Source organism: Momordica charantia (genome assembly GCF_013281855.1).
Source record: "Momordica charantia cultivar OHB3-1 chromosome 5 unlocalized genomic scaffold, Mcharantia_2.0 BLBB01000005.1, whole genome shotgun sequence".
Classification (NCBI taxonomy): Eukaryota; Viridiplantae; Streptophyta; class Magnoliopsida; order Cucurbitales; family Cucurbitaceae; genus Momordica; species Momordica charantia.
In genome coordinates, this window is record NW_028275163.1 from 9,080,778 (window position 1) to 9,143,455 (window position 62,678).

The 62,678-nt window shown below is 32.7% G+C and overlaps 2 protein-coding genes and 1 pseudogene across 2 annotated transcripts; 1 reads left to right on the forward strand and 2 right to left on the reverse strand.

Moving 5' to 3' along the window:
- The first annotated feature begins 29,490 nt into the window (after positions 1–29,490).
- LOC111025140 (Sec14p-like phosphatidylinositol transfer family protein) lies at positions 29,491–32,414 on the forward strand. The gene is made up of 6 exons (XM_022302985.2): positions 29,491–29,799; positions 30,383–30,635; positions 30,746–30,782; positions 31,133–31,238; positions 31,456–31,566; positions 32,041–32,414. Exons 1-6 carry the CDS (start codon positions 29,578–29,580, stop codon positions 32,155–32,157), a joined length of 846 nt encoding a protein of 281 aa, XP_022158677.1. The 5' UTR covers positions 29,491–29,577; the 3' UTR covers positions 32,158–32,414.
- A 5,018-nt stretch (positions 32,415–37,432) lies between these two features.
- LOC148211252 (uncharacterized) lies at positions 37,433–38,290 on the reverse strand (annotated as a pseudogene).
- A 4,785-nt stretch (positions 38,291–43,075) lies between these two features.
- LOC111025137 (uncharacterized) lies at positions 43,076–56,609 on the reverse strand. The gene is made up of 5 exons (XM_022302982.2): positions 56,450–56,609; positions 51,499–51,986; positions 47,140–47,256; positions 46,634–47,013; positions 43,076–43,670 (listed from the first exon to the last, which is right to left on the reverse strand). The coding sequence occupies exons 2-5, from the start codon at positions 51,979–51,981 to the stop codon at positions 43,220–43,222; spliced, it is 1,431 nt and encodes a 476-aa protein (XP_022158674.1). The 5' UTR covers positions 51,982–51,986; positions 56,450–56,609; the 3' UTR covers positions 43,076–43,219.
- Between the last annotated feature and the right edge of the window lie 6,069 nt (positions 56,610–62,678).

Consider the following 62,678-nt stretch of genomic DNA (forward strand, 5'->3'; position numbering starts at 1 on the left):
TATTTCGACCGAAAAATTGACGTGATAATTAATTTAAAAGTTTGCATGGATTAAGTCTACAAGGAGAGAAAATGTGGAAGAAGCTATTTTTTTCTAAAAATGGATAATGAGGGTAAGATTGGATACATATAAGAGAAACAAACTCTGATGTCAATAGATGATTGACAATTTTTAGGACACAATTGGAACTTATATGGCACGTCAATTGCCATGTCATTCCAAATTTTTGACATCAACTTTATGTTCAGAGTATTAATAAATGTTTGCTCAAAAGGTACTTTTGAAATGGTTATGAAATGTCAATGATAGGAATTGAAAGATATAGTTTCATTTTTTGATAAAAAATATTTTTGCCTGTAATAGACTAGAATTTTTATTGATATGCTATTAGACTGGTCCCTTTATTTCACAAAACTTAGATATTACTTTTTAATAGAAAAGATGAAAAGAAAGATAATTTGTTGGGTAGGTGAAAAACATGACCCTTACCTAAATTATATACACCCAATTAAAATTTAGAAAAATTATTGGAATCAATTTGAAACCAAAATTTTCAGATCATAGGAATAAAGATAATACTAATATATTTTTTTAAGTACAATTTAATACTAATCTTAAATCATATAAACAAAGGGATGATTTAACTTAAAAATAAATTAACTAGCAAATTGTAAACAAATCTCCGAGGATAGTGGCAATGTAGTTATCAGATATTTAATTTAACTAGTATTTTAATCCAAGCAAATACATTCTTTTTATATATATAAAAATATATTTTTATTATGGAACTATGATTTTTTTTTGTTTATGATTAATAGGGTATATATATATTTATATTGATATTTTTTTTTGTGGGTGTGTGGGGTTGGTTATTTCGTGTTTGGATGTGTGTATATATGCATGTTGCGTATATATATATATATATATATATAAAAGTTTAAAAATATGTAATAATCCATTAATTTTTCTTTCCATAAAAGCGATTAGTGTTTGTTTTATTTTATATTATCATTTAATTATAATAAATACCACATCAAAAAAAAGTGATACATCAAATAAATTTATATGGGTTGTCTAAAATAATAATAATAACAATAAATTTATATATGTATAAATTATACGGGTGTGAGTAGAATTTGGAAGGGGGTGGAGGGAAGAAAAAAAAATAAAGAATTAGTTTGTCGTAATTCAAAACAGATATATATATAAATCACATAAGATTTTGTAGTTTAGAACACAAAATTTTGCTCTTCCCTGAGAAAGTTATGGCTCGGAAAGGAAAGAGAAGTACCGTTGATATTTTTTCATTTAATAATTTAATTATATTATAATAAATATTACTTCTCAAATATTTTTGAGGTTTTCATTTTTATTTTATTTTTTAATTAAGGTATTCAGTATTGTTTATGTGTGTTAGTTTACATAGAAAAAGTGATAACATGGAATTATCTAAAATTTTTGAGATAATATTATCCAAAAATAAAAGTTTTCTTTTCACGTCCACACTTTTATATGTACTATTTTATTACTGCATGCGATGCACATTATTAATTTTTAAAAGTTAAACCTATATTTTTAGTTATATGATCGTTGGGAAAAAATGAGAATATGAATGGTTGGAGAAGGAGAACACATAGTTGACGAAAGAGTGTATTAATGAGCGAGAGAAATGAAATTATAAATTTAACAACATTTCGTGGATAAATGACTTGGTTGAATTGGACTTAGATAATTCAATATCTTGATTGAATCGAGAAATGTATTATCAATTCGTTTTACAATTTACTTGATAATGAGATTGTTCAAACGAAATTTCTGGAGAAATTATAATTCGTGGATTAAATACAATTTGTATTGATATTTGGGATTCATACAATCTCTAATATTTATCATCGGATTGTTTCCCTTTAATTCTTGGTTTTTTGATCTTGATCGGCTTCTAGCGGCTTGATGATGATCTTGATCGGCCTCTGACTTAATGTTTATCTTGATCGACATTTGATTTGATGATGATCTTGGCCTTCTGTGGGGAGGATTTTATCCTATGCAGGATTTTGATAATTTCGATGATGAATTAGATGGTGAACGAACCTCTCTATTTATAGGATATTTCATGGGCTTGATTTGGACTTGAGCTCACCGAATTGGCTCTTGCTAACTTGAGCATATTGAATTTTTGATATCTTTTGATTTAATTTAAAAATATTTGTCAAATTCTAATTAGTCTCAATTTAATGACATAAAATTTTGTATTATTATGTGACAACTTGTGATTCGCCAAAATTTATAAGTCAACAAATGTCCCATTTTCGAAATTTATATCAAACATAGTTGTGGATAAATTTCGAAAAATATTTTAGTATTTAATTTGTACCCAAACCTCAATTTGAAATATGTCCAAATTGAAAATATGAAATCAAAATTTGACAAATTTGGAATATGTCCAAATTTAGCTTGGAGTGGAGTAAAATTTGAATTTGAATTTTTACCTCAATCTCGATTTGGAAATAGTCAAATTGAGATTGAAATTCGGTAAAATTGTAAAATTTAGAATATGCCCAAATCGAAAATTTTAAGATTTAGAATTTTGATTGGAATAACAGTAAAGTTTGAATTTGAATTTTTACCAAAATCTCGATTTCGAATATGGCAAATTGAGGTTCGAATTTGTAAAATTTAGGATATGTCCAAATTTAATTCTATCAAGATTTTGACTTTGAATGGAATTTTGGATCTATGTTTGAAATTGGTATAAAATTTGAATTTGAATTTTTATTCCAATTTTGAATTGAGTAAAATTTGGAATATCCCAAATTTAAATACCAGATAAATTCAAATTTATGAAATCTTGATTTAATCATAAATTTGAATTTGGAGTTCTAGGCAACAAACATGCTCCCAACTTACCGACAATAATTGGATTTTTCATCTATGAGATTGAGATGTGAATCATGGTCCAAATTTGACGGTTCCATTGTCTATCCTTGACAAAGATTGCTCGCCTATTTCAATAGTGGTGATCACCATGCATATAGCGCCCAACAATAACCATGTTCAATTTATAATTGACATAGCGATTTTTTTTTGCTAGACTGAACTTTTTCTTTTCTGTAAGCTGCCTACGTACCCTTTAAAAAGAGGAATCAATTCATAACGTAGTTCAATAATTTTTCTTTTTGTCGGAGCATCATGCAGTTTAAGCTCTCGCGATGAGGTGCAATCTTCTTCCTATTTTTTTCTCATTATCACGGAGAAAATTTATTGGGAAGATTTTCTATAATGTCAGTACATTATCTGGCAAAATTTTGATTCTTGAGAGAGAGATGAGAGGTAGAGATTGTCCGACTGGGCGTGCCAATTTGTTCACACGAAATTTCCAGAGAAATTATAATTCGTGGACTAGATATAATTTGTATTGATATTTGGGGTTCGTACAATTTCTAATATTTATCCTCTGATTCTTTCCTTTGAATTCTTGGGTTGTTGATCTTGATCGGCCTCTTGGCAGCTTGTTGATCTTGATCGGCCTCTTGGCAGCTTGTTGATCTTGATCGGCGTCCTGGCAGCTTGTTGATTTTGATCGGCCTCTTGGCGGTTTGTTGATCTTGATCAACCTCTTTGCGGCTTGTTGATCTTGATCGGTCTCTCGGCAGCTTGTTGATCTTGATCGGCCTCTTGCGACTTATTGATCTTCATCGGTCTCTTGGCAGCTTGTTGATCTTGATCAGTCTCTTTAATGGTTTAAGTTTACAAATTCGTTGATATAAGAAATATTTGATTAAAGAGGAGAAAGAAATAAAAGAAAGGAGGAAGAAAAAGGAAAAAAAAAAAAACCCCCCGAAGGTTGCGGCACCTGCCGCATAAAGGATTGTTGGGTCCCACAGCACTTTAAAGTAAGTTTTTTTTTCTTTTCTTTGTCATTTATTAATTTTTTAACAATTGTTTATATATATATAATAAATATTTATGGGTATAATAAAATGTTGATGACGTTTAATTTTTCTTTTTAAATTGTGCTAATTAAAAGTTGATTTTTATGGTGATAAATTTACAATACTTGGCACAATTTTTAGTTCTTATGAATATGTTGATACATGAAAATATTATTGTTTAATGGTTGAAAATAACTTAAGACATTTTATTTTCATATGGAAACAATTAAGAATAATTAAATATTAATTTTGTGAGATTTCAGTATTGTTGTTTATGCGAATTGTGATCGGGCTAAAGGAAGGTCACAATTTGGCCAAATAACAAATACACTCACAATTATGGAATTGATTATTGATATTAGATTATTTCGTGCTACAATTAGTGCTTCATAGTGTATGTCGAATTGTTGATGAATTAAAATATCAATAATATTTCTTTTAGGAAAATCCAGTTTTTATTTTTCTTTCTGGGTTTAATAAATTGTTTAGAGGACTTTTCCCATTATTAAATTATGCACATAAAGATATTATTATTAATTTTGAAAATAATTTTGGTAGTGTTATTTTCATAAAGATAAAATTTATAATAATTAAAGTTGCATATGTTGCATAATTATCTGATCCTTTTGGTTGGTGTTAATTTAATGAATCATGCTGCCAAAGTAGCTTCTGATTTTTAATATTGATATCTTTCAAAATTATCAGATGGTTGTGGATCTGTGTATTTATGCGCTCTATAGTCGGCCCAAAGGAAGATTTCAGTTTGGCCAAATAATAGGTCTAGTACATATATTTATAGTGATAAACATGAATAATATAAAGTTATGTCATGTGAGTGATTGTCGGCCCAAAGGAAAGCTTTCACTTGACAGGATTGGTTATCAATGTTTGATCACCACATTGAGAGTACCACTTTCAAGTTGATATCGTCGGCTCAAAGGAAGGCTATCAATGTTGTGCCAGGGATCTTGTTGTCCTCATTGAGTTTATAAAACGTTAATTTTGAGTATGTTTTATTATTGAATTAGTTATTGTTAAATACTATTTAATTGCCTTATTGTGTATTTAAGAATACTTTTTATTCAAGTTTGCATGGATTTTTGATAAAGAAAGGAAACACTTCAACTTTTGCAAATTAATATCCCTTTAAGGTTTAATTGGGATCTAGAAAAGTAGGAGGTATCTAAATTTCATAAGTATTATTAGAGTGTTTTGCAACATTCTAGGGAATTATGTTTAATGAGGAAATAATTAGGAAATTCCTTCAAGATTTGTTTTGAAAATTACAAAATGAATAGACTTTAAATTTTTTGTTGACTATTTCTTAATAAAGAATAAAGGAACACTAGTGAGTACATTAAAGGATCCAATGCACAAAATTTAAAATATTCAAGGATTTGCTTGTACATCTGATACCATTTGAGACATTATACAGTATGTATGTAGTGGGTTATAATATTTATAAGGGTAGATATTGAACTCTTAATAACCTAATTTTTGACTGATGTTTCAAGGAAAATGGGTTAAGTAAGAAAAGATAAAATTGTACTCATTAATTCTTTATTTCCTTAAAGAAAGAAATTAAAGTTGATACTAAGGTTTATTTGGAACATATGTTCGCCTAAACCACAAAAGAATCAAGTTTAGGAATTCTCTTGATATTTTTTAGAAATTTGAACATATAAAAAAAATATGTTCCAAATACAATACCACATGAGGTATAAAGAAAATATGGCTTCTCACTTTTGTATTTAACAAGCTAGACTTACATGTGAAAAGTTATTTTATGTCTTGAATAGACTTTGATATTTCTATTCATTGTTTGTTGGTTCTCAAGATTAAACATACATTCAAGTCTATATTAGGAATGATCAACGAGACATAACTGGGATTGGCTCATAAGGGGCACCGATATTTCATATAGGAGAGGTCTTTATTCCTAAATATCTTAAAAGTCATCATATATCAATTCGTAGTGAATGAAATCATTATGAAATATGATGGATTGAGAAGATAAGGTCTAGGACATTTGCTAACTCCTTTAAAGATTTATAGAGCTAATAAGTAATATATATTTTCAGGTAAACCTGAGAATGTATGTTGCTTATAAAATTATTCAAAGCTCAAAAAAGTGTGGTAAGAAATATGACAAATTATTTAATAATTAATTCATATGTGGGTAACAAATTAAAGAGTAATTATATTCGGGCTATTTAATGGGCATATGAGTGATCTTGATTATGGGTCCATGACTTCCTATTTAGTGGTGTAGCTTGTTGAGTAGAGACCAACCCATTAATCTTAGGGGACTATGGGAAACCCTAGGATTAACCTATAAATATATGGTTATGGTCCTCAATACACTATGCTTCTTGAGCCTCATGTTCCCCATCAAAAAGAGAGTATTGCTCATATTTGGTCTGGGTTGCATAGTTGAGGAAGACCACAGACCACAACTTCTTGCAGATCGTGGTCAATCCATCTAATGGTTTCAGGTAATTCTAATCTCTTTATAGATTTTGGTTTTCTTCCATGCTTAGATCATTGGTCTTGATTGTCCTGGAATTTTATGACTTTTATTTTAGAATAATCATAAATTAGGATTTGTTTTAAATTTTCTAACATCATTTTCTTAATGTGGGATCCTTGACAAAAGGGTGGGGGTAATTTATGTGTGTTTAGTGAGTGATATTTATGGAGGTGTTAATGGAGGAGGTAGAAATTTATCTTTTTCATTATGTGTTACCTGAGTGGTTTGGGCATGAGTTAGTAGGTGAATTTTTATTAGTTGTTTTTAATTAATAAAATGGTAGTTTAAGTATTATACAAAAAATATATTGTCCAAAAATTTCTCTCTCGCGTATGTACTTTTAAATATACGAGTAGGAAACACATTTCATAGTTTTATTTTAAAATTTAAAAATATAAAAATTAATCAAATAGTTAAAATTTTTAGTATAATTTGGCTCCTTTTATCTTTCAATGTTCCAAATTTTTTTCATGTTTATGTCATAAAATTGACGTCTCAATAATTCTCGTCACCCACTGATCCGAGTGGTGTGACTAAAAAAAATTGAGAAGTGTCGATTACTTGAAAATTTTCCTAAGTAAAATACAACAAGCAAAATAAACAATCTAACACATATCCTTCGATACTTAATTTTTTTTTTCTAAAAAAACACGTATTCGGATTTTTCATCCATTTTTTGTTCCTAATATAACAAACAATGCATATAATGAAAAAAAACTTTGTTTTGATTTATTATTTGAGTTAACAAAAAAGAAAAAAAAAGAAAAGAAAGAAAGGAAAAAAAACAGCAAATATGTCATCTCTTAAGCTTTTTAATAGATTACTTATATATTGTAAGGAATCAAGTATTATTTGAAATAACAATTACTAACATTGCATTGAAAAAAAAAACTAAAAGTTGAATGTTAGATCAAACAATCTACCTAAAACATAAGAAAACATGAGACATTGACTAAAGAAGAAACATACCGAATGAGAAAAAAAGGCTCAAGTTTTGATGAAGAAGCTAAAGTGAGCGTAGTTCAAGGGTAATTGACGTATATTTTCAATCAAGAGGTTGTAGATTCGATACCTCATTCCTACATGTACTGAAAAAAATTGATGAAGAAAAAATTGAGAGAAAGAGTAAGAAAAAACTCTTTATATAGTATAGAAAATAAAAAGTTACCAAACTTTTGAAATTTTTTTATCAATTATAATTAAAAATAAATTATAAATTTTTAATTAATTTACAGAAAATAAAACTTGACACATATTCTAACTATTTGTATTCTAATCATTGGGAGAGAAAAAATTAATTTGAGAGGAGTAGAATTTGTAAGGGTGGAGATAAAATATCTTGAAAAAAATGTTAAAAAAATAAAATAAAATAAAATTGAGGGGTGGTTTGAGAGAGGGGGAAGGAGAGGATGAGAGAGAAAAATTTTATATTTGAAGGATAAAATTGCCCACAAAACAAATATGAAAATATTTAAACTAAAAAGGTAAAATAGGGAGAAAAAGTTTTTCCCAGTAGCCCATTTAATATATAGAATATATATATGTTGGGGGCATAAAATAACATGGCCACGTGGAGGACACAAAATGGAAGATAACTCAATGGTTCGAGACGGTCAAACGAGCAAGCGATCGACCACTTGGTTGATCTCACGTTCCACCCAAAAAACAACCAACTACACTTAGTCAAAAACTGGGTGCAAAGATATCGAACTAGGCACCACCAGCACGATCATCTTTGACAAGAATAGCAGAAACCTGACATGCTCAACCGCCAGTCAAATGCATTGTCGGACACACAAACCTATAAATAGGGAGCTCACTTTACAGTCAGTTATTTGATTCTATCTCGATCTTAATATCAAGGTCGACCTCCTTACTGAGACTTGAGTGTTGAAGTGTTTGCTCCCTTGTGCAGATTCTTCCTCGCTAAAAAGGTCCATCTACTCACTCCATTTCATCCTAGCTCTCTCAAGCGATTCATCTAGATTTGGTCGGTTGAGACCGTTCATTTTGTTGCACAAACATTATAGACTAATTATAAGTCAAATTATAAATTTGAGTTATGAAGTTTAACCTGATTTGGTTGAAACTTTTTAAGATTTAACCTTTAAGTAAATTTTACCGTCTCAAACGTAGTGATCTTCCACCGCACTAAAATTGTTTAATTAAAAAAATTAATTAGTTTTTTCTCTAAAAAAGTTAAGGAGTTGTTAATAGTAGGCTAAATATACCAAATGATCCATAATCTTTTAAGTAATTTTATATTTATCGTTAATTTTTAAAACTAGGGGTGTTCAAAAAACTCAATGACCAAGCGACCCAAACAACCCAACTCAAATTGTAAGGATTGGATTGAGTTAGAAATTTTCTCAGGTTTGGGTTGGGTTGATTTTTTTAGAACAAAAATTTCAGTTAAGTTCATAGGTTAAGTGAATTTTTAGTCGGTTTAACCCGAACCGAACCGAACCCAATATTTAATTATAATATATATATATATATATATATATATATATATATATTAAACAAAACAAACCCTAACCCCCCTTTTGTTTCCCTCCCCCTTCTCTCATCATCTTCCTCAGTCTCAATCTTGTCTCTCACTCTCGATTCTCTCATCTCCCTCACTCTCATCATCTTCCTCACCTCTCCGATGATCTCAAATTCTCAACGTATTTGCTATCATCGTTTGTTGTTGTCCGCCACTAGATCTGTTGTTGTCCACCATCAAATCTACTGCTTTTCGTTGCTATCTACCCAGATCTGCTATTGTTAATCGTCGTTCCCAGATCTGCTGCTATTCATCGTCATTTGTTGTTGTCCGCGCTAGATTTGCTATTGTTCGTCGTCGTTCGCTAATACGCTAGATCTATTCATCGCCATTCGCTGCCGTCCACCGTTAGATTTATTGTTCATCATCATTCGCTGCCGTGCACCGCCAGATCCGCCGTTCGCTGCCGCTCGCCATTCATCCCAACCAAACCTAGTTCTCACGTCTTAGAATAAAAGAATAAAGAATAAAGAAAACTAAAGAAATGATTGGAACCTGGTGACTCGATTCGACCCAACCCAAGAATACAGAGTTGGGTTGGGTTGGCTATGCATTTTGGTCCAAAAAGCTTGCTAACCTGACACAACCCAACTCATGAACACCCTTAATTAAAACAAAGTAAGGTCAAAGTTAGTCTCTCTCTTTCTTGATTTGTTTGACTCTATGCATCTTTATTTACTAGAAATTGTGTGCCCTCTCCATGTATTTCCTTGATTATATGTTTTTACCACATTTGTTTTAAATTATTTTTCTATTGCAAAAACAAGAGTGACGTGGGTTGGTACAAGAAATAACAATTAATATTATCATGGTGGCAACGACGAGCACCAGTGGGTAGTTGTAGAGAGCACCAGTGCGTAGTACTAAGCACCCATGCGGTGGCATTGAGCAATAGGATGGTTGCAGTAAAAGTAGTGATTGAAGAAAACTAGAGATTGAAGGGGAGGGATCGACATCTTTAGGTGCACTACTCATTATATCCCTTCAAGAGTGTTTTAGGGTTGATTGGTGATATAGTCAACGATATGGTTTAACGGAGATAATGAGTAGGAGTTTCCAAGAATTTTCTCTAATTGTTCTGTTGTCTACTAATGTAATTTGACTTCCGCTAGAACTTTATCTACCTAGACCTTATTTGCATGGTCAATCGTCTAGGCTCGACTCACTTTCGTATGTGTTGATGTTGAGATTTGACTTAATCTGCTCGTCAAATATCGTACCACTAGGACTTGATGTTGACCTACAAACGAAGAAGACTGTAAGGTTGAGTCTTTCTTCCTATTTATAGAAGTTGAATATTTGTTGTCTTAATATAGATATTGACATGGCCGGCAGTCGGGAACTGGGCCAAATATTAGAAATATTAGTCGTAGGTTGACTCAAGAGATATAATTGGGTCAAAGAAGGGAGGGGGGGGGGGGGGGGGGAGTGAGAGAGAGAGATCTGGTGGCTACCAACCAAGACTTGGCCGACAGTCAAGAACTGGTCATTGCTCAACCCGACCGGGCTTCGGTCTTTGATGGGAATTTCAAAGTCGTTTGACTTCTTGAGTTGAGCTTCTTTTTTCCTTTAATTTAGTTTTGAGAATGAAGTGGGAATTTCAATGCAAAATTTTTTAATGAAAATTAAGGGGATGAAATTAGGGGTTTTAATGACGAAATTTTATGTTGTCGTCATAGGTCACAATAAAACCCAGCATTTTTCCTTTCCCTCTCATTTTTTATTTTTTACTCTTTCTCCCTCCCCTTTCTTTCGCTCGCTGCTTCTCCTCTTTTCCTCCCTCCCCCTCCCTTTCCTGCCACCGCTCTCTCTTCCCTCCCTCCGCTCTTTCTCCTATCTCCCTCCTTTTTTGGTCTACCATGATCGTCCGTGCTCCATTGTTCTTCTTCTTTTTAAGGTATAATTCTTAAGGGCTCGTTTGATAACCATTTTGTTTACTGTTTTTCGTTTTTAGTTTTTTGAAACCAGGTTGTTTGGTAATTAACCAATTCAATTTTCTGTTTTTGGATTTGAAAAATGATTTAGAATTTCAAAAACCAAAAAAAGTAGTTCAAAATCTAAGTTTTTCTTATAATATTCAATTTTTTTTTCTTTCTCACATTTATCTCTAACAATTTTCTTTCTCGTTCGAAAATTGTTTTTGTTCATAAATTTCTCTCTACAAAATTTATTTTTCCATCTCCAAAATTTTCACATTTTAAGTATTTATTATAATTTCTCTCTCTCCAAAATTTTCATATTTATGTATTTTTATTTATTTTTGTTCTAACAGATCACTCTCATTTCTCCCTCTAAAAATTCAATAGTTTCTCGAACTTTTCTCTCCGTACAATTTAGTTGTTTAAAACGTTTCTTTCTCTTCTTAATTCATTTTACCTTTGAAAATTATATTTTATTTTCTTGTTCAATTATCTTTCGCTATAACATTTATCTATTTTTTTATTTACTTATTTTCTCTAAAAAGTATATTTCGAACCTTGTTTTTATCTTTAAATTTTTTCCTCACTATAATTTTTCTTTTTTCTTTTTCATTTTTTTTATTGAACGTATCTTTTTCTTTCAACTTTACTTTTGTTCCCTCTAAAATTTGTCTCATTTTGTCTTGAAATTTCTGTTGCTAAGTTTCTTTTTCTAAATCTCTTTCTTCATCTCTCAAAAATTCCTTTTTAAAAAGGTCTAAACTTGTATTTCATGTCTCTACATTAGGGATGACTAAAATTTCTGTAGGGTCGAGTCCTTGCTCCAAGAAACAGAAATGCATGCCCCAAACTCGTCCTCGATTCTATTTTTTTAATAATTGATATATATTTTATTAACATATTTACTAATCTTTGAATAAAATATGAAATATTTGTTAAAATTAATTATTTATAATAGTAAATAATAATTCTAAAAATAATTAATATATATTTATTATACTTTTTTAAAATTTTAAAAATAATTAAAATTAATTACCAAACCGGTAATTTTTTCCACGAATATCCCGTCTTCGAATAAAAATTCTTTAGCCTGGTTCTCGCCCGAACTGAAGAACGAGGGGAAGATGGTAAACAAAAAATTTTCAGGAGCACGAGAATGGGAGAGTGCATCTTCACTCCCGCCTCACACTATCATCATCTTACGTTAGATAATTATCTCTCTAATATATATTTCCAATTTTTTAACTTTTTAATAACATAAAACTAAATATGGTTATCAAACACGTTTTGTTTTCTGTTTCCTAAAAAAAAACAAAAACAAAAAAAAATAGTTATCAAAATATATGGTTTTTATTTTCTAAAAACAGAAAAACTAAAAACTAAAAACAGAAAATATAAAATATAAAACCCAAAAACCAAAACGTAAACGGCCATCAAACGAGCCCTAATTATTTTGCTGTTATTTTTTAAAAGTAATCTAAGCATCTTGAAATCAGAGGCGTTTGTGCTTATTCGTCGTCGTCGCTGTCGCCTCTCTCCAATATTGGCAATTATTTAGTTTTATTTGATATCATGGAAATTTTGCTTCGTATTAATTTAAAGTTTTTTCACTTCTTCTTTTGTATATATTTTTCTTTATTTTTCTTTATTGTGATTATTCTAGTTTTTGTGTATTGTTTTCCTCATTATTTGGATGAGTGGTGTATGCCTTTATGTGAATGCCTGAGTAAATCATATCTTTCTAGAATTATGAGTGACCTTACGAGGAGTCTTCGACCACCCAAGGGTCAACACAATCATTCTGTTGGGATGTGAATCCCGAGCGAAAGTGGTAGAGCGTGTTATTGAGTTTTCTTTTGAGATTTAAAACACATAAAAGCTAAAAACAAAGGAATAATGAATTTTTACTTTTGAAGATCTTTCTTCACATAAAACGAATTTGACACCTCCAATGGATCTTCCTTACTATTACTCTAGTGAGAATCCGGTTATGTGGGAACCAAGAGGGAATTGAGAGATTGAGAGAGTTTTTTTTTTCTTTTTTTTTGTTTTTGTTTTTTTTTTTTTTGTAATTCACAGTTAGGGAACCAAGAAGAATGGAGAACTATTTGTGCATTCTTAACCAAAAGTGACGTCGTCACAACTCCCCACTCCCCTCCAGTTACACATAGGATTTAATTGATTAATTAATAAATAATTAATTAAAATTACTTAATTTAATTAACAATTATTAATTTAATTAATAGATTTAAATAATAATTATTAATCTAGTTAATAAATAATTAATGAAATCTAAATATTAAATAAATAAATAATTATTTAACAATTAATTATTTAACTTTTAATTGAGGGAAAATATATTTTGATCCCTGAAGTTTGTAGATGTCAATTTGGTATCTAAAGTTGTAAAATGAACACTTCTGGTCCTTGAAGTTTAAAGAAGGTATCTATTTGGTTCTTAAAATTTTAAAGTAGACATTTTTGGTCCCTAAAGTTTGAACAATTATTCTAAATGGTTCTTGAACATCATTTGATCGTTAGTTGACTTAATAGAAAATTGAGGTGGCAAACTAATAGGTTTCTAACTTATATTTTTAGATGGGGTGTAACAAAAAGCATTTTTATATATAATATATTATCTTAGGTGGCGTTTTCTTTTTTCTTCCTCTTTCTTTCTCTTTTCTTTCTCTCTTATTTTTCCTTGATCTCCTCACCTTCTTGCCATGAGCCATGATCACCGACCACCGACCACCGTCGTCATAATTGCTTCATCATCGCTTGCCAGAAAGAACTCGTTGTCGCCATCGCCGGTGGGAGATCTCCCCCTCTCCCCCGTTCCAGATCTGGAACGGGGTCTCCCTCTCTCCGACGAGGGCGCTGGAGAGAGAGGGGGAGAGCTCTCCCTCTCTCTTTCGTTCCAGATCGGGGAGAGAGGGAGAGCTCTCGCCCTATCCCTCCAGTGATGACGACGTCATCGTGGGCGTTGGAGAGAGAGGGGGAGAGTCCTTCAGACGATGGTGACGGTGGTTGGTGAGCGTGGAGGAGAACTAATTGTGACCGATGGCAAGAAGATGAAGAGGAAGGAGCTATTCGACGGGCGATAACAGCTATTAGAATATCAAAATGTGACCGGTGACAAGAAGATGAAGAGAACAGGGATGAAGATGTTGGGTTTTATGCTCTAAACTCGTGGTTTGTAAACATAAAATAAATATTTATTTAATAAAGTTGTTATTGATGTTTCTTTTATAATTGCATTAACCCAAATCCAATAAACTAACATCTTAGGTTATGTCATGTTAACTGGAATAGTGTATAACATATATACAGTATATATTTAATATACATTGTATCTATTTGATATACAATGTATATATATACAGTACATAGTTGATATATAGGTGGATAATGTTCCAGTAATAACCTAAATGACCTATAGTATATGGATAAGTACCTTATCCAGAAAACACTATGGATACGACCTACTTTGTAATAGTTACAAGTAACTTGATTCAGGACATTCGTGTGGGGACATGCGACTGGGGGTATCCTATACAGTGAGTTTGTATAAGATTGGATCGAGAAATAATTAATTTTTAGTTGTAACAACGTTAGCTAATAAATTAATATTTCAATAGGATGATCATGTAACTCGATCTGAATCTTGAGTGAGTTATGGACTCCTGCCTGTTAGGGCGCTTGTCCTTTGATTTGTGTAGGTGAGAGTGGCCCGAGTCGCCGACTCAAAATTCCTACCATTTTGGGGATGAGACCGAGTGGGGAGCTGGGAACATAACTACACAAAATAGAATTCACTCCTTCCCGACTTTAGGGTAAGTAGATGAGTGTTCTCTTAAGTTCTGACTCCGGGACTTGAACAAGGGGTCACACCCTTTCACTGACCCAATAGGGACTTCTGTTTAATGGTTGGACCATAAACACGTTTTTCATTAGAGGATGAGTGATACCTAGACCCTGTTTACCTATCAGGAATCAGAATAAAAATTAATCGGAATCAAATAAATCGGAATGAGAAAGTTATTCCTTTGATGTTGTTTACCAGAAATTTTCTACAATCGGAATCAAAACTTCTTTGATGTTGTTTACTAAAATTGTCTGGAATCGGAATTGGAATTAGATATATGACAATTACTATTATACCTCTATCTTCTTTCTAACTAATCACACATACATTGTGATGCAAATTTTTTTAATTAAAATGCTAATTTATTTTATTACTATATTATTGATAGTAATTTTTTTTACCAGAACAATTTATTTAATACTAATAAATAACAAATAATAAAATTAAATCTACTAAAATACCATTTTATTAGAATCACCATCATTTAATATAAAATATTATTAAATTTTATTTTAATAATATTTAATAATAATGTTATTAAAATTTATTATTATAATAATTAGTAATAATAAATTATATTTTAAAAAATATGATATTAATTAATAATAACAAAATTAAATTAAAAAATTAAATATTAAATATAAGTTAAATATTATAATAATATCACATCAACTAATAAAAGTGATAAATTTTTACGAAATAGTAATATAAATGAAAAAGAAATTAAAAAAAAGTATAAAACAATTAAATAAAAATTATGGGTCTCATTAATCATGAGAGAGAAAGAGTAAAAGCATAAAGTTGATTGTAATAAATGTGTGGAACCCACGGAATAAGGAATGAGAATGTGATTGATGAGGGTGGGGAGAAGAATGAGATTACCCATTTTAAGGGAATGGGAATGAAAAAAGTGGGTGGGTTAATGGTCAAAATCTCTGGAAGCAAAATTTTTCACAGTGAGAGTGCAAATGTGAGTCTTTAATGGAGTGACCAACAGTTAACGAATATTGATCAATATGGTTATTGAGTTTAATCAATTAATCCTGTATCGTTTGAGCTTCTTACCTGTAGGTCCATTAGGTCTTCTTGCTAGCTCGTAAAGGATAATTAAGAACATTTAGTCTTGAAAAGAATTTGAATTGTTCAAATTTGTTAAAGAGAATTAAAGTTAATTGTATGAGATGCAATTAATATAATGTATATTGATATGATATAAAGTTAATTTTGAATTAGATTCAAAATTATGAGAGAGACGGATATTAGAATTTGATTATAATATAGGATTTAATTAAATTAATAGATTATGTTAATTTGGTTAATTAAATTAAATAAATATTTTTTTAATTATTTAAATTAATTATTAATTAAATTAAAATTATTTTAATTAAATAAAAAGAATTAAAGAAAGAAAAAAAGAAAAAAAAACTCCAACTTCCCACCAGTAGGGAGGTGGTGAGCATTCTTCCTTCTTATAAAAGGGAGTTTCTCGCTTTTTTGAATTCAGTAGAATGAATTTCCAAAAACTCTAGTGAGAAATATGGATGGCAAAAAAACCCACGGGACTCAATTCTCGCGGGTATTCAACCCGATCGAGTCGGAAAATCTCTAGTTTGACTGGGGACGGGGTCAAACTGGGGATCCCAATCAGGGTCCCCGGTGGGGACGGGGGATTTCCTGCCCCATTTAATATTTTATTACTTTTTCTATTTTTGTATATAATAATATTAATATATATTAATTTTATAAATGCTTTTTAATCATTTTTCTTTTAAAAACTCAAGCTAATATCTCATTTAGCCACTTTTCGTTCACTTTTTATACCAGTAATAACAAAAATTAATTAAAAAAATTAAAAATTAAAATTTAAAAAAGATATTTATAACGGGGACGGATCCGATCGGGGAATCCCTGCCTCGTCCTCACCCCTAAAATTTCGAGGACGAGGGCGGGGATGGGGAAAAGTCCCCAACAGGGTGGGGATGGGGATGACCCCCCGACCCCACCCCGCCCCATTACCATTCCTAATGAGAAACCTCTCTCTCAATCTCTCAATTTCCCTTTTAAGACGGTTCCAACAACCCGAGTTCTTAACATCTAGAGGATAGCGAGGAAAGCTCTTTTGGTGGCGTTGATGTCTACATTGAAGAAGTGTCTTCAAATGTATGTTTGACTACTTCCATTTTTATAATGCTTTTGTCTTTTCTTTGTTATATTTCTAAAACAAAATCGAAGCACAAGCGTTCTAGTGCTTCTACCGTGGGATTATATCCCATCAGAATAGGGGAGAAAGAAAGAAAATGTCACCTAGATAATAACATTATATAAATATATATTTTTTTTACATCTCATCTAAAGTAGCAAGTTATAAAAATCCAATTAGCTACTAATTTGCCACATCATTTTTCTGTTAAGTCAACTAACAGTCAAAGGTTAGTGAGGGATTGTTTAGATCAAATTTTCAAACTTTAAAGACCAAAAATGTCTATTTTAAAACTTCATGGACCAAACAGATACCTACTTCAAACTTTAAGGACCAAAAGTATTCATTTTAGAACTTAAGGGACCAAATTGACACCTATTTCAAATCTCAGAGACCAAAAGTTTATTTTTTCTTTTAATTAAATATTAAATATTTAACTAAAACCATATATTTGAATCATATTTAAATGCATCTTTTTAATATAAATCCAATTAATATTATTATTTGAATCTTATTCAAATATTTCTCTCATAATATATAGTATTAATTTTGAATTTTTATCCAAAATTAATATAAATTTATATATAATGTATCAATATACATTCCCTTATATAATGCGAACATTTCAAATTATTTCATAATTCTTTATCCTCGTTTTACCCGAAGTGAGTTAGTAAAGAGATCTAATAGACCAATCTATCATAAGCTCCAACAATAAGAGATTAATTGGTTGGACTCATTAACCAAATTAACCAACATTTGTTAACTGAAATCACTCCACTAAAGATCCGCAGCTACAATCTTCTCACTACAGAATATTTCGTGTCCACGGAAATTGACCAGTAACAGCAAGTTAATCCTTCACGGGTGTTCGTAACTTTAGATGAGTCAAATTACCGTTTTACCCATAAGTTACATCTTGTACCTTAAATGTCACTGCTTTTTTGATGAACAACATGTTTACGACGTGACCATTAAACAGAAGTTCCTTTTGGGCAAGTGAGAGGGTGGGTCCCCTTGTTCTTGTTCAAGTCTTGAAGTTAGCATGTAAGAGAACACTCATCTACTCACCCTAAATTTGGGAAGGAGTGAATTTCATCTTGCGTAGTTATATTCCCAGCTTCCCACTCAGACTCGTCCTCAAAATGATAGGATTATTAAGTCAGCAACCTAGGCCACTCGCACCCATACAAATCAAAGGACAGTCCCTTATAGGTAAGAGTCCATAACTCCCTCAGGATTGAGATCGAGCTACTGTTGCGATTGTCTCTACCTTAAAAAAGATTAGAGACTCATGCAAGCGCATACAAGTAATACTCGGAAGTAATCCAAGGTTAAATCCTCAGGGATTTGTTGCTTTTTAAAATCAAGTAATGTCGTGAAATGGTTCAAATATGCAATTGTGATTTAGGAAGAAAAATGTGACGAAATTTTGTTGTTTGGGGTTTTAACTATCAAGCAATTTAATAAAACTCAATCTCTTTGCTTCCTACCTTAGTTTCGATGCAAAACATGGAAAACACACTTTGTTGGGAAAATGCACCAGGCGCAATCCTAGCTTTTCTTAGGGAACTGAGTTCTATTCTTTTACTACCGCTTTTGGTTACTGCAGAGGCTAGGGTAACCTACAATCATATGTCTATGTGTGATTACAATCCTAGAGAATATTTATCAACTCATTTGCATTATGGGTTAGAGGACTTATGTTTAAGACCATATTTTATGCGCTTATGTCTAAGTCACATCCCATATTGGTTTCTTAATATTTTACCTAACTCACTCTTCTCAGGGTTGAGTTTTAATGTATAAATCAAGTTCCCACTGATCAAATGGAAAAAAGACATAAAGAGAAGTTTTTATAAACCAACCCAAAAAAGTGTCAGGCGCAATTTTGGACAAATCCCAAGCGTGTTGAAAATCAAATCATTTTGACTAAGACATTCCACAAAAAGGTTGATAACTAATTTAGAACATTTTTAAACGAAAGAAAATGCACGAAAACATAAAGGAAGTATTTTTCGTTGAATTAAAACGAATAAACGAGCCGTACAATGAGTTCTAGCTTGACCTTCTTCTCTCTCAAGCGTGAGGGGAGTGTAAACTCGCTAAAGAACTTAAGAAGAACAAAATAAATGCAGAACAAAAGATAGAACTTGAATTAAAAGCAATACAGAAAGTAAAAGTATGAAAATACAAGGAAATAACAACTAAAACTTGAATTAAAGCCTAAGAACGAGTTCTACAACGAATGAGAAAGTAAGTGAAGCTGAAAATGAGATTGGAAGGGATGATTTGCTGCTGGAGTAATGACTTTCTTATATAGGCCCTTAGAGTTATTGAACTTCCCACCTTTTTAGGTGGAAATGAGTTGAGATACACCTAACCACTCTCATTTGACTTAGACTCACGGTTATACTTTGATTCAAACACATAAGAAATGCTCTCCTTGCCGCTCATTAATCAAAACACATGTTTTGACAAAGTTGGTGTCCACAAATGCGCCAGGTGCAATTCCTGCAAAAACAGCAAACTGTTATTTTCTTCCAACTTTGACCGTATTTTTCTCATAATTTTTCTAAAGTACCATAGTTTGACTTTTATGCAAAAATTTTCTATACATGTTCTACTTTAAGAATATGTAATTCTTTTTGGCAAATAATGATGGGAAAGGGGTCAAAATCATGGTTAAAAAGCCCTATCGACACATGTTTCTACAGTAAAAAGTCAACCCTAATAGTTACCTGGTCATCCTATGAAATATTAATATAGTTAGTTTAAGGTTTTATAACTAAAAATTAATTATTTCGTGGTCCAATCTTATTAAAACTCATTGTATAAGATACCTCTACTCACATGTCTCCACATGAACGATATGGTTAAAGTCGTTTGTAACTATTACAAAGCAAGTCGTATCCATAGTGTTACCAGGATAAGGTACCCAACCTTATCCATGTACTATAGACCATTTAGGTTATTACTGAAATATTATCCACTTCTATATCGAATATGTACTGTATATATACTGTATAACAAATATATCTTGTTCCAGATACATTAAATAATCTTAGATCTTAATTTATTAGAATACAAGTAATGCAAAGAAATAATAAAATAACTCTTTATTTAATAAATAAAGAATTTGTTCATTAATTACAAACACACGAGATAAGGGCACAAAACCCAACACATTCAGTCTCTATTCTTCAATTTACCCCTTTTATGACTGTATGAATTCTTATGTCAATTATGACTTTCAAGAAAATCAAGTGCCTAATTATTACCCTTACGAATATATGAGTTATGGAAATTATTTGTATAGTAATATTGATGGTGTTGATAACGGTGGAACGCTCCTATAGTTGACATACTTCTTGAGGTAGCCGCACTGAATAAGATCCTAAATTTGATCTTTCAAATCGAATTATTTGAAGTATTTATGGTCGTGATCTTTGTAGAACAAACAATATTTGTTCTTGTCTCTTTTGTTGGATGGACGACGAATCTTACCTGGTGGTCAAAGCAGACCTTCAAAATCATTATCTTCTATCGGAGCTAATATCTCTGCTATAGGGACGTTGGTCGAAGTGTACTTGTCGAATTTTGTGCCACGCTGAGTTGATGAGTCGAACTTCTGGTCACTTCATCGATCTTCATATGATTGGCGACTATCATCCCTTTGCTTCTTCCGCGTAGTTGACTTATTGTCATTGTCTTTATTTCGTCCATTGCACTCTCCTCTATTTGCCTTCCACAGTTTTGACTCCATCGATATATTGCTTCTCTCGGACTAACACCACATTCAATGATGCAGCAGGCATACTTTTGAGGTCGATTGTCAGGCCTTTATCGATCAAACCAGTCATGAGCGACATTGCTATATAGTCCAAGCAATAAACTAACTTGATGTGCTCATCCGTGAACCAAGCAACATAATTTTTCAAGGGCTCTTTGTCTTGCTGTTTTATTATGTAGAGATGTGAAGGAGGTAGCTTTATGAGCTACCGAGCCAAGAATTCATTTATAAATAATTTTCGCAATTGATGATAGCTCTTATTCGACTTCGACTTCAGCTGCTTATACCATAGGCATGCTGACCCTACTAAAGCAATCTGAAAGGCTCGACACTTCATCATGTCGCTGGTAGCTTGAAAGTCTATCTTGCCTTTAAAAAATTCGACGGGATCACTTGAGCCATCATACAAATTCATCGTTGGCATCTTGAACTTAGTAGGGATCAGAGCATTGAGGATTGTGTAAGAAAACGAGGTTCCTCTTGCTTGGTACAATCAATCTAATCTGGAAACTTGCACTTCTTCTTTAGATCCTCAATTTCTTTCTCCAATCCGTCTCTCAACTAATCAACCTCAGATCGTGTGTTGTGGCCGCCTTTGGATTCGGTTCCATGATCATCGGCCTCCTGGTTTTTAGCCATGACCCAATTGTTCAAGGTATGCTGGAGGTCACCTGATCTAGTAACTTGCTTCCAAGGTCGCTGAGTGCGGCCATTAAATACTTCAAGTAGATCCCTATTGTTTTGTGGGGCTTCAGGATGAACAGTGGGTAGACAAATCTTGGGGCGTCAGTCATTATGTTGCCACCCTGATGGTCTTGATCAACTACATTCCACTCACAAAGAATCTTCACGCTTTTGCGTGAGTTCCTTGGTGGGGTTTCGATTTGAATTCCTCCGATAAGCCTAGGCAGAGGGGTCATCCCTTCGACGAATGGGATGTATTGGTTGCTTTCCCTTCCTTAGGTCTCTTGAGATCGATAAAGCAGACATTTCTCCTCCTCGCTCCACGACATCCAGCCTAGCTGTTACCTCAGCTATTTCTGCGACCACGTTAGTGATGATGGTGGATCAAAAGGTAGGTTGTTACTTCGGTCCGAGTGAGCTTCGTTTCTTTCCCAAGCACAGAGTTGTGGCCCTAGATGAGGGAGAAAATTGTTCTTCTTCATTGTTGCGTCCACACAACCGTGTTGATAACACGTGCAAGTATATACGAAATTGTTGATTGTAGCACGAAACAAGGTTGAATCCACAAGGACTTTGGATAATGTTCCAAACGATGTTCGCAAATACCAAAATGTAAAAGCAAGGAAATATAGGTGTTTGCGTCGTGATTAAACGAAATATAATAAACAAAGCAGTAAAAGATCTCAGTGGCAGACACACTTTGCAATGCTGATAACAGAAAGAGGTTATAAAACAGAATACGAAAATGGGGAGTTAACAGATATGGAAAACTGGGGAAGATTCAATATGCTTTCACAGACTTCTCAACCTACCCACTATCTTACATACATTCATTAGTGCCCAACTCGACTTGGTTCCCTCCCGAGACATCCAAACATGGATACCCGCAACTTTCGTTGCTAAGTTTCCAAGCAATAAAAACAAGTTTTAGGCATGATTAGGGGACCCCATTCTTGAGCATCCACAAATTACTATAGAAAAATACTAATCACAAATAAAGTAGGTCGGCAATCTATAAGCCCTTCCAGGTCAATACAGAAGCTAGCAGACAAGACAAAGCGGCCAACAATGTCAATGCAAGATTTAAGAAATATACACAGCTTTATTTAAAAACAAATGAGTAGTTAGAGGTTCGGTTGTTCGTCAGTTACAACATATGAATCTCCCCCGAAATGGGGTTTAGCTTATGGCTGAAGAAGAAAATATAATGGGTGAAGGAAAAAGACAACTCATTTCAAGGAAGTAGTAGAAAACCAAGGAAGAAGATGCCAGCAGTCAAATATCCTCTCCGTCGTCAGCTTTCTACCCCGAAAATGGAGAGATTCCTCCTCCTTGTCGTTTCAGCTTTTAAAAACGTGTCTATATTGGGATTTGTGTGTGGTGGCTATGGTTAAATGTCTTTTTTATATCGGGTTCCGTTTTTAGGGCATCCAGCTGAAGTTTGTACGAACATGGTAAATTCCCGTGTTTGGGCTGTTACTACGCAGTGATCCCATGCTCTAGCTCTACTTCGCTCCAGCTTTCATCTGTTCTGCCTTGAACATGCTTCATCCACTCTTCTCTGAGCTCAACACTCTCTTCATGCTTTGTCTTCCTTTTCCAAACATGTGCATTTAAGCCATAAATAAGAGCATTTAGTGCAATATTTAGCCAGAGCATTCAAGACCAAGGACTTTTAGCTCGGATTTAGTTTTCTAATCTTATCTATGTTATTTAAGAGCTAAAATCGATACACTTTGACAATTCTTGGCATAAAAACACCCAAATATACACTCGAATAACTCTCATTTGGAGAGTTATCACTCATTAACAAGACCAACCATTGGCTGGTTGCCAAGGTAGGATGATTGGCACATCATTCGCTGAAATTTGACCAGCCACAGCTCGGTCACGAGCAGGGGACTGACCTTCAGTAGTTACTCACCTTGTAGGTGAGCGAGCAGAAACATCAGTTCGACCATCACTTGGAACTTAATGGTCTTTGGCTCCAACAGCCGTGGTACCTGCCACCTTAGAATAGGAACAACGAGTGTCTCTGTTGTCCCTAGCACGAGTCAGAGTGTGAGATAACTGAGAGCGAGTTTGAGCCATACTTCAGTTCAAAGTTGGTAGTAAATGACTTAGAAAATTTGTTGTATTCCAACATACGGTGCCAAATGAGACTTCGAACACCGACGTACGAAGGACTTATAAAATAGAGTTAGCACTCTAATACTTATATCAATACGTTATCTGATCTATACTCGAAAGAGAATATAGTTTTGCGTACCTTGTTTAGAAGCACGGATCTCAACTTATAGAGGTAAGTTCCGAACAGGGATTCCAATAACATTCCAACACTCTCCGACCGCCCGAGAATCGCAACACCTTGTCGGAAAATGTGTCTTGCATCTTTGCACTTTCAGGTTCCCTTCAAGCTCGACTTATCCTTAACGAAGGTCGGCCGAAAAGGTGAGGAATAGCTTGGCTCGGGTTCTGCTAGCCTGGAGTTATCTGTATGGTAATATTCATCTGGTTCTTCTCTTAATCATGGTAATTGATGATCTATGATGCTGACATGTAACTGGTGATAATTTGCCTCAAACATCAATCATCAAGTACCTTCGTGATTTTTCGATTAGTCAACTAACAGTTAAATTAGCCAACATCGCTAACCTTCAAGGACCATTAAAAATGTATTTTAGAAAAAAAAAGGGGGAAGTAGAAGAAGAAGTGAATTGAAGTATTTGAATATGTCACCAAGCTATTGGAATTTGAACAAGTGGTGGACATGTGCCAAGAGGAGGAGATTTGAAGGGTAACTTGAGGCTTCACATCAGCACTATACACATGTGGCCATAAGCCCGCCAAATCCGGAAATTCTGGTTTTAATAACTTTAATACACACGCAACTACCACACTCCACTTTTACAAGCAAGAAAATAATTCAAGAACAATCTGGTGCAACCGATACCGATACATTTATTATTAATAAATACTTTTCTCAATAATAATAATAATACAAGGTGACTAGGTGAGGTCATAGTCGTATCCAGACAACTACATTTTGTTATCAACCGACTGAGAATTTCTTATCAGTTCAAATTTTCACTCTTGTTCAACTCTGAAAAAAAAAATAGAGAATATTTTGTTGAGAGAATTGAAAAATTGTTACAATCAGACTCTTAAATTTTTAATTTGATTAACCATCCCTCTAAAAACTTTCGAAATGGTTGCAATTAAATATTGAAAAAGGTACAAGCCACCCCTGAAATGAGTAATGTTACAATAAAACCTTATTCGTACAATCAAGCTCAATTATTTTACATGAATTTTTTATTTTCTCATATATGAGTTGTCGGCTAAACATTGATATGCAAAACCAAAATTTTTAAGATTAAATGTTTAGTTTTCAAATTTTATAAAGTTAAAAAAAATTGTGTTAAATTCTAAGATTCAAAGGTTTGTGTAACAATCCTTATAGTTCAGAGTGATGTATATTTTTGTAAAATCACGAGTTGTAATTCGAGGGATGATGGATCAAATTAAAAGTTTGAGTGTATGATCGTAACAATCTTAGGGTTAAAACTTAAAAGATGATTTTTGAAAATTTTACTATTTTATTTAGGCTAAATTGTCAATTTTGTCCCTATAATTCCTATAATTTTAAAATTCTCAACTTGATCTCTATGATTTGTTAGAGGTGATACGTGACCTGTCTGGTTAAAATATTGAATATGTGACAAGTTTTTCATTATTGCAAATGAAATGTTGTTTTCCATTTTGGTGGACTGTGTTTAGTAAATTTGAAGAGAAATGCGTGAGTTTTTAAATGGGTTAAAACTAATACTAAATAGCTTCTTAAGTTTAACCAAATTATAAAGAGCTGATTGAAATATTAAATTCAAGTTATAATATCAAATGAATTGAAAATTTTAAAACGATATAGAATATTTAAAATTATTAAGATTAAATTGAATCTGTAAAAAAACCAAATTGTCCGTTTGACATCTGCACTGGGTAGAAATGATTTTAAATTTCACAATTTTAAATGAATTACAGATTGCGTTTGAAACCAGATTGATTCTAAATCATTGAAATTTAAATTTCTTGTTTGGATATTCACGAGAATTGAAAATAAAGTATAACATTAGACTATTATGTCTTTATAATTTTATATGATATTATATTAATAATATTATAATGTTTTAATATGAAATAGTAAGGTCACAAGTAAAAATGTAATAATTTAATCAAACCAACTCAATAAAATAAAACTTCCAATGAAATTTAGAAAAAGAAAAAGCCCAAAAATTTTGTAAGTATTTCCATTAAAATATATTTTTTTAAACATAAATGAAATTAATCAATATGTTTATAACTAAAAGAACTTAAACTGTAAATCAACTTTTCCTCATATTTTTTATTTATTTTCTTAAAAAAAAACTAATGAACCTAACAAATGTTATACTAAAATAATATGAAAAAAAGAATTACAAAACAATACTTCGACTAATAAAAAATATATAAAAATATAAAGATAGTTAAAAAAACGAAAGAGAAATTTTAAATGCATCAAACCAAATCCATCCTATTTGGAACCTAAATTCTTTTGACCCAAATTAATGTTATAAAAATTGAAATAAAAAGAAAAGAAAACTGATCGAGATGCACTAAACAAAATAGAAAAATCACCTTGGATTTTAATTAAATGGTGATCCAAAAAGATGTACGTAGAAGGATAAAATAGAAAACAATTATAGTATGTTTGACAATTTGTATAGAAAAAATTCAAAAAAGAATTACATGGAACTAAGGTGGAGATAAAGTAAATTTGGAACTCGTTACATTTTAATTTCAAATCTTTCCAAATCCAACCTATTTGGAACTGAAAATTTTTGAAAAAATAAAAAATAATTTCAAATTCCTTTTATCTTCTTTTTAAACTAATGCGTGGGATTTTCCCTCTCTCAAAACATTTCCAAATATTCTCTTTCACTGTCCATCCTTACATTTAATATTGCTTTATGCATCCATTGTCGCGTGTCATTAATCACCTTGTCTAAAATTTTTAGTTTGTTGATGGAACTAGTTTACCGTAAAAATTTACCTTGATAATTAATTTTTAAATATTGATAGACTCCGTATCATTATTAATACAATACTAATATGATAAGTAACGAACAAGAGGAGTATTCATAGGCCTAACTTTAAGTTATACAGTTCAACCTTACTAGGCCATGAAATTCAAGATTCACAGAATAATTCTTGTAATTGAAGGAAAAAAAAGTTTTATCTTCAACTCCTAACCATTATGTTCTTAACTGGTAGGGAGAAATTTTTGTTTTTTGATTTAAAAACGGATGTTTGTGAACCACAAAAGTGTAGGGTGAAAATTGGATGGGGTGCAGTGAAAGCGAAACAATAGTGAAAGAGAAAGCCACTAGATTCAGGTTGACCTTTGGTTCAACAATCATTTCATATTAGGCTAAATTATAGAAAATAGTTCAACCTTTACTCTTTGTTTAAATGGAAAATTGACACGGCAGAGTCTAAAACGACCTGACAAAAACATAATTAAATTACTAATGAACCCTAAAACTTAAACTAATGAGTTAAAGTAAATTTAATTTATTTATGGATATACATGTTGAAACAATGACGTGCCAAAAATTGACCACGTTAGAGGTCAAATTTATTGTAGTGCTGGTTAATTGTTCCAGGCGAGTTTCTATTAATTGTAAAATTGAAGTATGTGTTTTGAAGTGACCGTAAAATGAGTCATTTTGAAAAAAGAGGTTTAAGTATAATTGATTTTCCAAAATCACCATCCAAGTGATACCTTAAGGCTGTTTGGTGACGTTCCGGTTTATTGTTTCTCGTTTTCAATTTTTTTACGAAATCTAAGTATTTGACAGTTATTTATGTTTCTTGTTTCTAATTTTTTTAGACATACTCTCAAAATTATATAAAAATTTTAGAAACAACAAAAACAAGTTTCTTGCTTCTTGTTCTCATTTCCCATTTGTTCCAACATAAATAAAAATATTGTTTTATCATTGTTAGGTGTTGGGGGCATGCAATTTTGTTTTTCTAATAAAAAATGAAATGGAAACAAGAAACGAGAATGTTACCAAACGAGCTCTTAAAAATCAATTTTGTAGTGATTTTAAACATTTCAAAATCAATTTTTTAATATGTCAAATATAATAAATAAAAGGAAGAGCCAAAATCACTCTCAAACACACCCAAAATGTGGATGCTAATTTTGCAAATAGATATTAGTTTTTTGCTACTCGCAAAATGTCCTTTTATTTTATTTTAGTCTCTACATTTTCAAAATATCTATTATAATTAATATAAAAAATTATTTTGGTTCTCTCTTATTTCAAAGCTACTAATTTAAACATTTGGATAAAAAAAGCTTCTAATGATATGTAAAAACTTACTAATATGAATATCTATATTAGTCTATTAGAGGCAGCCATATATAGGTTAGTGAGATATGCATGGGATAGTAGAACGATTGCAAGAACTAAAATAGTTGTCGAAAGTTTAGGCTCGTTTCATAACGTTCTCGTTTCTTGTTTCTCATTTCTAAATTTATTAAACTATTTATATTTTTCATTCTTTTAGAAACATTTTCAAAATTGTTTAAAAATTTTGGAAATTACAAAAACAAGTTTCTTATTTCTTGTTCTGATCTACAATTTGTTTAAAAAAAAATAAAAATATTACTTTATCATTGTTGAATCTATGGGTGTTGAAAGGTCATGCAATTCTTGTTTTTTCTTTTAATTAAAAATGAAGAAATAGAAACAAGAAACTAAAACTTTACCAAAGGAACTAAAATAACATTTTGAAAGTTGGGGGTTGAAATAGTATTTTCAAGCTTAGGAATCAAATTAAAATTTAAAAAATATAAATAAAAAACAATAACGTGCTCAATGATTCAAGCAATATCTCTATGAAGAAAAACGAAGATGGATGATAGAAAATGATAAAATGAATATGTAAATACAGTAAAAAGTTTAAATAGAAAGTTTTTAAAAATGAAAAAGAATCATAATCTAACTCAAAAAAAAAAAAACTCAAATGTGATGTTAAACACGCCAAATAAAAAAAAAATTGACATTTTTTAGAGTACGTATTAAATTTATAATATACAGTAAAACTTTAAAAAAAATAAAAAACAAAAAACACATGCAATAAAAAATTAATTCATGACATTATTCTATGCGGATAATAAAAAAGTTAATTAAGAAAAATGTATTAATATGCGTTTTTCAACGGGAATATTTAATTATTGTATTTTTAAAATGTACTAATATATATATATATATATATATATATATAAAATATCCATCCGTAGTTCATGGAGAATATATTTATTACATTTTGAGATTGAATGTTAGAATCCCAACCCAAAAAATATTTAATTAGACTCCTTAATAAATAAATATCATTGAAAGAAAACGTATTTCAATTTTAGACCATTTTAAGTAAATACCATCCAAAGTCATATACCATTTCCATTCATATTGTTTTATACCAATAGATTTTTACTTTTCTTTTTTTACTATTTTAAGAAAACTTATTTTAATTTTGAACTTTTAGCTGGTTAGGTGCATTAATTAGTTGAGTTATACTTAGCAACTTATAACAATTTAATCTCTACTTTAAAAATTTTTAATTATTACTTCAATCATAATATATAGATCATATCATAAGTATTCTTTAACCTTATTTTCAATTTAGTTAACTAGATTTTTATCATAATATTTGTGGATAATAATAATAATAAAAACTCGTTGATGAATCCCGCTAGGCATTTAAGAAAAATACTTATTATCAGTGAAGATCGAATATTGTCCTGATCATCGTTTAAAAATTAACAACTCCTTATTTATTTTACCTTTTATATTTTTCTCGCCAAATATTTAAGTGTGCCAAAGATGAAAAACGGTTGGCCAAAGTATTTTCCAGCATTTATTTTTAATTTATTTATTTTTGAATCAACTCCAGCATTTAATTAAGTCGTCGTTTTCCTCTCTCTTTGTTTCTTCGTTTCTCTGTAAATGGAGAGAGACCGAAGGAGAGAAATCTGGTAGAACAAAGTCTCCGTCCATGGCGACTCCGCAGTCGAAGATCGTAGAGAACAAAGCAACGTCAATGGAGAAGTCAAAGTGGACGGAGGATGAAGAGGAGGACGAGTTCGAGGAGTGCGTAGAAGATCAAAATGGTTCTGTCTCGCCTGTGCTTGAAGATGGCTTAGACAGCAATGAGCTCGAGAAAAGGAAGGTCGCACTCATGAGAGCTTTCGTTGAAAGAGAAGATCCCTCTGCTAAGGTTACTACTCTCTCTTCACTTGTGTTCAATGCTTCGTACGGAAATTCAATTTCCTTCCACCATTACTTTTGTTGCGATCGATTGTCTTCTTTCAATCAGAGTCGTTTGGTTTGCTCAAATCCGAGCTATCGTCTTTTCTTTTTCAATTTATGGCTCTTACTTGAAAGATCTCGACGATTCTTTTTATCTTGCGTCCAGTGTTCAAATTCCATCGTTTATATTTTTTTTTGCTCATCAGGTGTCCCGTACAACCATATTCATGGGATCAACACGTTTTTTTAACTTTGTTAAATTCTGAGGTTGAATTGTCCTTTTGTTATTCTGTAATTGGCCATTCCTTCCAATACAATTGGCCCACAGAAAATTAGATCATAGAGTACTAAGCCATTTTCAAAGTATATAGATATAATTTGCAGATTTGCCGACTATCCATATTTTAGAAGAATCACCCAAACCTAAAGCAAGAGCAATTTTGCATAAGAACATCCTGTGAAATGGAAACCATGGCGATTAATTCATCTGTATGGTAAATTTGGGCTGTTAAGCATCTTGTTTCACATTGTGCATCGTGGTTCGTTTGTAGGATGTGGATGATTTCATGATCCGAAGGTTCCTTCGAGCTCGAGATTTAGATATAGAGAAGGCTTCTGCCATGTTTCTGAAGTACCTGACCTGGAGACGATCAGCTATTCCTAATGGATTTATATCATTGTCTGAGATATCAAACAATATCGCGCACAACAAGTTGTTTATGCAAGGTGTTGATAAGAAGGGACGTCCTATTGTAGTTGGCTTTGGGGGCAGGCACAAACAAGGAAATATGGAAGAGTTTATTCGTATGTTTTGAATTTGAGCTTATGTGAATCAAAATTTGAAGCACTCTCTTATTTGTTTCACTTAGAAATTACAGATCAGGCTTCTCAATTTATCTTCTATCCTTTTGCAGGTTATGTAATCTTTGTTCTAGAGAAAATATGTTCCAGGTAATTCATGCTCCACTCATTCATCAGTTGCCTGCTTTTTTATTTGGTTCCAATGCAAAATAGTACATTGAATAGGAGAACGAACTTACTTGAATAGGATCTGTTCTATAGGTTGTACTTCTGTGTCCTTTGAGTTCTAAAAAAATACATTAAATATGTATCTTGAAAAAGTTTGATCTTCATCGACCGTGATTATCCCCAAATATCTTTTTACAACATAGATTACAGGGTCAACAAGAATACCTTTATTTCTTTTTCCTCTTTTCCATTTTGTGAGAAAAAAGGGTTAATCCTCCTCATGTGATAGATTTCAAGCAAAACAGTGATTTAAGTCTGATTTGTTCCTTCAGAATGCCAAGAGGGCAGGAAAAATTTGTGTGTATCGGCGACCTTCAAGGATGGGGATACTCTAATAGCGACATTCGGGGATATCGAGCATCTCTATCGATCTTGCAGGTTTGACATTTTGTACATTCAGGAGTCCTTTAAAGCAATGTTCGAAGCCTCTGCTTCTGCTTGAACTTGACTGTTTTAAAAAGTGGATGCTAAAGGGATGCACCATCTCGCTCTTTTGTAACACAAGACATTAAAAATAGCAGTGGATTCACTGCTAGTAAGATCATATAATTGCACATGAGATGGTGTAACAGTAGTTTGATTGTTTTGATGGCAGGATTGTTACCCAGAGAGGCTGGGAAAGTTATATATCGTCCATGTTCCATACATATTCATGACGGCATGGAAGATGGTCTACCCATTTATTGACAAGAAAACCAAGAAGAAGGTAAAATTTCTTGTGTGCATTGGGACATCATTTTCTACCATTTAGTCACCTAATAAGTAATACCATAGAATTTGATCCTAAAATTGACTTCTGTTGAGATTCTAAACATATGCAGTATTTTAGTATGAGTTTGATGTAATTTTGGGACGGTGAAAAGTACTTTTAGCCTAAACAAAAGTAATTTTAAAAAATTCTAAAATTACTTTTGAGAAAATTCATTAGGAAGAGTGTCGTACATAAAAATACCACTCTCGAAAGTTATCCCCAGCATGTCTCTCAAAATGGTAAGTACTCGACATGAATTTCGTATCGAACATTATGCAACTGAAAAAAAATAAATTAGGGAGCTCCTAATCACCAAGTGGAGTGCAAGTGCAGTGTAGGATACATCGTTTGAATTCATTTAAAAGTGCTTTTGATTGATGAAAACTTTTAGAAGCACTTTTTGAAAATTTTTGTATTATATGTTTGTAGATAAGCTTTGTGGAGGATAAAAAGCTTCGATCCACGCTGCTTAGTGACATTGATGAGAGCCAAGTCCCTGATATATATGGAGGCAAACTTCAGCTAATTCCCATTGAAGATTACTAGCTGGTCCGAACACTCGTGGATAAAAAAAAGACGGCTAAATCTCTTCAAATTTGCAACAGATGAACCACTTTCTCTCCTCCTGTATTCTCTCTCTACTTTCTCTTACTTTATTTCCTACTTGTTGGTAACCGCAACGTTCAATAAGGTTAGTCTAGTATAGTAATTTAACCTTTTAAAGGGTAAAGAACTCTCTTTAGTATTGTAGGAATTGGATTCATATCTATGATACTGAATTCAAAGATAATTTATTCTTCTTATATCTTTCCCCATGATGTTCCAACCAAAGAGAAAAAAAGAGGTTAGGGGTTATTTGGTAACCCACTGTTTTTTGTTTTTAAAAGTTATGATGGTTTTTTACAATTTCTTAGTAACGTTTTTACCTCTCTTTGAAAATAGAATTGAATTCTTGGCCAAATTTTTAAAAAATAATAATAAAAAAAAATAATTTTCTAATAATCTTACCGAGGTATGAAATTTCAAAAGAGTGGAAAGGTGATTATCCTGCCAACCAAATGAGTTACAAGAAACTTCTTCAATTAATTAAAAGAGAACCAAAACAATATAAGCATAGGAGTAAAAGAGATGAGATAATTTATACCAAAAGAAGGCGTGAAAAATAATGATAGAGTCTATAAAAAGAAAAGCTCATGAATTCATTGGCTCTAGACAAAAAAAAAACAAAAAAAAAAAACACAAATTAATAATGTGCATCCAAGCTACAAAGTAGCTCTTTTTCCTTTTTTTAATGGGTGGCCCATGAAGTACGGAATAGTGAATGTTTTTTCTGGATTAGTGCATTAATAAGCTATTTAGATACTGTAATTACGTAAAAGGATTCAAGTGTGAAATAACATCATTTTTTATGATACCCATCATCAATTTACTATTATGTCCTTTTGTATTTACACCTAAATATTAATTATTTTTTGAAATTCAAAATTGGTTAGTAGGAAGGTTACATTTTAAATCCCTAAATAACTTTCCAAAAATAAAAGTTACCAAATCCCCAAAATACTACCCCAATCTTCAAAATCCTCCATTATTGCAAAATTTCGAAGAAAAAAAAAACCTCGTCCGTCCATCGTTTCTTCTTCCTCTCTCGTTTGCTCTCCTTCCACAAACATCATTGTTTATGTCCGTTCAAGCTTATTCTTCGTCGCCGGAATAGACCGTTATAGCTTCTTCTTCTTCGTCAGCCACCCATCGACCGTTCAAGCACTCCGTTTATCCCGAGATTTGTTTAGTCGCCGACCGGAAGGCCATAGCAGACCGTAGCTAGCAATAGCATTCTGGACCAGACCGTTCAAGCTTCTTCTTCGTCGATTGCCACTTGTCGACTGTTTGAGCCTTCCGTTTATCCCGAACATTGTTTAGTTGTCGATCGGAAGGTTTGTTTTGTCTCACCATGATATATTTTGCATACCAATATATCTTCCAAGTTTTTTATTTTTGATTTGAACAATGTTGAAGACCCTTGTTTTTTTGTATTGTTTAACCCCTTCGAAACCCCCTTTATGATGGTACCCATAAGTATTGGTATATTTTTCATACCCATATATATTCAATGGGATATTCTCGATTTTTTATTTTGTGTGTTGTTTTGAACAATACTCCCTCTATTTTGGCACTGATTTTTGTTTCCCTCTCTTTTTTTTTTTTTTTAGAGTTTAACTCTCTATTTTTGTAAGGTTTAACAATAAAGTTTTAAAGATTCAAAAATGATTTGAGTGGTGCAAAAATTAAGTGTGAATTATTGTATATATGAGGATGTAAAATATATCTACAACTAAGTATCAATTTGGTAGTTATAGGAACTCAATTGTCGGATATATTTTATATTGTTTAAATAGTTGTGTGAATTCTTGTATATCTTCAATTGGTGTCTCCGATTTATACTAAATCCTATACAATCTACCAAGTTTTACTTAGAACTGGGAGGCTGAAAGATTATATTTGCATATCATTAGAATATTAAAATGAATAAATATATTATAAAATGGTCATTGGAATATATTATATAATCTAATGGTTGGAGGAGTATATGTATATCATACCACTAAAAAAACGACGCACGGAAAAAAAATGCTAAGAAAAATAATGAGAGGAAAAAGGTAATTAAAATATGGAAATAATATTTTGGAGGAGTATATATTTATCATACTATTAAAAATAAAACATCAAACCAAAAAATTATGCAAGAATAAATTTGAAATTCGAAATAAGGATTAAGGCAAGGATGGGAAAACATAATAGAAAAAAAAATTGTTATAATTAGATGGATATAGGGAATCGGGTTGATTAGAGAAAATCAGGGGAAAAAATGGAATGAGGTTGAGTGAGAATAAATATAAAAGATCTGAATATATCATGTTTAATGCATAGTATCCAAATATGGGAACTTTTGAAACCGAATTATATCTAATTATTCTCTATAAGTTCGAATAATAGAGACATGATATATAAGCATATATATTATATTCATAATAATATTTGATTTCAAAAGTCTTCACGGTGTATATATCCTAAAATATACACATGAATAATTAATTGTTAATATTTTACAATAATACATGATGCATATCATACTTTAAAAACGTATATACAAATTGTTAATTACATCACAAATAATAGTTAGATTTCAAAAGTACAAATAGCATATATGTTAACATTAACATAAAAATGAAATAACGAAAAAATATGAACAGGATATACTTTCAACTTGAAATCATGAGTAAATCTACACATTAATTAATTTCGAATTTAAAATGATGATAATCTTTTTGTAATTAATATATGAATGAGTGAATTAAGAGATTGTGGAAATAATTGGTTTGGACCCTTTAATCAAAATAAGGATTTAAATCTTTTAGATTTCAAAAAAAAATATATAACAATAATAATATAAATGCAATGGGTAAAACCAGTATTATTAAAAAATCCTACATGCAGAAATCTAAAAGTGTAAAATTGGAAAACTTTAGACATTTTTTAAAATAAGTTTTTTAGACAGCCCCACAAAAAATGTTGGGAAAAATTGAAACCCAAAACTTAAAAGCCATAGATCGATTTCCGTTTCAATCTAAGAGAATTAACACTCAAGAAGCGGAAGCGTACCTTTGATCCATAATTGAATGCCGATTGACGGATTTGATCTTCCAAGTCTAGATGAATCACGTTTTCCTCTGGTTTTACTTTTGTATATTCATAAAACAGGAAGAAGATTCTCTGTGAAGGGATGAGAGAAACTAACGTGAAGATATCTAACTTGGGGACCATAACCCCTATGTAACCGACCAGTGGTTTCTGGTCGGTTACAAAGTTTTGATATTTCCAATTTGACCTCTCATCAAATTGGAAATTATTTCATGGTATCTATACATTTTGCCCATAGCCATTTTATAATTACTCCGTTAAACCAAAACGTACACAGAATTAAATCACTTATCTCGGTCTAATTAAATAGCAAAAACACATTAAATTAATACATGTGTGACCCCATATTATTGAAAATTCCAACAATCTACCACTGGGCCACATATGTAATCTAACAAATGTGTTTGACTTTATGCGCTCCAAAATTGCTATCGTAAAAAGGAGTCAACTTAAACAATCTGATCCATTAGTTACATTAGTAAGGATCAAAGAGGTTTTCGTTGCAATGAAACGCAACTAAACCCATCATTGGTCACAAATACGAATATAACTAAATGACATAGATCAAACCATGGATGTACAATATGGAAATTACATGAAATGTGATCTATACATGCCGATTTCCAATTGGTCCTTCCTTTACTTTAGTGAGATCAAAACTTTTAACGTAATGAAGCAAAGTATAATGAACTTAATTTCCATTTTTCTGATCAGAATCCAAAACACATAATAAACATGTCCATATAAATCATAGAGCATAACAACTCCCACTGAAACATAATTTCCTATTTCCAGTAACACCCATTTGAGTGATATGCTCATGAAAGATGAAAGACCTAGGGGTGGTAATGTTTTTACAAGTAGATCTGCTATTATGGAGCTTGTCACAAATATACTCTATAGATTTGTGTATGCTATGCACTTTTTCCTTCACAATTACGAATTTATGAATTCCTAATGTTAATCGAATATAGCTTATTTACTGTCACAATAAATTCGAGTGGTCTTTCAACACCCTCTACAATTTGCAGCCATGTGACAAAAACTTGTAGCTAGATTCCATGTGATTGGATACCATTTAACATATTTTAAGGTGGATCTACCACAATTTTGACATCCATCAAATAAGAGTCTGAATACCTAATGATCTCAAATTGATATGATCTCTTTTATGTGAGCATATAATCTTTGTTCTTTACGATACCTTTTAACCACATTTGGTTGCTTACCAAACATATCTATATCAGGGTTATTTAAATATTTGCATAACATCCCAACAATGTACACAATACCACACATGTACACATACTTAAGCTTACATTAGTTTCCTTGTAGATGAACAAGGAACCTTTTTCCATTTTCTCAACTTCTAGATTGTTTTCGGGCATTAACTGACATTAAGTTTGTTTTCTTAGTGACAAGGATGTCAAAAAATTACTTTAGTCTCTTTTATGCTTACTCCCACTAAACTTGTGATACGCACAATTATCAACAATTTTTATCTCAAAACCTAACGAGATAATAACTTGATGGCATTTATATAGTATCATATATGATTCTCATTGTTCCTCAAGAAAGCTAATAAAATTATCCAAAATGGACATTTCTGATCTTTCTCTAGTGCACCATGTCAAAGGACATTAATTCTGGAGTTTGTTGAGTTTGCTCATTAGGACCAACTACCTCATCTATAGTAGGAATTGTTCAACATTGTCTAGTTTAAAATCCTGATATGCTTAATCTTCAGTGACAAATATAGAAACTTGCACACTACAAAAAACAACAATAAGAATAGAAACTAATTCCTCCTTACAAAGGACAATGTTTTTACCCTTATTTCTCCCCCCAAACTCAACATCTGAAAAATTGTGCAGTTCTTAAGAAATTCCTTAAGTGTCGGATCATAAAACTTATACCAATTAGGTTGCTAAACACTTTATTTTGGTCTATTCTAGTTGCAAAAGCATCAAGAAAACCATGCCAACAATATTTGAATTCAAAGACAAAACATTGTTATCAAAATACTTAATTACAGTATTTACGAACATAGAAAACACAAACCAAAGTTCGGTTACAGATAGTACAACAAAAGGTGTCTTTAAAATTCAAATAAAATAGGTACTTAAGAACAGCCAGAAATGCCTATAGCCTCTATTGCTACCGACTTACCACCACCAACAAAGATGTTTATTTTAGCATAAGTTGGCTTTCGGTAACTCAGACAATCCTGTAGAGAAACACTTATGTGAGTAATTGCACCAAAATCTCACAATGACGTGTTTCAAGGTACTGAAGTTCGATGTACTGAAGAACAGACCAAATAAGAGGTGTACCTTTTCTTCACACTCTAGGCATGAAACTTGATACAAATCTTCTTTATATGTCCACAAAAGTTGAGAAACTGGACCTTTAGAAGTTGTAGAATTTTATTTTCTTTGTCTTTGGTGATGCTTGCCAAATGAGCATTGTCTATCTTTAGCTATAGTAATCTCTCTTCCTCCTCCACGCAATAATAAATGAGCTCATTTAGAGTCCATTCACAGTTTGGACCATAATAGTTGACCTTAACCTGGTCAAATTGTGTAGGTAGAGAGAGCAAAACTAAATGCAAAAGCGATCCATCAGATAGCTCAACCTTAAGTGCCTTTAGTTCTGATCCAAAATGAGACATTTCCATAATGTGCTCCCTAACATTTCATTTGCCCTTATACTTCATTGAAATTAAGCTTTGTAAAAGTATGCTTGTTTCAACCTTATATTTTTTAGCAAAATATTTTTCTATTTCAGCTAGGAAATCTTTGACATTTGTTATTCCTTCGAATAACGCACCCCTAAACGCATCAGGAAGACCGCGCTTTATGATCAATAGACTTGAGCGGTTTGAGCAATCCCACTTCTCAAAGAGACTCCTATCATTAAGAGAACTTTCAGCTGAATGAGGAGGGGGTTGCTCTATCCTAAATGCAAGGTCCAGATCCATGCAGCATAAATATGCAACTATATGTTCTTTCCAATCTTTGAAGTTGGAACCATTAAGAAAAGGAATATTGTTGAGAATATCATAAATTGTAGCAATATCAGGCGATAAGAAAACAAAGTTAAATATATACAATAATGCTCACATAAGTAATTGTTAAATATTTAACAATAATGAGTCATAATAATCATAAAATTCAAATAATGGTTAATCCCTTCACAAGATACCTAATACAACATCAACATCAAGTCTCTGGACAATAATATTGATTGTAAGTGATAATCTTGGTGTAGTGATCAAATATTGACAATAAATGCACGACAAATAACAAATCTATCTTTGGATCGATTTATTATTCACATGCCCAAAAACCTAATAATTGTCACACATTTATCACCACAAAAATGTTTGTAATTCACGCTAATATCAACCTTCCTTTGAGCCGACTAATATTCGCAGAAATATACAAACACTCAAACATTAAACATATTCATGAATAATCTCAACCAGAGAGGTCACGTTGGCGACCTCGAATATCAATTCAAGTCATATGTTTAACACAATCTTTATTAACCATAAAATTATTTCACCAAAATTTGAATTTATGTTCTAAATAAAAATTATATATTGAAGAAACAAGATAAGCATGCCCCACAACATTTCATAACTCAATAATATATTTCCAAATGCACTATAAATATGAATTACCAATAATTCACTATATTAATATCTAAATTCACAATAAAACATAATAAATGAATTGCAACAGAAACAACAAAAGTTGGATCTGGGACGCAATTGAGCTGTAAATCAAAAATGATAACCCATGAGAAGCAAATAATCCAAATTGCCCCTTTTTTTTTCTTTTTTTTTCTTTTTTTTTTAACACAAATGAAACCAAATATATATAGGCAGTTACCCACGCACCGGTGGTAGTGGAAGAGTGGCAGTAAGAAATTGCAAACTACGAAAATTCACAATTAACTTGATCCAACCCAGAAATGACAAAAATGCATAATTAGTAAATCAATTCGACAACAATTGTAAGTACAGTAATTTCGATTTCACATCCAGATTGCTCAAGTAATTGAACACAAATTGGCATCAAATTTAAACACAGAAGATACCAAAAACAAAGATAGGAACCGAATATTTTAAAACAGAGAAAATTTTCATGATGGAAGATCAAAAACAGCCTTAATTTGAAACCAATTTCGACATTATTCTCGAGAATTAAGAATGGGAAGGCTCTGATACCACTTGTTGGGAAAAAATTGAATGCCGACAGGTTTGATCTTCCAAGTCTAGATGAATCACGTTTTCCTCTGGTTTTACTTTTGTATATTCGTAGAACAGGAAGAAGATTCTCTATGTGAAGGGATGAGAGAAACTAACGTGAAAATGATATGACTTGGGGACCATAACCCTTATGTAACCGACCAGAAAGCAAGGGTCGGTTACAACGTTTTGATATATATTTCCAATTTGGCAGGCCATCAAATTTGAAATTATTTCATGGTATCTATACATTTCAAAAACACATTAAATTAATACATGTGTGGCCCCATATTAATGAAAATTCCAACCATTAACTTTTTTTTTTCTTTTTAATACAACGGGTGGAGAATCGAACTCACACCCTCTTAATTGGAGATATATGTCAATTATCATAAACCATGCACACTTAAAAAGATTAAAAAGATTGTTGGTATTGAAAGGTAGGTTACAACAAAAGATAACACCTCTCAAAATTCTGATATAAAGAGCGAGCGTGGTGGAAACGCAGCATTCTGGAGAGATGGACGTGTATGGCAACCGATGCTGTAATCTGTCGTGGGTATTAATGGCGTCGTGACGTAGTTGGTTTGATCTTTGTCCCTAAATAGATTTAGCGAGAGGGGTGGAAATAATTCTCCTGTTGTTATCAAAGCTTCGAAACCCAAGAGCCAAGAATCATCACAATGGTTGACACTGACAGAAGCCAATGAGATTTGTAAGTGCAACCCATTCTTCACTATTTTTTTTTTCAAAATTTGACATTGATTTCGAAAATGTTTATAGAAACCATAAAACAAAACAAATAGAGGTGAAAGCAATGTTTTCTGACATTAATTTTTAAAACCAAAAGATGAAAAACGAAAAACAAAATATTATCAAACGAGACCTTAATATATTAATCTAATGAATTAAAATATAACAGGAAATGTGACAAAACCCATATTCTTGTAGAACGATTTCTTTTAATCATCTAATTTTTGGATTTCTTTTTCTTTTTCTGGACTATTAATCATGTCTCTAGGTTTAATTATTATTTAATAGATTTAGATATTAATTTTTGGTATAATCACAAAACAAATGCCAGAGTAGAAATTTGCAACTCTGATTTGTTTGATAAAGTAAAAAAGTTTTAACCATACACTAAATTTACTTCATTAATTATATATTTAAAGAAAAATACATAATTGCATAATTAACCATTGAGTTACGGGATTGTTAGGGGTGAGCAAAGCAAACCGAAAAACCGATCCGACCGACTAAAACGGACCGAACTAACGTTGGTTGGTTGGTTTATGAGATGAATCGGTCGGTGTCAGTTTTTCACTGTGAAAAATCGATTAGTCCATCGGTCGACTGTTCCAATATTAAAGAAACAGACCAACCGATCGACTTGTATAAGGAAAAAAATCCGAAGTTTTATTCCAGTATTCCACGGGAGAGAGGAGAGCTACAAGAAGATGGATAGAAAAAAGGATGGTAGGAGTAAAGTGACGAAACGAGAGAAGGAAAGTGGGAGAAAAAGAAAAGAGATGGAAAAAAGAGAGGGAGGAATGAATTGAAAAGAGAGAAGAATAAAAAAAAAAGTGGTTAATATATAAAAAAAAAAGTGGTTAATATATAGTCACGTCTGCTTCATCATTTCACATAATTCATGTGAATCAGAATTTATATTTATTTATTTATTATTTTCTCTTATCCCTTTCTTGTCGACCGACGTGGCTTTCTAGGAGCCATTTCTTAACAATTTTTCAATTTCAATTTCTTTCCTCTCACTATCCTCTTCTCTTTTCCACTCTCTCACCACTTTTCTACTCTTTCTTCCTCCAGTTCTTCTCTTCCCTTTCTTCTCCATCTTCCCTCCTCAAATCATTCCTGCATTTAGTCACACCACCACCCATTTGAAGAAGTCCTTGTTTCGAGTTTAGTATCAGCCAAAAACTGACCAACCCAACCGACCGAACAGTCGGTTGAATGGTTGGTTTGTACAGAGAGAGGAAAGAAATTTCTCCAACCGACCGCAACCGACTAGGTCGGTTTTCGGCGTCGGGGGAGGGGTCAGTACCTCCTTTAGATATCTCGAGCCCCGTGCTCCTAATGTCGAGCTAGAACGATAGCTACGACCGTGGAATCTGCGATCACACATGAATACCTCGCCTTCCAAAATAAGCAGCGGCTAATTGGCACTAATGCTGATGGGGACCATCGATCAAGAAGGACTTCAGAGACAGCAATCGAATTTTGAAAAAAATGGCCAAGTCTTCTAATTTCATTGTGCCTCTAATCTTACTACTCTACCTGCTGATAAAAGGTCGAATTCCGCAGAGTAGCAGGCACGAAATGCAGAAGAAAATAAAAAGATCTGACTGAGTTGATGATGGACCAGATCTCGAAAGGCGAGAGGCTTTCATAAAGACGTATGAGAAAGAGAAGGTCGAGAGAGGTTTATTGCACGATCCACCCAACTCAACTAAGCTATAATAAATGTTGGTCGACCTTGACCAATCGATGCTCACCCCTAGGGATTATTACACACGTCCATGGATTTTCAACATCAATCACCCTTAGACAAAAAAAATTGATATCAAAATTATTTTTTTATTTTATGTTTTCGAAAATTAAGCTTGCAACTAATACTCGATCGCCCTTACACTTTAAAATATTGATATCAAAATTATTTTTCATTTTTTGTTTTCAAAAATTAAGCTTGCAACTATTACTTCCACACAAAATGTCATATTTCAATTTCGTGAAAATATTATAAACCTATCGAAATCAATGGATATTTCTATAAAAGTGAGAAAAATTAAAAAATCAAAAAATATATTTAAATTAACAAATAAACATTTTTCTATTTCTAAATAAATTTAAAATAATTAATATTAATATTGTTTATATATTACTGACATTTTATTGATATATTTTTTTTAATATAATGAAATTGGTCAATTTGCCCCATATCATTGTGAAAATGTGGGACATACTTTGAATATTAAATAGCATACTCCCACAAATATATTCATTTGTTTGGTATCAACTTTTTAAAAACATTTTCCAAATCCAAGCCAAATTTTCAAACCAGAAGTAGTTGCTAACGTATTTTTTATTTCAAAATTTAACCAAGATTCCTATTCAGATTTATTAGGAAGAAAAGTGAAAAACATATAAAAAAAAATTGGTGAGAAAACAAATAAAATTTTTAAAAATATAAAATTTAAAATGAAATCGTTGTTATTCTATTTTTATAAAATTGAGAATAGTTTTAACTAATTATTTTTAGAAGATTTAAAATAGAAACCATGTCAGCTATTCAAATATGAAAAAAAAAACAATTAAATTGATTTGGTTTTAAGATAATTAAATAGTAAAATTGCTGGCTGCAGTCGTGGCCTCCATTTTGTCAAAAGATTAACTCTCCCGCAGTGAAATAATTTTCCCAAAATGGCAGGGAGCTAAATAACCGCACATCACACAGAATTCAAATCTTAAAGTCTTAGTTTTACCCAATTACACTAATCAAACAAATTCTAGCATAAAATCAATTTAAAGTTTTTTTTTATTACATGCAATTAATACCAACAATATGCAAAAATATGGCTTCATCAGAGACCGACAGTGAAAGCAGTTAAAACCATATTCAAGCTCCAAAGTTGCTATTTACCGATAGCTTAGCCTTGCAGCAGCTGACGAATAATAAGAAGAGATTGACAAATTTGCATCGCCGTAGCTAACTTTACCAGAACCTGGTCCGCCTTGTGGCAAACTGACATCAACATATCCCCTGCCTCGATCCTGAGACAGATGAGGGGATGGCAATGGCAACCTGTTCATTTGTGAAATCTCAGCTGAATAGTAAGGGCGATGAGGGGATGGCAACCTGTTCTGTGGACGATACGGTGATGGCAACCTATTTTGTGAATAATGTGCAGATGATCCAGCTTGTGACAGAGGAGGGATATGTGTGATTGTAGGAGACAGCCGTCGTCTATAGTAACCAGGAGTATAGTCTACGCGAGGAACATCTTGATCCACCAGCAACTGTGATGTATATTGCCGCCCATACATAAATGGATGACCCCCGAGATTCGTCTCAACCGTATTGCGAATACTGTCAAGTTGAAAAGGAAAACTTAGCATGGTATCAACTTTTATATAGTTTTCAGACCCAGTAACATGAGAAGTCTCCAAAACAAGCCACTTGGCACTTGGCCCACAGAAGAAGAAAAAGAAAGAGAAATAACTCTTCTTTGATTCCATATTTTACATACATGACTAATAACACCTTGCGAGTACTCATAATTCAGCATCAACACAGTTATCAAGAGGTTAAATCACAAATTTGGTCTTTATGGTTTGTATATAGTTTCAATTTGATCCCTATGGTTTTAAAAGTTACAATTTAGTCTATATGGGATTTGGACTTAGTTTTTGGTATCTATGCTTTAAAGGTTTCAATTTGGTCCATTAGATTTAGTTTGAATTTTGTCTCTATAGTTTGGCTAAATCTCACAAGTTAGGTCCCTAAATTGCATTTAACTACCCAAAAATCTACTTATTTCTTTATATATTATACCCAACCCTAAATTCTAATACAATCAACTAACACAATGAGCCACGAAGAAAACAACCAATTGCCACAAAAAAAAAAAAAACAAACAAACAAAAGGGGGCTAATTTGGTAAGGGTAGCAACGATTTGTGAAGTTTAACTAAAATATAGAGATCAAATTGAAACTTTAAAACTAGGGGTTCAAAAAACCCGGTAACTTGAACAACCCAACCTAACTTGCAAGGGTTGTTCAACAACCAACATTGTGCCAGCCCTTTCGCACCTCGTGCACCAACCCTTTCTGCCTGTGCATGTGCTTTTCTACATCTCCGATTCCCCATTTGTGATCGTCTATATGTTCCATCTTTTATTGATAGCTATTGAATTCAAGGAAGAGAGTGTGTGCACCTACATGGATTCGGGGCGACATTGGGTTAAGTTTACTTCAAAATTGCAGAGAAAAAGAGCAAGATCTAGATCTAGGGCCGATACTGCATTCGTCTATGTTCAATCTGTGAACAATGTAGTCAATACTTAGATTGTAGATGTTCATGGTTAAGGGGGAGATGGAACAACGTTCAAGCTGTGACAACCCAACAGCAATAACCAGCTTCTCAACAAAGAAAGTTCCACTCCCAAACCTACCCACCGAACCGCCAATCTTGGTACCCACTGAATAACCCAAAGTCAATCTTCAACCACCCCCTAATTACTACATCAACTTGGTGTGGTCCGAGTTGTAAGGAGTCTTGGTCTCAAGTCGAGCTAGGGCATCATTTCATTCTCATAACGAGAGTGAGTGCACTGTAAAACCAGACAAGTGACTCCCTCGCCTCCCAACAACAGTCTTTCACAGGATATTTGATTGGATGAAAGAACAACGAATTGAACAGGACAGGACAACCAGGAAGGGAAGACATTTTTTGATGGTGGTTCTGTTTAACACATCATGGCCAAGCAGGAAAAGCAAGAAATAAATGCTTTGTCGATTGAAGGTGCTCTCTTCTCTACTCCTAGAGAGGAGAGAGGCTCACTCTTCATCCATAGTATCCTCTAGATCTTATGCATCTTCAGTTCCGAGAAGGTATTAAGTCGATGTCATTGTTGGTGTTAGATGATTCATTAATTACATGCTGTTAGAGGGGATTAAAGGAGACGCTCTATTATGAAAATTCAAAGTTCGCCTCAATTTGGTACCAGTCTCGCGACCTGCCCACCAAAACAATGTTTTACCCCTAGATGTCCAGTCAACTGCTGTGCCTCAAGGCCAAATATGATTGATGTTTTCATTCAAGAAACACACTCCTTGCTTAACTTAAAAATAGGTCATTCATTTGCTCCTATGACCTATCTTGAAGCAAGTAGAAAATGCTGCAACCGTTATTCTTTTGCAATGAACCACTCCAATGCAACAAGCTAAAGTGACTCTACTTTTTGTCCCTAATTATGGTTTTGGATAATCTTATCTGTTGATTGAAATCTTGCAACCCGATGACCCAACCTGAAAATATAAGGGTTTGAGTGGGTTGCCCAATGTATTCGATTCCATCGAGTAAGCGAACTAACCAATCCGAATTTTCGAGTTGGTCCAAAAAAACCTCTTAACCAGACCCAACCCAACCCAACCTGTGTACACCCCTATCTAAAACCATTGGAACTAAATCCAAACCATAGAAACCAAATTGAACCCAAGGCCAAACCAGGAACTAAATTGAAACTTTTGAAAGTACAGAGACCAGACTTAAAAAAAAAAAAAAAAGCCCAAACCAAATGGAAAATATCACCCATAACTAAATTAGAAATTTAACCGTTATCAATAATATAAAAATAACTACCAATAAAATCATTGTGCAGTCCGTGCAGGTGAAATAAGGACCATCTTAACCAACAAATTGGACCACCTTAAAAAATAGTGTTTAAATTCAACTCGATCACAATCAGCATCTGTAAAAAATACTTCCTGAACAAATACTTAACGTCATACAGCTGCTCTTGAAGGCTTTATGATATTTTTTTTTCCAACTCTTTGATGGGAGCTTCAATATTTTAAAACTAATTCCGTGGATGGTATGGTTTAATTTAACTGAAAGACAGTTTTTAAATGTGGTCCAATCTGTTGGGTAAGATGGTCCTATTTCACCCCCACGGGATTGCAAGATTCTCCGATAAGATCTTCAAGATTTTAAAACTGGTAGAAATTTTAAAACAAAGAAATAAAAACAAAATAATTATTAAACGAGACCATGAATATTACCATCAGACAGCATATAATGATACAATGTGAAACACACCAGCTATAGTTTGAAAAGCAATCATGTGGAGTAAAAAATTGGAAACTAGCATCCCATCCAAAACCATTTATACAAAAAAAAAAAAGAGCGCTAAAATTTATAGAAACACATTTACATATACAATAATTGTCATCTGCAGGCATTTTAAATCAATTGGACAACTTAAAGTAAGAAAAGCACAGAATGGCTCAAAGAAGAAAGCAAATATTCAAGATGATAAAAAGAAATATACCTTTCATACGAATCTTGAGGGTGTATAAAAGATTTTCCATGAAAATATGCTTCATGTGTCTGCTCTGGATGATAAGGTTCAACATGACGAGGAGGGGCATCTATTCTAACAAGCCTGGGCTGCATTTGTGAATGAGAGACATGTATTCCAGGTTCGAATGGATCATACTGCTCATGATGGACAGCATGGTGAGATCTTGTCTCAAGCATCGGAGGGTAGTGCACTCCAGACAATGAGTACTCAGGAAGATATGATTTAACCACTTCTTTAGTTCGTGTAGGCCTAAATGATGGCTGAACTGCCACATTTGGACGGGCATGTGCTTTCTTAGCAGATGGTTTCTTGGCAATAGGGCGGAACAAGGAAACTAGACTTTTTACCTTCATTAAAAAAATAAGCCTCAGTATTTGTAATAAGCATTCTTTACTAAAAATGAACATGTTGTTTGAATAATACGAAACCTAGAACTGAAACCGATTCAACATAAAGTTATAGGACACAATAACCTGTGTGCTACTGAGCTCCTGTCTAAATTTAGGACCACCCTCATAATTGTCTTTGATAGCACGTCTGAAAGCACTCTCAGGAAGAGGTAAGCACTCCTTGAATATCTTAAACTTCACCTACATTGGAGAAACGGAGATGGGTTCAAAAAAATAACTCATGGAAAAGGAAGCTAGGTTAGGCTTTACTGTGATTGTATGTATAGCATTTATAGGAGGGTTCACTCTACCCTCCACCTTTAGGTCGTCTCCCCCCTTCTTTGGGGTTCTTCATGCTATTTATATCAATCTTTGTTTCTTACCAAAAAAAAAAAAAAAGAAAAAAAAGTTTTGCTATTTGATATTTTATGCATATCTCTTCCACCTACCAAGTTGAAAGTATATAAAAGGCCATGTGATACAAAGTAATACTTGAACCAAATTTAACAATATTTTCAAGGCAGTACCACTAATGGCAACAACAGGCAAGACCAGGAAAGTCACATCTCACTTGTGCCCAACAGTCGGACATAGCGAGTGCGAATTACAACCAGAGGCACTGGCTTCAGTCCCATTTTGCACCCAAGTAAAGGAAGACAGTTATAGGACTTTTGGTATGTACAGGACCAACATAGCCTTTTCTCATGCACCATCAATTATAAATAGAAGTATCACATTACTTGTCAGATAAAATCAAATCCGTCCCAAACCAAAAAATTAATTAATGAAATACCAGTTTCTTAAACAAAAAGAAAAAAATAAATAATTATAAAGTATTGAACAAAAAATACCCTTCACTTCATTTCATTAATGCCTCGAAGGATATCCATTTCATTAATTAATGCTCAACAGGGAATTGAAGCTCTGCACCACCTTAAAAGATTAATCCAACCCAAGTTAGATTAGGTTATCACTAGTTAGGGTTTAAGTACGAACTCATTTAACTTCAGTTTATCGTTCTACCTAAAAAATAATTAATTCATGTAATGAATTGAACCAACCCAAATATAGTAAATTAAAAATCTATTTTTTTCATCATCAAATTAATTGTACAAGTTTCTAAATCCAAGGAGTATTAATTTCATCCAATATGTGAAAATATATAAAATACTAATTAGTTTAGCTAATCTATTTTTAAAAAATATTCTCAAATCTTATTTTACGACCTGAACTTCGATATTGGTTCTATTTTTGCTCTCATACTATAAAAATTGGTATATCCCTAAACTTATACAAAAATTTCATACAGCTTTTAAATACAAGTCCATGTAATGCTATGAGAGATTTCCATTAAATGCATAATAAAGTTTTATAGCAAAGGACCAAAACATATTTTTAAGAAAAGTTCAAGGTCAATCAAGGACCAAAATAGGATCTAAACTAATAAATTAAAAACAAATTATTCAAATGATAGAAACCAACACAACCCCAATAATATACATGATTGAATTGAACTGATCAGTTAATTGAATCATTTAGTATACAGATAAAACAATTGAAGGGTAAAAAAAGTCCCTCCCTAACCCAACCATACCCATAAATACACCTACTTTACTTAGGAAGGGTCTACCGTCTACACACCACAAACATTCAAACAAGAAAAAAAAGTTGTCCCAAATTAAACATTTATACCTTAAAAATAATTATTAGCCCTAGTCAAGAAAACAATGAAATATTCAATACTACAAGCAAATGGGGCAAGAAATTTTGTATTTTTTTGTTTCGATAACCAGGAGTTGGAGTTTTGTTCCCCTATACCTGGGGCACCTGCACCCATCCCACGACTGGATAATATCAAGAGTTTTTTTGTATTAAGCTCACCCGAAAGTTCGAATTTGAGACCTCAGGTCTCAAAGCCAGTATGACCAAGAAAAAAAAAGTCCCAAATTACACATTTATAACTTAAAAATAATTACCAGCCGTAGTCAATAAAACAATGAAATACTCAATACTACAAGCAAACGGGGCAAGAAATTTAGTAATTTTTTTTCAGTTTTGATAACCGAGAGTTAGAGCTTTGCTCCCCTATACCTGGGGGCAACCGCGCCCACCCCAAGGCCTAGACCTGGAAAATATCAAGAGTTTTTTGTATTAAGCTCACCCGAAAGTTCAAATTTGAGACCTCTAAGCCAGTATGACCAAGAAACCTCAAGCCCTTACAAACGGGATCGCCCCTTCAAGGGTAAAAAATGTTGTATCTATAAGATTCCATTTGGTTGCAAGCCATATCAAGATCAACCCATAATATCTTGAAATATTCAATACTACAAAAGCAAATGGGGCAAGAAATTTTGTTTTTTTTTTTTTTATAATCGGGAGTCGAAGCTTTTCTCCCCTATACCAGGGCACCTGTACTTGCCCCAAGGCCCAGACTTGGAAAATATCAAGGATTTTTTTGTACTAAGCTCAAACTTGAGACCTCTAAGCCGGTATGACCAAGAAACCTAAAGCCCTTGCCAATGGGGCCGCTTGATAAAAAATTTTGTATCTATAAGCATCCATTGGGTTAGTCATATCAACATCAACTCATAATATTTTGTAAACTAAAATGCACTTTTAGTTAGGGATAGCATAAAAACTGTGGAGTTGGGTCGAACAATATGGGGTCAATCAAACATTTAAATTGTTGGGGGAGGGTGTCCCTACCTCGCCTCGCCCTCGCCCTCTTCCCCATTCTTTTATATATTTTTTAATTTATCAAAATTCTTTCCATACCCCAATCCAACCCAAGCCCAGTATCTTTTAAATTAAAAAATAATAATAATAATAAAATAATTCTCACCTTACCCAAACACTTCACACATCATCTTCTCATCTCACCATACGTTATTCTTCTTCACTCATCTTCCCTAACACCACCACCATCCCTAAGAGCCACCACCATTGTCATCACCAGTGCTTTTTAATACTCGAAGCACACTAAAACACAATAGCCCTGGAGCTTAAGCGCAAAGCGGAAATAAAAGCGAGGGCTTTTTTTCGTGAGGCACATAATAGTAAAACATACTTTAATTTTTTTTATATATTGAAAAATATATTATTAAGAATAAAAAATTAAAAAAATAGATTTAAGAACACATATTTCTGTGAGAAATAGGAGACAAAAAAAAGAGATTTTCTAATAGTATTTCAAAAGAATCTTCATAAAAAGGCTTTAAAATTTGAAAAATGAAATTAACTTATGCGTGTGCTCTTGCACTGAAGCTTCTATGGGCTTTAGCGAAGGGGCCTAGCTTTTTTTAACAAGGTGCATACCCCTCACTTATTCTAGAAAGCGTGCCTAGGCACACTATTCAAAACACTAGTTGTCGCCATCACAAATCTACCAATTCTGACTATGAGCACCACAGGCTCCATCACCGCCCAATCGCTACATCCCCATTCCCCACCCAGCTCCTAAATTATGAGGATGGAGGCGAAGGCAGGGAGTGGCCCCCCCTAGTCGCCCCATTGCCAACCCTACTTTTAGTTCTTAAAATTAGGTGGCTTTAAGTTATTCGTCTTTTTCAAAAGTGGCAAAAGCACCATAAATTTTCCATTATATTTTAATAAAAAAATGTCGGTAATTATTTTTGTAAGATTGTTTTTACAAATGGTGTCACCAAATAAAAGGTAAAACATCAAGTACCAAGCCACCATATTCAACTTTTTTTTCTTTCCACTATTGCTCTTCATTTTTCTATACCCTAGCGACCCTAGTTATTGCATTATGCTCATGGCCGAACTCCACTTATCCTCCTAGACACTTTTCACACCCCAAGGCTAGCAATGGGGATGATAAGAGTTTTAGGTTTGAAGTTACTAAATTGATAAAACCCAGACCATGTAAAGTATTTCCAAACACCCAAAGCCTTTACACGAGTGACCCAAGTCAGTTTCACTCTCTCCATTAAAAAGAAAAAACCTTATCTTCCCTTTTTCTCTTTATTCAAACTCCTTTTTATTAAAATGTTGAAGCCAAAATTTTCTTTTGAAGACTTCGCTGAGCTAGGGGAAAAAGTAATTGAACCCCAACTAACGGGACCTCCCATCCACTTGATGTACTCTCCAAGCCATAAAGAGACGAAACCACTAGCAAAATCCTAAACTATATGCTTAATCCATGAGGTAAACACATTACCAACATGATGAATACATAATGTCAAGGAAGTGCTTGGTTCAAAAATCTTGATTGAGATGTTTGAACTCATGCAACACCCAAAAAAGGGTTTGGGTTGCACCATAACATATTGAGTTGTACACTCGAGTTTTGAGTTTTCAACCCTCCATACGGCAAGAAAAAAAATAAAACAAAAGGAGCATAGAAGCCTGCAAAAATCTTAGTTTTGTGAGAAAGTGTCCATCTTACTTAAAATCTACGTAGACAATAATCGTCTTTCTTACCTGTGCTTGAAATTTCCCATTGAAAGCTGTTGGTTCCAAATCCAATGCACCCTTACTAGTAGCTTGGTATATTCCATAGAGAAGCTTCGCGTCAGTGTCAAACAAAAATAGCTTTGTATTATGATTTATATTCTTCACAACATCAATTTTCCCTTTCGGTAAGCCAAAAACACGATATTCGTAACATTCAGGCTTTGTTCTTCCATTGCACATAAAGATGAATCCAGAGGAATGGTTTTTTCCCTCCTTTTCATTTTGGTTCTCCCGATCATTGCCAAGAAGGATCGAAGGGGTAACTGAGGCATGTGGAGCACTAACAAGATCCCGTTTTGAAGTAGAATGGACAACTTTTGAATTGGAAGTTTCATTCGTCTTCTTGGACTTCTTTTTCTTCTTTATAATTTTCTTAACACCTTTATTTGAAATAGAACTGTTTGAAGGTTGTTCTTTACCTTTTGATGCTTTCCCTCTTCTCTTTGCCATGACGACTGCCATAGCATAAACAGTCAAAAATGTTGCATACTTGCAAGAAAAAGTCTTTTATAAAAATAAATAGGGATAGATACACCTTTTAGTCCATGAGATTTCACAAATGAACTTGGTCCCAAGTTCCAAAATCTTATAACTTAATCCACGAGATTTCTACAATGCTTTGAAATAGTGTCTACCGTTAATTTTACCACTACTACTTTAACATTAAGATCATGTGATATTGTTTATATGAGATAGACAACTTTCATTGAGATCAAAGGAAATAAAACAATACGAAGACTAAAAAAGGAATGTTCAAGCCAAAAGGAGACGAGAAGCAACCAAATCCAAAGAAAAGCAGAGTACAGAAAGGAGCTCCAAATCAAAAGAATGAGAGATAATTGATAGTCACCAAGTCCTAGAGGATTTTCCATACGTAATTGGCTCGAAGCAACTCATGTAGGATTATGGTGGAGGTTTTGTTCCCTTCCTTGCTTAGAGAGAGACGAACCCATGAGGAGGGGAAGGGAGGAGAGAGAGTAGCTGGGAAAGAAAGGGTGAAAGAGGACAATATGGGGAGAGAGAAGGGTTGGGTCAAGGGTGGCAAAGAAGGGATGAAAGTGGACAATATGGGGAGAGAGAATGGTTGGGTGAAAGGTGAGAGAATTAGGACGAATCAAGAGAAGAGAGCATAAATTCCATTTTAAATTAGTTTTGGTCGTACCACATTTAAAATTATTATAAAAATCATCATTTTTTGCCACATATAAATTATAGTATAAAATCAATTAAAAAAAGTCACATCATCATTTTGTTAAAGTAGCTAATGGAAAACTAACTGCAAGGACTATTCCGAAGTATTTCAGAGACTTCGAAGTTAAATTGTAAAATTTTAAAACTTGGGGACCAAAGTAAACTATTATCGAAACCTCAAAAACCAAAAAGGTATATATTCCAACAATCTTAATTACTTAACATATCACGTATCCATAACCATTTCAAACACTAGCCAAAAGATTTCAAAAGAGGGAGAAACAAATCTATTCATGCATTTGATTCAACACCTCATTTACACCAAGATATTGCTAGAAAGGAAAAAAATCAACATGTAATTTTATCTACAAACATTAATCATGGTACCTTAAGATTTTCAAACCCCTCATTCATATAGGAAATTGCCAAAAAGGGAGAAACAAATCTATTCAAGCATTGCTTCAACCCACCATTCACCCCAAAAGATTGTCAAAAGGGGAACACCAACATGTAATTCGATCTTTAAACATTGATCACAAACCTTAAGATACCACATCCTTATAATCAAAATATGATGAACATGATAACGTAACGAAGAAACCTAGTCCACGTGCAAGATCCAAGAAAAAAATATAAGCACTACTATTTAAAATAGAGATGGCAACAATATGGGGGAACAAAACTTGGCTTTCACATACACCTTTTTCCTTGCAATACCCATCTCCAAATTATTATAGTAAAAGTTCTAGAACTTATTTCTCTTTGGTGGCTAGTATTTGAACTTTCTTGGACAAATAAATTGGATTATGCAACTCCTTTGCAAAAACACATCACTAGCCCACTATCAAGTCTTGTATAATTCAACTCCCACCTTTCGTATCAAGAAACAAATTTTCATCATTTCAAAGGACTCTCTATTAACTTCCTTCTTGTATACGCACCCCTTGTTTCATATTTCTTCGTCTTGTTCGATGATACAAAGGAATTTAGAAGAGTAATCTTCCTCTTCTATTTCTTTACCCAGCCTCTAAAGCTTCCTTTTCTTCTTGCATTCGAGTCTGATTGTAGGTAAGTTATCTCCTTTCTTGCATTTACTAAATTTCTTATAAACATAACCCATTAGGGCAAAGTGCAAACTGCTTCCCTTTTCTCCACTTCTTCGTCTTCGTCTTCTTTCTTGTCAATTATTTTAAACTATCAATGTGTCCCAACCGTGTCTGATTGTGTCCCAGCCGTGTTCAAAAACTATAAAAAATGAAAAATTAGATACTCATTTTAAACGTGTCCAACACGTTTCAAACACCTGACACTATTTTAAAAACATTGTGTTCGTGCTTCTTAACAAAGAACATTTACTTCAGCAAGCTGTATCTTTTTACCTTTCCCGTTAAAAATAGGAGAGTCTTTAGATCATAGATGCTTTGCTCCACTACACCCAAAGGGCACCCGTGCCTGCCCCAAGGCCTGGACTTGGGAGACAGCGATTTTTTGAATTATGCTCACACTAAGATTCGAACCTCTCATTAAGCTAGCTAGTAAGTAACATAGATGTAGTTGGCAAGGCGCTTGAGCGCGTAGCCTATGAGTTAGACGCCTCTTCTCTCTCTTTTCAAAAAGGTTGGGGGGTTGGGGAGTGCCAAATGCAGAAGCAATTGTGGTCCCAATTGCTCAAGTGGCCTAGAGATAGGTGAGAAAAATAACCCTGCAAGAAGCTGAGTTTCTTTGCTTTTTTAATCACAGTAGTCGAGAAAAGAAAAAAAGCAGCAGACCAATAGTCTAACAGCCTTCTCCCTTTTGTCCCTATGTTGTTGTAAGGTAAGGCGGTTCACATGAGTAGCTCAAGTGCCCAAGTCGATATGACCAAGAGACTCCAAGCTCCTATCAACGAGGCCGCCACTTACGGCCAATTAAATTCATTTAATACCCATATTTGCCCCATGCTACTAAAGCAATGTTTTAAAAGGTTTAAGGCAACCTCGAGACTTTTTCGCATAGAGAAGCGAGGCATAAGCCTCATTTGAAATATAAAAGGTTAATAAAAAGCATAAAAATGTAACACCTTGTTATAGAGACATGATACAATGATATTTGGATAAAATTACAAAAGATACCTTTAACAAACAAGATAATCTAAACTCAACATATATCATGACATGTAAAATTCATGAGTTAAACAAAAAGCATAAAAATGAAGCACCTTATAGACATGATATTATGATATTTAGACAAAATTACAAAAGATACTTGAAAATTCTCACACTCCATATATCATGACATGTAAAATTCTTGAGTTAAAGGTGTAAGCATGGAGGCATGCAACTTTGACATCAGAGGCATATTGGCATAAGCCTCCTTTTGTTTAGCATAGGAATTAGCCATGAGGTACTTCACAACCACATTGCAACTCAAGGCTTATGCCTCAGCCTCAACCAATTCTGAAAACACTATACTAAAGATAATATTCCCTTTTGATCCATTCAAAGTCTACCTATTCTCTTTTTCTCCATATATTACTCCCTTTGGAACCAATTATAAATATTATACCATATAATCACATAAAGTAATTTTTTAAAACATTTCACTAAAAATGCAGTCATGCTAACTAAACAATATAATATTGTCAATAAAAAAAAATGGTTTTCAAAAATACTGGATAGAATTGAATTACATTAGTGGTGGTTAGTCCATTCTCTAGAATTAATATGAGTTGTCTATTTCTCTGCCCATCTGAGTGGAGCTTTGACTTATGGAAATTCTTGCAGACATGAGTTTTAAAGGCAAGGTGAAGTTTCTTTGGAATTGTGCAGTTGTCGGTTGGAATTGTGTTAGAGCTCTTCCTTGACTAATTTGGAAAAATAGAAATCAAAGATTTTTTAAGATTATGGTCTCAAAGGAATTTTTTGTAACAATATACAACATACCTCTTCTTGGTGGTGCTCCAACCACAAGAAGCTCTTTTGTAACTTCTTTTGTAGCCTCTCAGGAGGGGGTTTCCTCTACCAGCCCCTAGACTATTTTTCCCCTTTTTTTTACATATATTTTCTCACTACTTATTTAAAAAGAAATATGACCATCATTCACAATTGTGCCTCCAAAAGACATTTATTGGATTTAAGACAAGAGAGGTACCCAAGACTTCCTCAGCTAGAAAATCACCCCATCTTAGCAACCTTGAAATTAGAGAAACTATATGAACAACAGAGAGAAGGGGGGAAGAGAAATATATTAACCTTTTCACATCTCTTAACCATTTTAAATGATACATTAATAATTTACTAACTTTCAGCACTATCAAGAAACTGAAAATCAGACAACAATATAAGAAGGGCATTCCAAATAAGTAGAAACGGAACAATTTATATGATAACCACTGGCCAATCAACTTCGAGAGAACCAATTCCATACAGTAAAGGACTGGATTCAAGGAAAGTATCGTAATTGCAGCTCTTCTAAGTGAATAAAATGCATCCACAGGAAAAAAGAGGAAGAGGTAAGCGGATTGTGAGAAACAACGTCAACACGATAAAATCAAAAGTTAAATTGTACGAAATCCTGAACCAGTACAAGTAAAATGCATAAAGAAAGAGATTTTGTTAACCCTAGATAACCAATCGCTAGAGTAGACAAATATCCAACGATTCCAACGGGATCATAACAATAACATGGCCTCTAAAATCGATATGACCTCAGAACAACGTGAGATTGACAGAAGAAAGCCTAGGAATACCTGGAAACGTAGCCTCAAAATTCCGTTAGGGCTGCGGGAGCCGGGATGGGAAAAAATGGATCGGCGATATCAAATTATCAATTGTGGGAATGAACGTATTTATAAAGACCTAGAGACATGATAGCGTATTCCCTGCGATTCATGTGAACGAAATTTTTGGGATTTTTTTCAGTATTAACTAAAATTAAAACTAAATATTAAAATATTACAAGTCTCAAACAAATTTTTTAAAAATGCGGTTTACTGTAAAAAAAAATTCAGTTTTCATTTTAAAAAAAATGTGGTTTTAACCCCCTGTTTGGAACAGAGGGATTTCAAAATCTTTTAACACATTTTGAAATCATTTCCGATGTTTGGATATTAAAAAATAAATAAATAAATAAAATCTCAAATGATTTCAAATCATGTTTCTCTCATGATTATTTTCCGTTCCAAATAGGTGTGATTTGTGAGGATTTCAGTTTTAAACATAACAAATCACTATTTTGCACTCATTTTTAGGAGAAAAAGTAACAATTTGGTTTTGTTTTTTAACTTTACCTACCTACACCCTCTCTTCTAGGCACCATCTCTTATAAGCATAATTTTTTCTATAGATAATAAGACAGAAATGTTAGTTTCAAATTTTTTCTTCTATCTTCTTAGTTTTTTTTTTATTCTAATAGTTATCTTCACTTTAATATCTGTTATTTAAATTTTTACAGGCAAACATTTTTTTTAAAATTCCATGTTGGTTTTCTCTTTTGTTCTAGTCTATTTAAGTTTTCTTCTTGATTCTTGTTTATGGTTTTTTTGTAGTTCTCTTCTTTTTTATTTTTTTTCCTTTTCTCCCCTTGCATTTGTTTTTCATTACTGTAAAATAACTATGATAAAAAATAAAAAAGAACACTTTGCTACTAATTTAAATTGAGGTGAAAAAAATGATTTTCATATGTGTTTTTGGTTTAAGATTTTTTTTTTCCTTCATGTTTCTAGTTTTATTGTTCATTCAAATTTTTAAGGGGAAAAATAACAGTTTATTTTTTTTCCATTTATTTGAATAGAGTCAGAACTAGCAAATATAATTTGAAGTATTATACTATCTATATTCAACCCCCATTCTAAAACAAAGGATATTGAAAAAGTTATGAATCTGCTTGAAACTTCATACTTGCTAATTCTCACATATCATAGTCTCACAGATAATTTGTTTGTATCTTTTTTTTTTATCGTAAATTCTATTTTTGTGAGAAGGTGGAGGAAAGCTAATTATATTATGTTTTTAACAGTAAACTTATTTGTGATTATTTTTTGTACTGAATCTCTCTAAAATTTATTTTAGGATTTTGATTGTGAAGGCTTATGTCACTAATTTTATTTTCTTAACGTATAATAAATATTAAAAATGTGGTTTTATGTGTTTAGGAAGGCTAACTATATTCTATTTTTAACACTAAAATTGATTGTGATTATTTTGGGTACTACAATCCCTCTAGAATTTATTTTAGAATTTTGCTTGTGACGGCTTATGTCACTAATTTTATTTTCTTAACGTATAATAAATATTAAAAATGTGGTTTTATGAGTTTAGGAAAGCTAACTATATTTTGTTTTTAACAGTAAAATTATTTGTGATTATTTTTGGTACTGGAATCTCCCTAGAATTTATTTTAGGGTTTTGCTTGTGAGGGCTTCTAAAGTGTCACTAATTTTTATTTTCTTAATCTATAGTAAATATTAAAAATGTGGGTTTATGTGTTTTTTAAAAATATGGGTTTATGGGTTTATGTGTTATATATATGAAAATCAAAATGAAGGTTGTTGGGGTTTTTTTAATATAATAAATATATGTATCTCTATTTTAATTTAATTTAAAATGTTATAATCATAATTGTATTTATTATTTGATATTTCAGTTGAGAAAGCATGAATACGGATGACGAATTGCAGTTGGTGTAATAACAATTTGTATGGGATATGTAGTTACATTATTAGAAATTTATGAAAACATAAATTACATTACAAGATCTCCATCTGAGCCTGGACTAGAAAGAGAAGAAGTAAGATATTTATTAATGAGATTTATTTCCAATGAGGAATGAAGTAGAAATATCTTACGAATGGGCTCATTAGCATTTAGAAGAGTACAAGATACATTAAAGATAGTCAATATAGTTCTATAGAAGAACAAGTTACCAAGTTTTTGCATATTTTAGCTCATAATGTGAGAAACAGAACAATTGGCTCTTTCTTTCGTCGCTCAAGTGAAACAGTGAGTCGACATTTTCATAAGTCTTAAAGGCAATTATATCCTTGGAAGAAGAATATCTAGTTTAATCAAACAGAACTTCAATTCCTCCCGAAATTCAAAATAGCACAAGATTTTTTCCATATTTTAAGGTAAATACTCTAAACTAAATGTCTCAAATTTTTTTTTAAACATAATTCATATTAATCATTAAGTGTTTATTATATATATAGGATTGTGTTTGGGCCATTGATGGAACACATTTGCGTGTAATAGTATCAAAAGAAAATGTATCAAGATTTAGAGGAAGAAAATATTTTCCCACACAAAATGTTTTAGCAGCATGCACATTTAATTTAAGATTCACTTATGTGTTACCTGGGTGGGAGGGATCTGCTTCGGATTCTCGAATTCTAGAAGATGCATTATCAAGAGAAGATAGTATAAGAATTCCTACAGGTAATATATATATCACGCACACATATAATGTTTTCTAGAGATATTTAACATAATTAAGCATAAAATATAATTCTAAAAATTATTTTATGATTGTTATTTATAGGAAAATATTATCTTGTTGATGCGGGGTTTATGTTGCGATCTGGGTTTATTACACCCTATCGTCGGACAAGATATCATGTATAAGAATATTCAACCTGCGCTCCCTGACCTCCAAAAGAGTTATTTACGCTCCCCAATCTCCAAAAGAGTTATTTAATCACAGACATGCATCTTTAAGAAATGCAATTGAAAGATCATTTGGAGTATTAAAGAAAGGTTTCCAATCATAGCTAGTGGGACTGAGCCACATTATAGTTTTGAGACATAAACCAATATAGTTATAGTGTGTTGCATTATACATAATTTTCTTACGACTTTTGATCTAGATGAGAGATTAATTGCAGAAGTTGATAATGAAATTAGGGATAGTGAAATAGACATTGGTCTTATAGCAGGAGTTACTTTAACTGAGGATGGATGAAGAGGCGAACAAATTCGAGATTCAATTGCAGCTCATATGTGGCAAGATTATTTATCTGATCAGTAGAGATTTATTTTTTTATTATAATTGTTTTTTTTTTTTGCTTCAATAAATTTTAGTTACTTTATAATATTTTATTATTTTTAATAAAGTTTAAACATCTTATTATGTTTTTTATTATTGGATGATGCTAGAGATTATGGAAACTGTAAGTGATAAAAAAAATATATTAGCTAGTCAATTGGGATGAACAAATACCTTCTTGAGATATTAAAAGAGTGGAAAGTGAGAGGCCAAAAGTCTGACAGAAATTTCACAAATGATGCGTATCAAGCTGCGGTTGAAGTCTTAAACTCAAAATTTAAAATGGATTTACCCAAGGATAACATCATTAATCGTCTAAAGACTTTGAAAGAAAAAATGGCTATTGGACTTGAAGTCTTTAGACGTGGTAGTGGCCTTACTTGGAATAGCATCTCAGAAACAATTGAAGCAGAGCAACCAGTTTTAGAGGTTTTAATTCAAGTATTTTAACTTATATGTTTTTTTTCTTCGTAACAACATTGATTTTTTCTTATAAATTTGTTTTATTTGTTGTATCAGTCTTATCCAAAAGCTCAAAAAGTTTGAGCAAAGCCAATTTACAACTTTGACATCTTAAAAGAACTTTTTGAGAAAGACAAAACAATTGGAACATTTGCAGAAAGTGCAAAAGAGAAGGTACGTCGTTGGCAAAGAGATGAATCCGTGAATATCAATGATATAGATGACATGATGGCACGTGAGGGAATTCATCTAGAAAGTTTTGATGAGGACGATTTTATGAATAGTCAGCAACAAAAAACATTAATGCATCAAGCATCTTCATCTGTTTCTAAGCGCAATAAGAAGAAGTCACCTGTAGTTGACTTAATTGGAGAAAAATCAGAGATGCTTACAAATTCAATGGAAAAGGTAGTCGTAGTACTTGATAAAGGTATGATGCCCATACTTATATATTTTAATTATACTTTAATTGATATTTAAATATGTGAAAGTATTTTAACATTAATATAATATTATTTAATTCTTAGGTAATGATGTGGCAAGAGACGGCTAGAGAGCATAATCGACGCATTTACAGTGAAAAGATGTTTTCAAGGAGATTGAAAATGAGTCTTTCACCAAATATGACATTTGAGACTTCTAACTTCATTTTATCTGATCTGATAATAACAGAGACTTTTTATTGATGTCCAGAAGTCATGCGCGAAGAATGATTATATTGGAAAATGGGCAGCAATAATTGATTTATTTGGTTTAGGCTTAGAACATGTTGATTTTAAGTTTTTTCTCTTTATATATGAATCAAGACATTTGCAATTATTTTAGTTTAATTTTTAGAATAAAGATGACATTGTAAGTTTTAATTTTGTGAAGTTGATTTGATTAAATTATTTATTTTTATGTGATTGAATCACTACTTGATTCTAAAATATTATATTATTAATAATATAATATCTTATAAATTATTAAAGGCATTATAGTAAAATGTTGTACTTTCTTTTCATTTCTCGTAAACATCCAAGCAATAAATTTTAATTTCAAGGATTTGAAATCATTTTGGTTCCAAACGCAATCAGGAATTCGAAATCATTTCCATAATTTAAAATCTTGGAATTTGAAATCATTTCCTACTAATTTCATATGCCAAACGGAGCATAAATGTTGCACCCACGAGAAGATATAGGCAAATTCAAAAGGAGGTCGTCTCTTCGAGTCGAACTACTTATCTACTCGGTTCTTATAGAAAGAAGTCCCCCCAGAAAGGGCACGGGGGCGTGGGCTCCTTTCGTGATATGCCGGATGGCAGAGAGGGCAAATTTGATTTGTTATATTTATAAGGTCTCTTGATTGCATTCGGGCTCTTGTCTCGCGTTAAGTTTGAGCTGGGTGACGAAAAGTTTGATAAACAATAGCACGAAGTCTTGTTCTTTTACCTTCTTTCATGTGAAAGTTGACCAACTTCTTGATCAATTGTTTTTGCTCACCATCCAAGATCTTTACGTACTAGTAGGTACCAAAGGAGATCGCTATGATCGTTACTGTATCCATATCGAAGAGATGCAAACATCTCTACTGGCAAACCATTTCAATAGTATAGGTGCTGTCGTGCCACGAATGCCTATCCTGGTCTGCTAGTTCTTCTCTTTGATGCTAAGGTGGAGACGACCTCCATACATGGCCTACTGACATAAGGCCATATGATTTATGTTTGATCAAGTGTTTGCCAAGTTTGCAAAGTTCGGCTCAGGCGGTAGCTCACTCGGCAGACGAGCTAATGTGCTATCAAGTAGGAGATTCAAAAAAGAGTAAGCAATCTGATGTTCAAGTCAGTATCTGGCCAATCTATACTTACAGAAATATAGTTTCGCGTATCTGAAAAGTGAGGCGGAGCTTTTGAAAGGACTCCCAACAAGCCTTCAATGGCTCCCTGACAACTCGAAAATCACGGTGTGTTGTCATGGATTGTGTTCGAGTTTAGTTCCTAAAGGAGTGTCCTTTGATTGGAACAGTTGCTAATCCAGGCGACCAATGTATTAATTATGAGCTCGGCTCAACTTAAATCTCAAGTGGTCGATGGAGAAGGAACAGATCGACTCGTCTTCTAGATGACTCAAGACCGAATTTCTTGGATCAATTCGGCCTCTCTAGTGAGGGCTGAGGCATAATTTCTTCAACGTATAAATTTCTTAGGTTGACTCATCATATCTGACTTATCAATTGTTGACACGTGGCTGATGAGAAATCATCTCCAACACTTTATTCCTTATTTTTTTAATAAGAGACAGGAGACTACCATGTGACCACTTTGATATAACATTTACCACCCCTTAAATCACCCAATTTCATTTGTTGTCACTAGGCCTCCTAAGATGGCAACAAGGCCGGGGGGGGGGGGGGGGGGGTGGTCCTCATCCCCGCCCCTGCCTCAAAATGGCGGGGACAAGGATTCCTCGAACGAGGGCAGGTTCCCCTCG

Bases quoted from the DNA above. Each gene is read 5' to 3' on its own strand.
- LOC111025137 (XM_022302982.2), bottom strand. From the start codon at position 51,981: ATGGCAAAGAGAAGAGGGAAAGCATCAAAAGGTAAAGAACAACCTTCA. The intron at 47,257-51,498 runs GTAAGAAAGACG...TCTCCAATGTAG, and splicing joins ATGGGAAATTTCAAGCACAG to GTGAAGTTTAAGATATTCAA. The intron at 43,671-46,633 runs GTATATTTCTTT...TCAACTTGACAG, and splicing joins CCTCAAGATTCGTATGAAAG to TATTCGCAATACGGTTGAGA.
- LOC111025140 (XM_022302985.2), top strand. From the start codon at position 29,578: ATGGCGACTCCGCAGTCGAAGATCGTAGAGAACAAAGCAACGTCAATG. The intron at 30,783-31,132 runs GTAATTCATGCT...TTGTTCCTTCAG, and splicing joins CTAGAGAAAATATGTTCCAG to AATGCCAAGAGGGCAGGAAA. The intron at 31,239-31,455 runs GTTTGACATTTT...TTTTGATGGCAG, and splicing joins CATCTCTATCGATCTTGCAG to GATTGTTACCCAGAGAGGCT.